The sequence below is a fragment of the Culex pipiens genome, chromosome 2 (genome assembly GCF_016801865.2).
Source record: "Culex pipiens pallens isolate TS chromosome 2, TS_CPP_V2, whole genome shotgun sequence".
In the NCBI taxonomy this organism is placed as follows: Eukaryota; Metazoa; Arthropoda; class Insecta; order Diptera; family Culicidae; genus Culex; species Culex pipiens.
This window is the reverse complement of record NC_068938.1, coordinates 57,354,634-57,426,722: the sequence shown is the minus strand read 5'-3', so window position 1 is coordinate 57,426,722 and position 72,089 is coordinate 57,354,634. Positions and strand designations below refer to the sequence as shown.

General features: G+C 34.9%; 1 protein-coding gene across 1 annotated transcript; it reads left to right on the top strand.

Annotated features, from left to right (window-relative positions):
* The first annotated feature begins 23,754 nt into the window (after positions 1 to 23,754).
* Positions 23,755 to 56,505, top strand: LOC120421261 (uncharacterized). The gene is made up of 7 exons (XM_039584456.1): positions 23,755 to 23,796; positions 24,209 to 24,344; positions 29,493 to 29,626; positions 41,599 to 41,721; positions 46,794 to 46,995; positions 47,370 to 47,458; positions 56,419 to 56,505. Exons 1-7 carry the CDS (start codon positions 23,755 to 23,757, stop codon positions 56,503 to 56,505), a joined length of 813 nt encoding a protein of 270 aa, XP_039440390.1.
* Positions 56,506 to 72,089: the final 15,584 nt, after the last annotated feature.

Genomic DNA, 72,089 nt, shown 5'->3' with positions numbered 1-72,089 from the left:
TATGTCATTTTATGGGAAATTTAATGTTCTTTTCGAATCTACATTGACCCAGAAGGGTCATTTTTTCATTAATAACAAAATTTTTCATTTTAAAATTTCGTGTTTTTTCTAACTTAGCTGGGTTTTTTAAAGAGTGTAATAATGTTCTACAAAGTTGTAGAGCAGACAATTACAAAAATTTTGATATATAAACATAAGGGGTTTGCTTATAAATATCACGAGTTATCGCGATTTTACGTTAAAATGTTTTGAAAAAGTTACTTTTTGCGTTTCTCTTTGTTTCGTCGTTCGTGCCTGTGGCGGGTGACCATGAACGGCCATGATCAACGACGACCAACATTTTCAAAACTTTTTTTCGTAAAATCGCGATAACTCGTGATGTTTATATGCAAACCCCTTATGTCTACATATCAAAATTTTTGTAATTGTCTGCTCTACAACTTTGTAGAACATTGTTACACTCTAAAAAATAACCCTGCAAAGTTAGAAAAAACATTTACGAAATTTTAAAATGAAAAATTTTGTTCTAAATGAAAAAATGACCCTTCTGGGTCAATGTAGATTCGAAAAGTATATTAAATTTCCCATAAAATGACATGTTTCAAAATTTTTTACAGTCGAGTAACGGAAAATGGGATAATTTTTAAAATTTTTTTAGTGTTTTTTTCGATGAAAAATACGTTTTTCCGGAATTCTGAGTACGCCATCAAATCGGGCGTCTAATTTTACATAAAAGTACCTTTGACACCAAATTTCTATGTCATCACCGTTTCAGGCTGCAAATTATTGAAAAACACCTCTTTTTTCGCATGTTCAAAAATGGAAGGGGTCGTACCGCCCCTCCGTCACGAGATATAAAAAAACGGACCTCGGATTCGTGATCAGTTATCCCTTAGGACAAAGTTTCACGCAAATCGAAGAGGGGTCGGGGCAACTGCTGTGTGAGTTGGCGGAGAATTACCCATGTAAAATATGTCTTTTCTAACAATTTTTCATCAGAATTTGAAAATTAAAATGACTTGTTGTGCTTCGAATCCCGGACACTGATAAAAGCTGATTTGAAATTCGGACACTTTTGCTTCGAATTCCGGACACTCGTTTTTGCTAATGAATCGCACAAATTTGGACTGAAATGTTAGTGAATGGCATTCTTTAGGTCTCAAATAAGCTGTTAACATCAAAAAAATTGATATTTTAAATAAAACATTGCTAGAATTTAAGGAAATTAAAACCATAAATTTCTGCTTTGCCTTCTCGGTGCTTCGGACGCCTATGAAATATTTCACGTGAAATGTTTCGCATTTTTGGTAATCTTATAATTTTATTTTATTTTATTGTTTTGACATTAACTACAGCGTTCAAACAAACTTTAAATGAAAGTTGATGTTAAAATTCATCAAATAACACAGTTTTGACATTCATAATGCGAACTTATATCCAAATAGTTGATAAAACAAGATGAGGTGTCCGGGTTTCGAAGCGTCCGGGAATTCGAATCATGACGTTATGGAACTCGTTGCAAAACTTGATTTTTTCAGCACTCGTCGTATTTATCCAACTCGGTGAACCTCGTTGGATAAATGTACGACTCGTGCTGAAAAAATCCTCGTTTTGCAACTTGTTGCATAACTACTATTGTGAACTGAGGCAGGATTTGCCCCCATTTTATTTAATCACCAAACCACAATTGAAATAAATTAGCAAAACTTTGTTATTATTTTTCTAGACAGTTGATTCATTGAACAATTAACATTTTCACTTTTTCTGATTTTTGTAAACTACTGCATTATTTAAAAAAAAAATCAAAATATTGAATTTGCAATTCAATTGCAAACTTTTTTTGAATAAAATTTATGCGAATAACTATTTTGGTAAAAAGTTATAAAATAAAAAAAAAACAAAATTCAACTCTTAAAACGACTGGTAACCTTCTAAGAAGCCCACCAGCAAAGTCAAGCTTCGAAAAAGACAAATTGTCAAAATACTTGTCGCGCTATTTGGTGTTCCATCCAAGTTACGAGCCACATTCATTGCCAGCTTTCTCGTAGCTTGCCTTCTTACATCGTAGTCGACGTCGTTCAAAACAAAGTATACGGAAGCGCTGCCCAGCTGAACATCTTCTCGCCAAGACGATGAAGATGTCAACATCTTGCCATCAGTTTCCCTCGTCGTCGTCGTCGTCGTCGTCGTTTGTCGTGCTACATAGTTCTCATTTTTCAGCTCGTAAATTACTAATTAGGTTGTAATACAATTTTAATGCAAAATCGTAAGGACATAATTGGCAGCCAGAGTTCCACTTCTTGGTCCGTCCATCCGTCCGTTCGGCTTGTGCTAAGTGGCACGCCTGTTCCCGGGAAAGATGCGGTCTGTGGAAAATTGGTGCCGGAAAAGTTTCTGCCAGCAAAACTCAACAACTCTAGTATTTTCCACAGTAGAGGAACGCCGCGCTTGTTATTAATATTTCACACACAGTTCGGAAGACAACATTTGCGCTCCATTCAGTCGACAGTGATCCTCATCATCCTACTCCCCATTCGTGAGGTAACGAGGACACAAAATTTTCCTAACGAATGCTCTGCGCTATTCATCGCTCAATTCTGCGGCGAAGATTTTCTTTTTGTCCATGCACGAAGAGCTTTGAATGGGCGGATTTTCCGCCACCGTCGTCGGCAACTCATTCATTTGGGATAATTTATGCACACACGTGTAATGAAGAGCGGCGGTGCATCCTTGCCGGTTGCACCGGCATGAGGCCTTGCACAGAATATGTGCGCTTTACAAGCTTAGGTTTGGGGTGACGAGGGGTCGATTTTGAAAAAAAAAACAAATTATAGTTGTTTAGATTTTTATTTTATTTTTACTTTTTAGTGCTGAAAAGTTTAACTTTGTAACACCCTTTAAAATTGCATTGGTATTTATTTTGTTAAATTTTGTAAAACAATCTTCTGCCCGTTAAGAACCCCTCGTCATCGCACACACAACTCTCGCGCTGAAGAATCTCCAAACCATCCTTATTTGCATTCACCACAGTCTCGCGATGCAGTCATTCTTTGGGGTTTTCCAAGTAGCACACAACTAGTATCTTTTTGCTCGTTTTTCCTAGTACTTATTTCGCTTCACCCTTATTATCTACAGTCGTGTGGTTTGCACCACCCACGCTTTTCCAAACCGCTGACGTTTCTTTCTTTCTTTCTTCTCAGTGCAAACACGTTCACTCATTCGTCAGTTATTCACTCATTCCGATTCGCGGCATCCTTTTTGTCAGTGTGCACTCGTTGTCTTGTCTTTCTCTCAGCCAGTGTTGTTACATTGGAATCATTTGTTGCACAACTTGCCGGTGAAAGCAACAGTAGAGCGCCCCTACCTGAGTGGAAGCCATGGTGGAAAACTCGGTAATTTAGTTTGAGCTTGTTTTTTTTTTCGCGGCCAGTCACGGACTTTGTTTGGTGGCATAGTTTAATTTCAGCGTGACGAGAAAAACTGCGTAGTACTTTTTGAATAGTGAATGGATTTGGTTGAAATTTAAAACAGTTGGTGAAAACTTTTACAAAAAAAGGAGGATGAGGCATTTTTTCTAGCAAGTTCAAAAAAAAATAAACACAATTCTTTGAATTTCAATGATGGTTTCATACAATTTATCGAAATGCATAAAATCCGTAAAATTTTCATCTATCTATGAAACTGGTAACCTCAGCCAAACTCTAGCGTAATTTTAATGTTCGTTTACTTCCATTTAAAATACTGTCAAGAACAATTTTTTGGGAAATTGGATGAGCATTCCAGTAAAAATTGTCTCAAGACTGAAAAATCAAGTCTCACATAAAGAAATTGGCAAAAAACACAAAAAATCCTAAACCCCTGTTTTTAACATTATTATTTTTAAAATCTTCACAAGAATTGGACTTAGGACAAAAGTCAATATGGAGACTTTTATGTAAAATTGTCGATTCTCGAGATCGGGTTTTGAAAATTTTGACGTTTTGACCAGTTATCAAAAAACAGTTTTATGAAATGATGTTCGTTTTTTTTATGTTTTTAGCAGAGACAAACCATCCTGCATTTATTGTGAGGCTTTTTGCAATATCTTAGGCTATTTTCTCAAAACATTTGAAAGAAAAAATATATGGCTTTCAAACTTAAAAATACAGAAATCTTTGAAATGGTGTGTTTTTTTACAGAATCAATTTTTGATCATTCAAAAAATACGTGTTTTTCAATAATTTGCAGTCTGAAATGGTGATGATATGAACATTTGATGTCAAAGAGTCGTTCATTTATCCAACAAGGTTCACCGAGTTGGATAAATAAGACGAGTGCTGAAAAAATCAAGTTTTGCAACGAGTTCCATACAACTTTTTTTTGCAATTCCGAAAAAAACCCATTGTGTGAAATTATAAGTCAAATTTTCATGTATTTTGTCAATAAATCGTTTAAATATTTTTTTTTGAAAAGTGTTACTTTTCGAAACAAGTGCTGAAAATTTCAACTTTTCAGCATCCATTTCAGTGCTGAAAAGTAGAACTTTTCAGCATTTATTTTGAAAAGTGTTGCTACCGTAAACTGGGGTCAATCGGGACACATGGGGTGAATTGGGACAGCAGTTTTAACCATGTTGGAGCACAATATTTTGATTTTTCTGGTTGGTTTCGGATAGAACAGACTCTGACCAACAAAATGTGTACATCCATTTCCAAATTTAAAAGCTTTAAGTGCTCTAAAAACGGCTGTCCCTATTCAGACTGTAGTCCCGATTCACCCCAGATTACGGTATTCGTTTCTGTTATTTTTTATACAGAAAAGTAGGCTTTTTCATCTTTCAAAAATGACAGGAAAAGTAAGTCGTTTTACGACGGAATTGCAAAAAAGTATTTTTCATTAAAAAAAACAAAATAAGTTTCAAAAGCTCTGCTGTTTTCCATTACTCAACTGTAAATTTTTTGAGACATGTCATTTTGAGGGAAATTCAATGTACTTAAAGAAACAGAATAAATCTACTGAAGAAAAAAAGTCACAAAAAAACTTTCGAATGCATGGCACATCAAAAACTATTTTTTTTATATATTGTTCATTATAATGTTTTATAAAATGCAGAAAATTGATTGTAAATTTCCGGTGAAAATAGCTTTAATTATCTATTAGACTGGCTCATCGTTACAAAGAAGAAAATAAATGAATCAAATCAAACCAGAACAAAGTTTTTCGGTTCCTTTTGGGCTTGAGGCCCAATTCGGAATCAATTGGTTGCGTCCACACTTTGTGCATTTAATTATAATTATGTTAGAAGTTTTGTTGTTTTCTTGTTTTACGAATTTTTTTGTTTGACAAATATTTTTAACCAGCGAGATTTGATTTAAAAAAAATCTAAAACTTTCAATAAAAAAAACTATAGTGGTATCTTGCTCCTGTCAAAAGATACAACCAAGAGTCCTGATTTTCGGTTCAAAGATCAGAAATCACTCCCTCATCGCCGAGCGAATCTTTTCCGACTTGAGCTCGCAACCATTCACGAGCGAACACGACACTCAGGCTGTCAGCGACTTGCTCAATCACTTCAGCCATCGACACAAATACTTCGTGAATTTCTTTGTCTACTCCGTCCGTCGACCCGAGTCACACACGAATACGTTCAGAGATGAGAGAATCTAACAACATGGCAATTCGGCGCTCTTTTGTCCAATACTCCCACAGTTTGCCGTAAATTTGTAGTTGGCATGATGGAAATTGCTTTTAAATGTGTCTTTGATGCTGTGTTATCAACAAAATTGCAAAACATTTCTGATAACATAGATTCTAAGCAGTTTAATAACTGAGCAAAACAAACCCGATCGCAAACTATCTCGACTCAGCGACTGAGCGATAAACGCAAAAGGTCTCTCTGAACCATTTGCTGTACTACCCGATTGGAGTGAGAGGGAAGGAAAGAGAGAGTATAGAGATATCCACGCGTGAGAGTGTGTCAGTTTGTACCAAAAATTACACGCACACACAGGCAAAGCGAGTCAGCTGTTTCCTTTGTTATACCACGAGCACGTGGTAAACAGATGGTTTTTACAGGCGAATGATCAACTCGATTTGCCTTTGTATGTGTGAAAAAAGTATAAACTAAATCAGCTGCTTGGAATACAGCCACAATCACAATCGATCAAAACCAAAACATTACATTAAATACAAATTTTAACACAGAATCATGGTGTGCGTGAGAGCAACCGTGGAGATCTCTATTCTGTAACGATTGGTGTGGAAGTGATAAACGGTCAGAGCAGTTTTTTGTCGCTTTCGTCTTGTGGTCGCGAATTAATGAGTCTTTTTGGAGCAATCAGGACCCTTGGATACAACGTCCTCAAAACTGGTCTAAAAAGGGGTTTTTGCTCGTAAATCATGTTTTAGATAAGTTTTGAGCACGCTGTATCTTTTGATAGGAGCAACATAGCAAAATGTTTTTTCGGGAATGTTTAAAGAATTTTCTTATTTTTTATGCTATTGTGTTAGTTTTAAAAAAAAATCCGTAAAATTGACCATGTCGAACCACCACTGATTATACGATATGAAGTCTAAAGTATTTAATAACATTTGAACCAGGGCTGCGGAGTCGGGTCATGTTTTAGACGACTCCGACTCCGACTCCGGCTATCTTAGTTAAGCCGACTCCGACTACAGCTTTCAGTTACATATGACTCCGACTCCAGCCTGCCAACTCTAGCCGACTCCGACTCCGACTCCGACTCAAGCTTTTAACAAATTGTTGACTCCGACTCCGACTCCAACACTAGCTCAATATTAAGAATATCTAAAAAAATGTTTAAATAAAATCTCCATTCCTCTTTCTATCCCCCACCTATTAGCTATTTTAAAGGTTATTTTGTATCTTTCCTTTAGTTGACATAGTCGATTCTTTAAGAACTCTGTTCCCATCTTTGAATTAATCAGCTGTTCAACGGTGTCCGAAGGCTTGATTGTTGAGGCAATTGCAAATCTTTTTCACACCTAAGCTTCCATCCACCCCGGGATTCGAACTGACGACCTTTAGATTGTAAGTCCAACTACCTACCAGCGACTCCACCGAGGCAGGACCCAGGGAGACGACTACCAAACCTGGACTGAGCTAACGACCTAACTTCAAGTTTAGACCGGGGCCAACATTTACTTCCCCATCGGACGGAAGGCGTGATTAGACAAATCTCGTCTCGAAAAATGCTACAAATTAGGCACATAAAAGTTTTGTAAATAAATTTGCATTATAACAAAACTGAACAATAAAAAAGTTCGTAAAGTTTATTGAATTTAATATTACTCCGACTCCAGCTCCGACTCCGGGTTTATCAGAAATGTTCGACTCCGGCTCCGACTCCGACTCCAGCTAATAAAATTTAGCCGACTCCGACTCCGACTCCGACTCCAGCTATTCGAGTTTTGACGACTCCGACTCCGACTCCAGGTCCCCAAAAAGACCCGACTCCACCGACTCCGGCTCCGACTCCGACTCCGACTCCACAGCCCTGATTTGAACATTTTTTTTACTACTCAAAGTTCGAAAAAAAAATTGTGAGAGATCTTTACTCAAAACTTTATGACAGTTTGAGCTATTCTATTTTTAAATCTCTTTAAAATTAAATAACAAAATAATGAGCAAATTGCAGATATCATGATGAATTTTGTAAAAATTAATATGTTATAAATGAAATTGTAATCTTTTGGAATATATCTTAGAAGAAAATTTGTTATACATTGAAATGCTAGTTTTTTTTTTTTTTGGATTGATCAATAACAAATGTTTAAAAACAGCTTTGAATGAAATTTTACCAAATATTTTTTCATAGATATTTAAATTTTCCATTTGCTGAAAACTGTGACAACAAACACAATAACTTTTTAATTATTTTACTGACTGCACTTTTGGAGGGTCTGTTATTAAGGATGTGCTTTGATCTAGATATATTTTAGCGAATTAAATTAAAAAAAAAATTCAATAAATAAGGATAGCTGAATCTTTTTTTTTATCTTTGACTACTTTCATTTTTTCAAGTAACTTTCTAGAACACAATAATTTAAAAATATTTTTTTTTATTTATTTAAAGCAGATTTTGGAGTACCGTGAAATTCCCATGTTTTGTAATTGGCATGTTGTGATTTTTTTTTTTGCCGATGAAATCACTATCACCCCCTGATTTTACAAAACTTTTATTATTCTATGCTAATTTTTAATATAATTATTTTTCTCATTTATTTGAATAACTTGCACTTAGCCAATCCTTTCTTCTAATATCATCCCCACCGTGACCGTGTCACGTTAAGCATCAACAGTTAGCTTTCAACCAAGTGCCGTGGCGAGGAGGTGTTTGTTTGTCCGTGTGAGAGGGACGGGGACCCTTTCCTTGATGAGTTTGTCGTTGTGGTTGTCACCAACGGAGGTGCTGGTGGGATCATTTTCCCTTATCCTTGCTCTCTTTGTTTTTCTCGCTCTCTCTGAATGCCACAAAAGCAAACCACCGCATTCCATCTCATTGATTCACATCATCCAGCTCTCATTTGGGGAAGAGGTGGGGGAGGGACATGAATCTGTTTTTCAAAAGGACTCTTCTGATAAAAGAGGAATCCTGGCCGTGTCTCTCGTTTGTTTTTTCTTCTTTCACAAGTCCTGTGATATTCTTGGCAAGTGGAGGAGGAGGAATTCTGGTTTGACATTGTTTTGAATAAATGAACCAACGACAGTCGCACACAATTTATTTCATGTTCACTTGTGTGGGTGTGTGTTTGAATGCTGTGAACTCCGGGACTGACAGGACATGTTGCTGCCACGCCACGTGTCGTGTCGTGGATGTGTGCTTTTTGTTGTCGAGGTATTTTCCGCGAAACCTTTTGTCGTTTCGAAAGTCAACTCGACGCTACTAGCTGGTTGGTGTTTTGTTTTGTTGCGGATTTGCAACAGTCGAGATGACACAGTAATCATCGTAACTGAAAATGGCAACCGGTATTGTGTCTGTATTTGTGTACGAGTGTGGAGAAAGCTTTCATCATCCATTGAAAAGGTGAAAGTACTTTCTGGACACGATGGGTTCATGGAAAATCCCTTGTAAAGTTTAGATGCAAGCTTAGTCTTCATCTAGCATACAACAATACCCGAGAAGGATTATAATTAAGAGTAAAAGTTCAGAAAAGCTTTCGCCTGTATCATGATTCCGATTTTTAGAAATGTTATCACTACGAGGGAAATCTTCATTTTTCAGAAAAGTAATTGGTTCTGAAGAGCTGAACATCGTGAAAAGTCTACGAATTCTATTCTTAGAAACTATTATAAACAGTCAGCAGTAAAGTTTTTTTTAATTGTATAATTCTTTCCTTTCAACTCACATTTCAAAACTGAAATATAGTTGTTATGGAAATTCCTTGTTACAATGTTTGTTTTTGTTTTCAACAATTTGTAATTTTTCTCAAAATTAACTTTTTAACAATCATAAAGCAAAGGCTTATGACGCAGTACCTGTTGACGCAACCAGCTCTAGCGCGCAACCATAAATCAAGTAATTATCGCGGAAAAGTCTGGCCAGAACATTTAACTTTCCCGTCACGAAAAAAAAGATAGAAAAACCGCAAAAACCCCAAACTCTCCGGCGCTTCGTACGCCAAAATCTTGTAAAACAGCAGACAAGATAATTTCATTAGCCTACTTTCCCATGTTCTACCCCCTTCCTAAACCAGCGTTGGACCGTTATCAAAATTTCATCCATCAACCAGTCAGAGGATTTTTTAAGAGAGAGAGAGGGGGAAAGCATATTAAAACTTCCTTAGCCTGGTTTGACCATGATGCTGGCGGATCACTCACAGCTGTCAGCGAAACGCTAAATGCGTCAAAACAGAGGACGGAAAAAAGATCCGCAAAATGAGTTGAACGAAAAAATATGCTTTCAACCTAACTTTTCATCCCTTCTGGAAAAAATGTACTAGGCAGATTTGGGCAACAGAAAAAAATATTGAAGCATTCCAGCTCAAAATGCAAAGTTTATTTGAATATTTTTTTCAATAAATCTTGATTTCCCTGAATTCCCTGAAACATTAAAAAAAAAAATCAAACAAGTATTATAAAATTTTACTTAGAAAATTTTATGGAAAAAATACTGATAAAAAATTGCTTCTTTTGACATCGGGATTGCATGGATAAAGATTCATCGAAATAAAAAAAAAAGATACAAAATTGAAAATTCCGAAGAAATTTAAGATTTTTTTTTGTTAGAATTTAACCCTAAAATCAATAAGAATTGTTTTTGTTTAACCCTCTACAACCTAACCCCGCCTTTAGACGGGCTTCGATCTGAAAAATCGCCAAAAGTCAATTTTTGAACCAATTTTTAATCTTTAAAATGCATTGGAAAGGAGAACTCTTGAAATTTTAGAAAATTTTAGGGTTGGAAGTTTTACTTGTTTGTGACTTTGCCAATGTTTTAAAAAATGTAATTTTTTAGGGGTCAACTTTGGCTGTGTTTTTTACTAACATTTCCTATATTTTAAGTAAAAATAAGTATGCAGTAATTTGTGTAGTGTCCCAGACTATGCCTCTACGCATTTTTTTTTACAATTTAAATGATAATGGTGCCATTCTATAGCAGAAAATGTGAAAAACATGTAAAAAATTGAAAAAGTGAGTGTAAAAACATGAAAAAAATAGATAGGCAAAATGTAATGATAGGAGGTGTTAGAATAGGCCAAATACTACCAAAAACAAACATGAACTAAACAAGATAAATGAAAATTAAAATACTAAAAATAAAACAAGAAAAACATAAAACAAGAGAAGTGAAGTTTTTCGTAGAACAAAAGTTGCTCAAAATGACCTCCTGAACACGGGAAAAATAAAAATTTTCGAAAAAAAAATTTGGGCAGTAGAGGGTTACAATTTATTTGAATAAGTTAGAATTAAAAAAAATCTCTCAATTCGCCATGGAACTCGCTCAAAAGTGTTAATGACTTCCGTAAGGCCGAAAAAGTTAAATGGAAAAATCCGCAATTTTTCAGCATCCTTTGAAGGAAATTTTCCCCACATTGATTAATCGTCGGTCGGATTTTTCTTCACCCCTTTGTGTCCAACGAAAAAAACGCCAAACCAGTTCCAAGGCGCACTTTCTGCGGTCGCAGCATGTCAACGCAAAGGAACGCGCGCCCGTCCAACGGTTTCCAAATTTTGGGTTTAATTTAAAATTTAATGAGGTTCGTTCCACGCCGGACGCCACCAATCGCCAATATTAATAGACTTTGCGGCGTTGAGCGGAAAAATCAAGCTGTTAACTGTCGAAAATGGGGGTGAGGGGGAGAATAAACTTGTTTACAACCTTCGACGAAGTGAGTCGTGATGCCGGCTGTGAAAATGTTGGAAAAATCAATTTTCAATTTCCTTCCTCCCGCGAGATTGCTAACCACATTTTTTTTTGCTCTTCTTCTTTTTCCTCTTTTCTTCTGCCAACAGTGATAGATGCCCTGCGGGACGTACAGGTCACAGTGCCCCAGGCCGTCCGGAGGGGGGACAACGCGATGCTGTACTGCCACTACGACATGGACGGCGAGAATCTGTACTCGGTCAAGTGGTACAAGGGCCGGCGGGAGTTTTACCGGTACACGCCGAAGGAGAACCCCGCGATGAAGGTGTTTCCGGTGGCGGGCGTCATCGTTAAGGTGAGCATTACGAAATGAACATATTTCTTGTCATTGGTTGGCAGGGGAGCTGACAACAGATGTCAGTAGCATGATCGTCACTAAAAGTCAACGCTTTTAAGTGTTTAAGACCCATCTCGCATCGACCTTACCAATCTGCCTGAAATTTTTAGGGGTTGTTGGTACATATAAAAATAGCATCTGGCCAAAATATGAGCACTCTAGGTCTACGGGAAGTGGGGCAAATCGGGACACAAAGTTTGAAGGTTCAAAAACGTAAAAAATCTGTAAAATGCTGTAACATAGGCAAAATTCAATTTAATTTCAAACTTCAAAATGCTTCTGAAAGGGCTTGAAAAATGCAACAAAATGCAGGGTAGAGTCCCTATTGGTAAAATCTAAAGGGAGTTATTGGCATTTTTGTGAAAAAAATAGCACAATTTTCAAACTCAAATAAAAAAATGTTCCATCCAGATATCAACTCGGTTCGACCTGCAGCTTGAAGGGGACATTTGGGACTACCATCTGAGACTGAGAACGCTTTGAGTAAGGCAGTTTAACATATTAAATAGACACTTTTTCTTTTAGTGATTTTTTGGTTGTAATTTTTTGCTCGGGGACCCCTTAGATCAAATTTTCCGGTGATAATGTTATCAAATTCCTATTCCTGAGACAATTTCACAGTAGAAACATGCATAAAAATGTTTATTTTCATCCATTTTAACCCTTTAAAAAATTAAAGTTAAAAAAAATCAGAAGCTGCCTTTTTCTGGTGACATCTAGTATCCTTGGAAACGAACTTGGTTTGATTCAAAAATTTTTTCAACTTTAATTTTTTAATGGGTTAAAATAGATGAAAATAAACATTTTCATGCATGTTTCTATGTTGATTTTGTCTCAGGAATACGAATACGATAAAATTTTCACCGAAAAATCTGATTTAAGGGGTCCCCAGAGCAAAAATTTACAACCAAAAATATCACTAAAAGAAAAAGTGTCCTTTTAATTTGTTAAACTGCCTTACCTTGATCATTCTCAGTATCAGATAGTCATCCCAAATGTCCCCTTCAAGCTGCAGGTCGAACCGAGTTGATATCTGGATGGAACATTTTTTTTTATTTGAGTTTGAAAACTGTGCTATTTTTTTACTAAAATTCCAATAACTCCCATTGGAATTAACCAATTGGGATGCTCTACCCTGCATTTCGCTGCATTTTTCCCTTTCAGATGCATTTTGAATTTTGAAATTAAATTGAATTTTGTCTAAGTTACAGCATTTTAAAGATTTTTGACGTTTTTGAACCTTCAAACTTTGTGTCCCGATTTGCCCCACTTCCAGTTGACCTAGAGTTCTCATATTTTAGCCAGATGCTAGTTTTATATGTACAGACAACCCCTTAAAAATTTCAGGCAGATTGGTAAGGTCCAAACCATGTCCCATACAAAAAGGTATTCCCTGTTCGTGGACGCGCTCTTAAAAATTTCCGTAACATTCTAAAGATGAAATGTTGTTGCTGTTATTTTTTTAAAGCAGCTTAAACCTTCTATAAATTTGTGATAATTTGGCCCTGTGGTTTATAAATGGCCCCCAAATTAATTGTGAAGTATCAAGTATACAATAAATAACGTATATTTTTATACTAGTTCTGAAAAAAGAACTCATGAGGGGTTCTTATAAATTTTGAATTTTGGAACCGCAAATCAAAAATAGACGCATCACTCTAAGAACATCTTTTTTTATGAATTTAGTCATGTTGTGATTTTCTACAGTACCTTCACTGATTCAACGTATAAAGCATTTTTTGATATTTTTTGTTTGAAAAAAAAAATATAAAGTAAGGCTTAAAATTTGAAACATATTATTTTTTAAGCTGACTTGGGTGACACTGAAAACACATAATTTTTCACTAAATTTAAATAACAAAAACAGCATTTCAGCATCCAACAGAACAACAAAGTGAATTTCAGATTGACTTTTCCTTCATAACGTATGTTTAAATCGCTAAATGTGAACACTCTTAACGTTGCAACTTATCAAATAAATTGTACAAACATTTTTGATTGCAAATCATATTAATTTTTCATTTCAAAATTAATTTTGAATTTTGTTTGACAATATTCAGATCTGGACTTTTTCATGAGGTCCTATAAACAAATGTAAAAATTAGTGAATCCCGTTTGCTCGGGATACACTAATGAGGTGAAAGGGTTACACTCAATGTCTAATTTCTAGAGTTTTTTTTTTTTTGAAAAGGTCTAATAAACAAAATTTTGAATTTTTGCTTTTTGGGTGTTTTTTAACACTCCTGACTCAAGGCGGTTTTAAATCATCCAAAATGCCAAAATTTAAAATTTTGTTTACTGGACGTTTAAAAAAAAAAAATCTAGATTTGAGCAATTCTTTACGAAATCTGCCGATATCATGCATTATTTTTATTCGATTCAAATTTTTTGGAGTCCTTTCCCCAAAATATTGAATATTTGACACTTTTAAAATGTTAGTCTTGATTCAAAAGTAAAAAAAAAGTTTTCCCAAATGTTTAAAATTTAGACATTTGAAATAGGACCATAAGTTTCTGAGATATTGGTACTAGAAAATAAAACGATGTTTGGATGAGACTTAGAAAACATACATCAATTTTCTTGCTTCTTTTTCTTTTGTTCACTGAACTTCAGCAACCAGAGATCCAATCATCGATGTTTCTTAGGGACCATCCATAAACCACGTGGACACTTTTTTTTAATCTTACTCCCTTTTATAAATTTGTTTTGTATGGTAATTGTCAACGATGGTGGGTTGAGATTTACAAAAAAGTGTCCACGATGTTTATGGATGGTCCCTAAGAACTGAAGTCAAAAAAAATCTATATTTCCAAAAACACATTTTTTCAAAAGAAAACAAGGCAATAAATTTATTTCCATATTTTTCTATGGCTCAAAAGTTGCGGATTTTTGTTCCCTATAACATAAAAAAATAACAAAAATTAGAAAATATGGATATTAGAAACTGATTTTTGTAAAACAATACAAATAATTGATAAAAAAATTGGCATTTTTTTCCGTGCATCATTTTTTCTGAATAGTCCTCATTTATACAACACCAATTCGACCATAAAATTTCTTCAAAAGGTACAGATTTTCGAATATTTACGTACCTTTTTTGTATGGACAGCTCCCAAAATTGTATGAAGGCTTGTATATCTTGTAATCTTTTGATACAAAATGGCCTCTTTTGATAAAGAAACACCAATCAAATAAAAAATACAAACTAAAAATTTAGAAAAAAAATAAATTAAATTTCAATAGAATAGAATCGAAAGGCTTCATCCATAAAGTACGTCACGCTAAATCAGCCCAAATTTACCCCCCCCCCCCTTTGTCACGCTTTTCCTATACTTATAACAGGCAATGTCACACTTGCTCAGACCCCCCCTCCCCCCCTAGAGCGTGACATACTTTATGGATGACGCCAAATGAGCTCTCAGTAATTTTAACTACACACTTCAAAAACAATATTTTCGCTGCTGAGGACTCGAATTTAGTCTAGGAGCTTGACATTTTTTAAAAGCCTTCTAAATAAAAAAATACATCACAATTCTGTTCATCTCTGCTTAAAGTTTTACAAAAAAAAAAGTTTATCAGGCGAAATGATGAAACTCCTCACGTACCACGTGATTACCATGGGTTAAATCAGAAGAGGTAAAACCCTCGAAAAACGATCGCAATCAAGTAAACATCAGTCCGAACCCCACTGAGAAATTCCCTTTCGCGATAAATCACCGTTGTATGTGAAATATTTAAGCTTTCTTCATGTCTAAGCCTAAAATACCGCTCGCGTTCCATGCCTGTTCAAGCGATGTTTTACTTTTTTTATCGTGATACTTTCACTCTTTTTTCCATAACTTTTCATCTTCAACGGTGGAAATCGAGGCTTACTTTTCTGGATGTTTTGTTTGGGAAAAGAAAATCGTTTGTTTTTTTGTGTCTTTTAAAATAAATGTTTTAAGCAATAGGGTTTAAGTTGGTTGTAGTCTTTTATCAAATCTATGGTTTCAAAGTTTAAATAATATCTTGAAAAAAAAATCTTACAATCTTTGTACTTATTAAGTTTACTGGAGGTATAAACTATAAATTTTAAATATGCTATGTTTAAATTGAAATAGCTTTGTAAATTTAGAAAGGCACTTCGCTTAATTCAAATAAAAAGCTCGCCTTTCCAGTAGAAAGACTAACATCACTCAACAAGTTGAATTAATCCCTTTTTTCATGCCTGGTAAACTTCCGCGAACAAAAAAAAAAAACTCACATCATCCCCTCCCTCTTTTCACACAAAACTTTCAATCTCGCCCGCTTATTAATCTAATTTTCCCTGCCACTCGGCGGCTGGGTTCGTGCTGGGTGGGGTTTTTGACATGATGTGTGTTGTGGGGGTGAAAAAAAAAACGGAAGCAAGATTTCCCTTCAACATGGGGAAAAATCACACACAGGCGGAGGCAGTTTGGAAGTTTTGAGGCGGGACGGTGGAGAGGCTAGAAAAAACCACAATGAATTTATGTTTCAGAGTTTTTTGCCTCCGGTACAATTTTGCAACCCTCCCGGGCACTAGGAGAGGGGGTTACAGCCGGGTCACACACAGACACAGACAGTACATATGTTCTTTTCGCATGTGAAGAGACGGGATGGAATGGAATTTTGGGACAGGGAAGTGGGTAGAAGTATGTGGTTTTTGGGGTTCCTTATCCCAACTGTGTAAAGAACAGAAAAAGATCATCGAGGGCGAAGAGGAAGAGTGAATTCATATTTTTTTTTTTCGTGCTTTGTTTTAACAGATTTGGGGTTTAACTTAAGTAAGTGTTTAGAATTGAACAATTGACCTTTACTGGGAAGTACAACTTCAATCTTGTGAGTTGCTTCTTTTGCCAACATATCATATAGTATCCTTTAAGAAAGTTGGGAAAATGTTGAAAAATCTGTAATTTGTTTCTGTGAAATTAGTTTCGGCTCACAGAAATGTGCAATATTTTTAATGACTAAATTAAATAACTACCGTCATTAGGGGTGACATTGGGTCTAGGGGGTGAGAATGGGTGTGTGTGTGTGTGTGTGTGTGTGTGTGTGTGTGTGTGGTCCAATCCAATACCCGCTGGCCGGCAGCGAAATTATGGGAAAGTATAATTTGTATCAGACTTGGGTTATGCTGATACAGTTTATCTCAGTCCCGGGTATTAGGTGGTGACAGCCCTCGCGCTGCTTCCAATGACCCATTTCAGAATGGCAGAGATCCTAGCGGCCCAATTCCGAGGTCATTGGGCATTGCCTGGCCCCGCCTAAACATAGAACAAGAACCAGACGGATCCTCGAACTATCTTTAAACTTCCAATCCCATCAGGCAAAACAGGGATCAGCGCGTATATAATGATGAATAAGTGGCATTTGGGTAAAAACACTTTTTCTTCCTTTTTCTCCCGTGGAAACAACGACGCAGGCCAAACACGATCGAAGCAGGCCTTGCCTCGCAAAGAACAACGGCGAGACTGACCAGCTTCTTTCAAAATCACTTTTTTCTTCTTTTTCTCCCGCGCGAAACAACGACGCAGGCCAAACACGATCGAAGCAGGCCTTGCCTCGCAAAGAGCAACGGTGAGACTCGGTCTAGGGGGTGAGAATGGGTCATATAAAAATGCTGAAATTTGTATGACCCAATCTCACCCCCCAGACCCAATGTCACCCCTGATGACGGTATGACATACTTTTATCCATGGAATAAACTTATGTGACATTTCGTTAAGAAAGATTTTTGTCTAAGTCTAACATTTTTTTAAATTGTAATTTAAATTAATTGTTGGAATTTTGGATAAAATTGATTGTTCATCCCTCCACAAACCAACTCGACCAGTAGGTGGGCTTCGATCTAAGATTCGCAAAAATCCTTTTTCCAACAAATTTTTGATCTTTTTGATTTTTGAAAGAAGTACTCTTAAAACTTAAGGAAATTTGTGGTTTGGAAGTTTTACTTGATTTATGTAACTTTACCAATGTTTTAAAAAATGTAATTTTTAAGGGTTTGGTTTTGCTTTTTTAACTAATATTTCATATATTTTATTTGAAAAAAGTATGCAATAATTTCTTACTATGCCTCAACGCATGTTTGTACATCTCATTATGTGAAAATCAAGCCAATTATTTAAAAAGGACTGTAAAAACATTTAAGAAAAAACTATAAAGGCAAAACGTAATGATAGAAGGTGCTAGAATAAGCCACATACTGTCAGAAACAAACATAAACTAAACAATATTGCACATAAGATTATTAAAAGTGGAACAAGAAATTCATTAAAAAAATGTAACAATTTTCACGTGTACCTACCGGATAAGATATCCTGAAGATTTTTAAAAAATATCAAACAATCGGCAATACAATATTTGTAAAATTATTTTTTAGATGCAATGGATTTTTAAATAAAGTTCATCGTTTTTAAGTTGAAATTTTAGATTGTTCTTAATGTTTTAGTTTTAAAATATCTTTTAAGTGAAAATTTCTTTATGAGGTTTACAAAATTTCCTATAATTTTTTTGACATTTTTGACCGGATAACTAAGTTACCATTTATGATTAATAACTCATATTAAACTAATTTTTCATGAAATTTAGATTAACAAAGTCTTAACAGATGAACTGTGTGGAGTTTTCTTAGCTTTTTTAAATGATTTCGTAATAAACCGTCTATGCCACAACCCGCCACAAAGCAGGCCGTGATCTTAAAAATCGCAAAAAATCTTTTTTTAACCACTTTGAAACTTTAAAAAAATTGGGAAGTAGAACTCCTACTATTTTTTTATGATCTTGATTTTGATGATTTTATTTGCTTCATGTTTCTTTTTTTGCGGATGTTTTAATTTTTTCAACTTTAGCCAAATTTTAGACTTAAATTTTCTTCTTTTTATGTCAATTAAGAATGCTGTAATTTTTCAAATGTCAGAAATATTAAAAAAAGTCAAACAAAATAGTTATTTTAATTATGATCTGCACATGTCCTGGAAATATTTTAAAACAAATAAAAAAAGTCCCTTGAGTTATGAAAAACAGCAATTAGGCAAAGATAACGTTTGGATTTTGTAGAAGATGCTAAATAGGGATTAAACCGCCAATAAAAAAATAATAAAAAATAAGAAGAAGAAAATAAAATTATAAAACTAGAGAAGTGAAGTTTTTCGTGGAACAAAAGTTTCATTAATGTCCACCTAAACAAGAGAAAATGAGCATTTTGGGCAGCAGATGGATGGTTAAAAATTGTGAAATTTATAAATAAAATCAGAAGTCAACTTTGATAGTAATTTTGATTCTGAATCTGAATAATTACTTCAAATTGTTGTAGACCAAATGTTCAATATTTTCAAAAATATATATTTTTTTAAATTCATAACTCAAATACAGAATTTAACATCCCCCTAATCTCTAGCGCAATAGATGCCTTTTTAAGTCCCCTGACACAAATAAAAAAAAATTGATCACGTTTTTGGGGTTTTTGCCTTCCTCACCTCAATGAGGAAAGGCTATAAAATCACTCGAAAAACGAACTTCTTACTTTGACCTCCTAGACCCAACTTCATGTATACATATCGACTCAGAATCAAATTCTAAGCAAATGTCTGTGCGGGTGGTTGGATGTTGATCAAAATAACTGGCTGAACCGATTTTGTGCGTTTTGGCATCATTCGATCCGTCTTGGGGTCCCCTAAGTCACTATCTATAAATAGTGATGTTTAGTTAAGTACTTCAAAAGTTATCTTTAAGAAACGATTTTAACTAAAGTCCGGAAGCTTGTAAAAAGGGTGGTTTTTGTAAGAAAACTCGTCATGCTATACATTTTTAGAAAGGTATTGAAAAGACCTTTCCAACGCGTCCAAAATATTAAAGATCTGACAACCCTATCAAAAGTTATGGTCACTTAAGTGTTATTTACACACTTTTTTGAGGCCGGATCTCAAAAATGTTGATAAAAAAGTTGTCCTGATCTATCATACGACCCATCGTTGAATAGTTAATCAAAAGACCTTTCCAAAGAGCCAAAAAGATTGAAGATCTGATAAAGCTATCAAAAGTTATGAGCAATTGTGCTAAAACATACTTTTGACGGAACAAAAATGGGTTGAATTGCTACAGACAGCTTTATGGAATTAGTCTCGTTAGCCCAAGCTTTCTTCATATTATAGCTTTTATGGCAGAAACGTAAGTAAAGCTTGTTTTTAGAATTTTGTTTGCATGTATTCAGGCGCAACTGAATACAAGCAGAAAGCTTTTTCAATTGATTTTAGGAGGAAGGCACCAATCACTGAGGTGGTTTAAAGTAACGTTTTTTATGTTAAAAAAGTTAAACGAAATCAGATTTTTTTCCATGATCCAATTTTTTACAACTCATGATGGTTATACTTGTAGCATTAACACTGTACTTTTCTTATTAAGGAAAGTATGGACAATTTTTTTCTAAAAAAATACAAGATTTCAATGGAATAAAAATTGTGAAGTTTAAGTGAATTACTTAATTACTTAATTCTTAAAGCACATATGCTTCAAACCATATTATTAAAGTATTGAAGTATTTTATTTTTTTTTATTTTGACATTTATAAAAATATTGACATCATTCTTAAAAATAATCCTCAGCCATAAATCGTTTGTTCAATTCAATTCAATTCAGGTTTTATTAGTGAATAATCATGATACAATTTGTTCATTTAAGTACATAACAGAGTTTTGGTGTTCCTTACAGCTGTGAGTTGTTTAATATTTCATTTGGAAACTCTAATTGCTTTTAACTAAAGATTTAACAAAAGATACAAAAATTTTCAAAAAAAAACTATCTGTACTTGTTTTGGAAAGGGGATAGTGAGAGAGGAAAGCTTAAAACTAGATCACAGTAAAATATTTATCCATTATAGATATACTTAATCATAAGTTCGCCAAGCGTCATAAATTGCTCCGCCTTGTTACGGCAGGTCTTGAACCGCGTCAACATCTCCCCCGCGAGAGCAAAGAACTCCGGCAGGGTGAAAAGATCCTCGCCAGTTACTTCTTGCTGCGCCGAATTGCCGCCAGCGGCAACGACGCTGGCAAATGAACGTCCCCATCCAGGAGAAGACGCTGAATTGCTCGCTGGGACCGTACGCTGCTCAGCTGCAGGAACGGTTGTGCACGTACTTCGATGAGGAGGGCGGGACGCTGCTGGTTTCTTCTTCCTCTTTTCTTGCTCCTCGAGGTAAGTTTTGCGTGCACTGCATCCACGGTAATTACTGGTATGATTACCTTCGCAGTTGGCGCACTTGATGCGCGGCTTGGTTTGGGCTGCGTCATCCCCCAAATCCGCCTTCCGTGGCAGTGAACACACCTCAGAAAGGTGTGTGCCACCGCATTTCACGCAACGTGGCGGGAGGTTGCAGTGTCGCGAGCCGTGGCCGTACTTCTGGCAACGGTGACATTGCGCTGCGTCGTTCGGGTGTTTCGAGTAAAACCGCCAGTTTACCCAAAACCCGTCCAACGTTTTAATCCGCCGCAGGTCCTGGATCTTGACGGCGCCGCGATTGAAGTACAACAAGTACAGCGTGTGCGTACCTGTCTCCGTGGTCTTGCGCGAGAGCACCTTTATCTCCCGCGGTTGTACTTTCGCGTTTTGGAGGTGTTCCTCCAGCTGCGAAATATCGCGATCCATATACCCGCCGAGGACAATTTTTACGGGGAAGTCCTCTGCATGGCTAAAAGTGTAGTGCCTTATCCCATTTGCTTTGAGAGTCGCGATCACATCGGCAAAACTTTTTTTGTCGAGTGTGATGACTTGCACTGCAGTTTTGCCTAGCTTGAGCGAATATTTATTGCCCTCGAGGAGCTCATCTATATCGTCTGCGAGGTGGCCCAGACAATAGATAGGCGGCGGCCTTCGTTCTTTCGAACGCGTTTTGTTCTTCTCCTTTGCGCTGGACTCAGGAGTGTTGCTGTTGTCGTCGTCGTCGTCACTGCTGGTTTCGACATCTTCTTCCTCTTCCCCGCTGAGGGGCTCGTACGGGTTGCTGGTTGAAATTCCACCCGTTGATTTACTGCCGTCAGGTTTCGGCGCCTTCACCTGGCTCGGGCCTGCTGCTGCCGCAGTCTTTCCACGTGTCAACACGGGACTTCTCGGGGCCACGATGCCACGTGGTCGGTATTCGGGATGCAAAAGTGTATTATCGATGACACTTTCGCTCGTTTTAGCGATGACGGCGGTTTTGGCGACGGCTTGTTTACCACCTTTTTGCACTCGGCCGGTGGAGGAACTTCGCGGATGTTTCGAGGCCGCACTCGAGCTGCCACGACCCCGGCCGGACTTCGGCATCTCGGGTAAGCAGTTTCGCGGATAAACACGTAACTCGCGATGTTAAAATCGAAAAAACTTGGAGAGCGTCGAACACCGTGTTGTTGCTGGCTCTAACGTTGCCAGGGTTGAACCGTTTGTTTATTTAATAATCATTATAAATTGAAATGGATTCAAAAGAAATTTTATACATAATTGAAAACGAAAAAACCCTCTGCTTCGAATAAGTGGCCATGAATGAACACAACATTAACCAACATCAAACATGAAAGCAACCTCCAAGGCGAACAGTTTCCATTATAGAGATCCTTTTTTCTCCAGCTCCTCCGAACTTGTTGGAATATTTTAAATTCCTTTACCAGATTGAGGTTTCTGCCTCTTATTATTTTCTGTGGCTTGAGGGTTGACTTTTACCCACTGCAAAGGACTCCTCTCTGTGCTGGATTAAGCTCGTGAGGATGTGAGGCCTTTTTTCCCAGAACAGAAAGACGATGATTGAGCTGAAATGAACGCCTGTGGATCCCTCACATACACACACTCTTTATGTATAAAAGTCCAGTAGTGGGAGGGCACACCCGAAAGAGGCAGCAGAGCATAGTTGATGTTATAATTGCTTTATGATACTCATTTTCATTGTCTTTTAATGCCAGCTCATTGTTGGAACACGACGTTCGCCTTTTTGCTGACCCGCTGGGATTCGTGGGGGTGGTGGTGAGCGAGGGGTGTTAACATAAAAGCTTCGAGTTGCTCAGCTTTGATGAAACATGATGAGGATAATGACGATGATCTCGGATGTTGGGGAGAACGGGAATTAGGAGTTTTTGCTTTATCATACTGATGAAATGGGGCTCAAAGTTGTAAATTGAGAAGTTTAAAGTGATTTTTATCAGTATTGTCTTTGAATACAATTCACAATAAACAAAAATTTCAAAAAGTTTGAATTTGAAATTGATACTTTAAATCAAAACATCAATAAGGCTTCAACATTCGTTGCCATCCCACTGAGCATGCAACAGGATCCCATTAAACTAACGACTTCCACAGGTACATCATCTCAGCAACAGAGAGCAGCATGCACGTGCTTTTTCCCTCGCAAAACTTTCCTCCAATTAGCAGCGTTGTGGCACTCAAAGAGAGAACGAACAAGGTGTTCCCAAAGTTGTCACCAAGTTCCACAACTGATCTACTCGAACTTCACCAAGTGGCAAAAGCTCACACTGCACCACCACACCACGGACCGTCATCATAAGCAGCCAACGAGAAGTTTTCTAATTACCGACCCACCAGCAAACAATTAATAAGACTAGTTGGAGTAATTTCAGCAACAATTCCCGGTCGTCGCCGGCGTCATTTTCCGCGTTGGCATTTCGACTTTGCTCCCTTAAGAAGATGAGTTGTCGCCGCTCACTGCCAAAACAAGGAAACTTTCTCCGTCTCCAAAGTTCCAAGACGACGTTGGAAATTACGCGCCAAAGCTCGACTCTCGAGAGTGAGAAAGCAATTCATATTTGCGATATTGCGACCTGGCATGGAATTACTGCCAAACAGGCAGCAGTCTTTTACTGGGAGCAAGTTTTTCCAGTGAGGAGAAAATTTCGGGGGCCGGGGGAGTGTGAAATTGCTGTTGAAAATTTGAAATGGCTAATATTACAGAGCTGACTAATATTTAGGAATCTGGGAACAAGTTGGGGAAGTCGGTAGAGGGTCGAATTTTCATTTTGCACCAAATGATGGCCCAAATTTGAGACATTCTCTGGCTCGATTTCATCTGAAATGGGTGAACAGATGATGATGAGGACGATGGGAGAAATCCTGGTATTTGGGACAGCGTTTGCTATTGGCTGCAAACTGCGACGTTACAAGGCAAATTGAAACACAAAAAAAAGCTCTTAAAGAATATTTCCCAGAAATTCAACAGCTTCGACCAAATTTGCTTTAATATCACTCGATTGAATCGACTAAATCAACCATCGCAATGTTCATTACCGCGTGAAAACCGCGATTATCTCACACGTGAGCAAACCCGAGATGAGATGAGGAGCCTCCCACCGCACCGCGTCCAAATCCCACTTGGCTATAATTACTGTTGCCCATGTTCATCTGTCACCATTGGACACATAATTGGAACGCGCGTGACACATTCCTAACCAAAACCGAATTGTGGGACATGGTACACTTTTTTTTACAAACAATAATTTCATTTTTTTATCTTTTTTTTTTTTTGCAGCGCGTGGCCTCCAACGAGAGCCAGCTGATGCTGGTCGGGCTGAATGTGGCCTCGTCGGGCAAGTACAGCTGCGAGGTGTCCGCGGACGCGCCCTCCTTCCACACCATGATTGTGACCGGCGATTTGGAAGTCTGCGGTAAGTGTGTGCAAAACAACGGCTGCGAGTGACCCTGTCAACGCAGTTTCTACATGCAATTACAAATCTAAGTAATTTTATTATTTTTCATTTAACATTTATCATTTATCATTTATCATTTATCATTTATCATTTATCATTTATCATTTATCATTTATCATTTATCATTTATCATTTATCATTTATCATTTATCATTTATCATTTATCATTTATCATTTATCATTTATCATTTATCATTTATCATTTATCATTTATCATTTATCATTTATCATTTATCATTTATCATTTATCATTTATCATTTATCATTTATCATTTATCATTTATCATTTATCATTTATCATTTATCATTTATCATTTATCATTTATCATTTATCATTTATCATTTATCATTTATCATTTATCATTTATCATTTATCATTTATCATTTATCATTTATCATTTATCATTTATCATTTATCATTTATCATTTATCATTTATCATTTATCATTTATCATTTATCATTTATCATTTATCATTTATCATTTATCATTTATCATTTATCATTTATCATTTATCATTTATCATTTATCATTTATCATTTATCATTTATCATTTATCATTTATCATTTATCATTTATCATTTATCATTTATCATTTATCATTTATCATTTATCATTTATCATTTATCATTTATCATTTATCATTTATCATTTATCATTTATCATTTATCATTTATCATTTATCATTTATCATTTATCATTTATCATTTATCATTTATCATTTATCATTTATCATTTATCATTTATCATTTATCATTTATCATTTATCATTTATCATTTATCATTTATCATTTATCATTTATCATTTATCATTTATCATTTATCATTTATCATTTATCATTTATCATTTATCATTTATCATTTATCATTTATCATTTATCATTTATCATTTATCATTTATCATTTATCATTTATCATTTATCATTTATCATTTATCATTTATCATTTATCATTTATCATTTATCATTTATCATTTATCATTTATCATTTATCATTTATCATTTATCATTTATCATTTATCATTTGGGTAATTCTCCGCCAACTCACACAGCAGTTGCCCCGACCCCTCTTCGATTTGCGTGAAACTTTATCCTAAGGGGTAACTTTTGTCCCTGATCACGAATCCGAGGTCCGTTTTTTGATATCTCGTGACGGAGGGGCGGTACGACCCCTTCCATTTTTGAACATGCGAAAAAAGAGGTGTTTTTCAATAATTTGCAGCCTGAAACGATGATGAGATAGAAATTTGGTGTCAAAGGGACTTTTACGTAAAATTAGACGCCCAATTTGATGGCGTACTAAGAATTCCGAAAAAAACGTATTTTTCATCGAAAAAAACACTAAAAAAGTTTTAAAAGCTCTGCCATTTTCCATTACTTGACTGTAATTTTTTTTTTGAGCATGTCATTTTATGGGAAATTTAATGTACTTTTAGAATCTACATTGACCCAGAAGGGTCATTTTTTTCATTTAGAACAAAATTTTTCATTTTAAAATTTCGTGATTTTTCTAACTTTGCAGGATCATTTTTTAGAGTGTAACAATGTTCTACAAAATTGTAGAGCAGACAATTGAAACAATTTTGATATATATACATAAGGGGTTTGCTTGTAAACATCACGAGTTATCGCGATTTTACGAAAAAAAAAAGTTTTGAAAATGTTACTTTTTGTGTTTCTCTTGGTTTCGTCGTCCGTGTCTGTCACGGGTGACGATGAACGGCCATGATTGACGACGACCAACTTTTTCAAAACTTTTTTTTCGTAATTCGCGATAACTCGTGATGTTTATAAGCAAACCCCTTATGTTTATGCATCATTTTTTTTTTAATTGTCTGCTCTACAACTTTGTTGAACATTGTTACACTCTAGAAAATAACCCTGCAATTTTATAAAAAAAAACGAAATTTTAAAATGAAAAATTTTGTTCTAAATGAAAAAATTACCCTTCTGGGTCAATGAAGATTCGAAAAGTACATTAAATTTCCCATAAAATGACATGTTCCAAAATTCAAAGCCATAGATTTTCGCTGTCAAAAATTTAAACTTTTGTGAAATTTTCTTAATTTTAAAATTTTATCCGGAGTATGATTTAAGGAAAATTATCTATTTTAAATATTGTGCATAAATTAAGCCTGATTTAAAAATATAAATTATTTTAATTGAAAAGTTTAAAAAAATTAACAAAAGTTTCAATGCCATTTGAAGCCCTTCTTTAGAAAAGTATTTTTGAATTGCAAAAAAACGAAAAGAAATCGAAAAAAGTACTCAAAAGTGAGAACGGCACATTTTATTCAACAAAAAGTTAAGTACCTTTCGATTGCAAGTTCAATTTAGATTTTCAATATTTAAAATTTAGTTTTTTTTTTTTTCAAAAGATCATATCTCTTTACGAAATTTTGCACCATCACGAACTAAGGCTCAAAAGATGTCGTTTTTAGCCCCCTGAAACAAATTTAAAAATCGAAAATTGAAAAATATGTAATTTGGGAATTTCAAGTATTTGTTGTTGTTTGTAACCAAAAATGTCACTCATTTTTTTCAGAACTGGCTGAACCGATTTAAGCCAATCTAGTCGCATTTTAGTCGGTTTAGAGTCTTTTAGATCGAGTTCCAACAACATTTATGTTTCGATAAGTAGTTCAAAAGTTATATAAACAAATGTGTTTTCGCAAATATCCGGATGTTAGAAAAATTACCATATATCCTTCCAAATATCTTCATGTTATATTTCGTCGGATAGGTAGTAAAATAAACTTTCAAACGAGTCCAAAACATGGAGATCTGGCAACCCTGTCTCAAGTTGTAGCCACTTTTGATATTTAAGTACTTTTCAGAAACGGATCTCACTTATCTGTACGAAAACTATTTCCGGATCCATCATCAAACCTATCGCTGTATAGGTAATCGAAAGACCTTCCAAACGAGTTCAAAACATTATAGACCTGGCAACCCTGTATTAAGTTATGACCACATAAGTGATATTAATGTATTTTTTTTTAGGGCTTATCTCACCTAAATGTATGTGAACTATGTCCGAATCCATTGTAAGTAAGGTAATCGAAAAACCTTTCCAACGATGCCAAACGATCGAAGATTTGGCAATCCTGTCTCAAGTTATAAAAACTTAAGTGATATTTAAGTACTTTTTTGAGATAAGATCTTCAACAAATCAAATTTTCAACTTTCCATTCAACTTTTTTCTATGTGTGGTTAAGTAATTGAAAACCTTTTAAGCGTGTCTAAAAATTTAAAAAATCTGGCAGCCCTGTCTCATGTTATGGCCACTTAGTGATATTTATGTTCTTTGTAATTCCGATTCTAAGAAAATTAGGTGAAATTGTGTCCAAACCTATTACAATGGTGGATTAAGTCAGTTTTTTTTTCTTTAGCAACGATTTTTTCCTAGAAGATTTGGACCTCAAAGGGTTCAACGTGTGTTTTTTTTTGTCCTTTCCCCAAACTTGTCCATAACTCCAGTCTGTCTGTGGTGGTGTGTAGGTTTGTGAGATTGTGATACGGTCCGGTTACCGCTCGGAGTGACAATGTTCACGGCCATGTTCACGTGTCGCTACATGCGTGTAAGTGCCATCACCGACTGTGTGAGAGTGTTTTTATTGGAGAGTTTGCAAATGTGACAGGTTCTCGTGTGTATGTGTGTGCGTGTGTGTGCGGTTGGCATTGCCACCACCAACCAATCAGAGGCAGGAAGCTGCGCGGGAGTCGCGAGTGATAATTTTAAAATTAAACCGTATAATTAACCCCGGAAAATGGTTTCATTATTTATCAATTTTGAAAACCTCCCGCTGCGAGCAACTGGGGTAGGGTGATGTTTTGTGGTGTGGGGCAGATATTTACAGAGTGTTTTCACACTGTCGCCGTTTTGTGCGCGAACCTGGTTGGCTAGTTTGTGGTTATGTTTTAATACGCATTGTGGCGTTGCTGGTACACGAGCTGTGATTTCAAACTGATAAATTGAACAAATTATATTTTTTTACGCAATGTTTTGTTCTATTTTAAATTGGATCAAGTGTAATGCAAGACTCACTGTTGAAAAAATGATTTTATTTTCTCTCTGTGGAAGCGATTTTTCGTTGATTTTGAGATCATTTCCAAGAGATTTTGATTTATTGTTTTTTGTATCAACGCCAGGGAGACGACTTCTAAACCTGGAATGACCTAACGACCTTACCTAAGTTTAAGGCTGAGTAGAAATTTGTTTTCCACTCCGACGGAAGATTATCAAAAAATGTGCCTATCGTCACTAAACGACTATTCTGTTCGGCTCACAATAATGACAATAATGCATCAACCTGGGAGCTCAACATTATTCCAAAACTTTCGCTCGCTGTTGTTGTTTACCTTTTGCATGTTAATTAATTAAACAATTAATTATCACGACGCATTCCGTGGCAGGTACATCATCGCAGCATTGCATTTCTCTCTCAGCTCAATCGTATACTCGGCTGCTGGACCCCATTCGCACGCTTGCATATGTTGGAATTAACGAGCTCGTCATAAATTATTTCCGATAATTGGTTCGCATCATTCAATTATGATACTTTTGTGGGGACGAGGGGTCCCAATTCGTGTTTGCATTCCCAGTTTGGATTTCCCGCCGCTTTCCATCATTATAGTGGTGTCTGACGGTGGAACCAATCATTTTCCCAAAATGACAAAGAGCGCGAGGCTTATTGAAACTCTACTCAAACTGATGATGGAAAGAGTTGAAAATGTCACACGTCGTCAGCTTTTTTTGGGCGGGAAGGTCGGGACTATTTTCCACTGATTTCAATATCAATTTTCACCCTCTCCCTTCTTCGAACATTATCGAAAAGATTCAAATAATCTGATCATTTGATGTGCACGCGTTGATAAATGATGCCATTATTATAATTTTCCGACTGGTTAATTAATTAATTTGCAATTTTCGTTCGGGTTTTTCGGAACGTATCAGGTTCCCCAAATGGGATGAGTTTATAGCTGAGGCAAATAAAAGTCACATTTCGAGAATTTTTCCCCATTTAACAAATTACCGATTTATTGGAAATTTATGCGTGCTTTGTTTTTCCTACAACTTTCCCTTTGTTTAAAACATCACATTTCAGAGGTTCCCAAACACGGGCCGATGATACACGGCATTCGGCCCCGGTACCGGGCCGGGGACATTGTCCGAGGCAACTGCAGTTCGGCGCACTCGCGGCCGGCGGCCAACCTGACGTGGTACATCAACGAAGTACAGGTGAGCAGTGTTTCGTTTCGGTTGAAGCAGAGTTTAACGAGTTTATGACCGTGGCACGACCTCCGTTTCTGTATCAACTTATTGAGTTTTTTTTATAATTTTTCCATATAACAATAAAATTTTCGAATTTTTTTAAATAAATGTTTAAAAAATCTTCCGTTCTTGATAAGTTTTAAGTACAGCACAACTGGGCATTGTCATACGAGAGGACTTTTTTTATCATTTCTCCGCTTTTCCTCGTCCACACGCTCTCACAGCTGAGTCTTTCGTTCTCGTATAAAACTGCAATGAAAGAAAAAGAGAGGGTGATTTGGAACCGATCACCGTTTTGTGGCGGCTTTCGTGGTTGAGCACTGTTGAAGGGTTGATGATGGTAAGAGTGGAGCACAGCCCATGTTCGCATAAATGTCCCATATACAAAAACAGCAAGCTGAGAAAAACGCTAAACAAGTTTGTCCCACACATAAGGCTACGTGTTAAGTTTTCACGAAAAAACTGGATTTCCTCCTGATTTCTAGAACAAAGTACTGGATGTTATAGGCTCTTTTGAAAGAGCACACGATTTTGAACCAAACTGCATCAATAACTCAAAAGTGACGAAAATGCATATGGGACATTTATGCGATCATGGGCAGAGCAGTTCTCTACGGAATCGGTCTTTTTTCTTCAATTTTAATTTTTGTATTTTTTAATTCGGCTGAAACTATTTTGGTGCCTTTGGTATGCTCAAAGAAGCCAAATCATTAGTTCGTTCGTATAACTTTCCATACAAATTTGGCAGCTGTCCATACAAAAATGATATGTGAAAATTCAAAAATCTGTACCTTTTGGAGGTATTTTTTGATCGATTTGGTGTCTTCGGCAAAGTTGTAGGTATGGATTTGGACTACACTGAAAAAATGATACACGATAAAAAAAATGTTGGTGATTTTTGATTTCACTTTCTTTCACTAAACCTTGATTTCAAGCAAAACAATGTAGATGGGCCAAAGCCGAAGTGTAAACAAAGAGTCTGCCCTGCTCGTTCCTAATGTAAACATCCACTGACGTAAGCAGGACAGACTGTTTATTTACACTTCGGCTTTGGCCCATTTACATTGTTTTTCTTGATTTGCAAAAAACACTATTTTATTTTTTTATTTTTTCTGATATGTTTTAGAGGACATCAAATGCGAACTTTTCAGAAATTTCCAGAATGGGCAAAAAATCTTTGACCGAGTTATGATTTTTTGAATCAATACTGATTTTTTTTCAAAAATCGAAATATTGGTCGCAAACATTTTTCAACTTCATTTTTCGATGTAAAATCGAATTTGCAATCAAAAAGTACTTAAGTGAAATTTTGATAAAGTGTACCGTTTTCTATTTATAGCCATTTTCAGGTAACTTTTTTTCAAAATAGTCGCAGTTATTAATTTTTTTTAAATTAGTTCCCATGTTTGCCCACCTTTGAAAAAAATATTTTTGAAAAGCTGAAATTCTCTATATTTTGTTTTTTGGAACTTTGTTGATACGACCCTTAGTTGCTGAGACATTGCCATGCAAAGGTTAAAAAAAGGAAAATTGTCTAATATCGATATCTCAGCAACTAATGGTCCGATTTCCAATGTTAAAATATGAAACATTCGTGAAATTAAAAAAATCAAAACTAACATTTCAAAAGTGCAAAATATTAAAAGTTTGGCCTTTATAAATATTAGTCTTGATTCAGAAAAAAATTTAAATATTTTTTTTCGAAAAGTTCAGAAAATTTCACGAATGATTCATATATTAACATTGGAAATCGGACCATTAATTGCTGATCAGCTGATCTCGAGATATCGACATTAGGAAATGGTGGGTTGTTTGGATGAGACTAAGAAAACATCAATTTTCCTTTTTTAAACCTTTGCATGCCAATATCTCAGCAACTAAGGGTCGTATCAACAAAGTTCAAAAAAGCAAAATATAGAGAATTTCAGCTTTTCAAAAATATTTTTTTCAAAAGTCGGCAAAAATGGGCACTAATTTAAAAAAAATGAATAACTGCAACCATTTTGAAAATTGTTATCTAAAAATGCTATAAAAAGAAAATGGTACACTTTATCAAAATTTCACTAGAGTACTTTTTAATTGAAAATTAGATTTTACATCGAAAAATGAAGTTGAAAAATTTTTGCGACCAATGTTTCGATTTTTTGAAAAAAATTGTATTGATTCAAAAAATCATAACTCGGTCTAAGATTTTTTTCCATTCTGGAAATTTTCTGAAAAGTTGACATTTTATGTCCTCTAAAACATATCAGAAAAAAAAAATATTTTTTTTTTGCAAATCATCAAAAAATCAAAAAATTCCTTCAAAAGATACAGATTTTTGAATTTTCACATATCATTTTTGTATGAACAGATGCCAAATTTGTATGGAAAATTATTTGAACGAACTAATGATGCAAAATGGCTTCTTTGGGCATACCGAAGGCACCAAAAAGGTTTCAGCCGGATTAAAAAATACAAAAAAAAAATCGAATGACCGAAATCTCAGAGAATTGCTCGGTGGTAATGAGGAGAGGAAAAGAGGTTTTTTTTTTGTTTTATTCTTAACCTATTGTTATTAGGTCCTTTTAGGTGCTGCGACCAGGTTTGGACCGGGGATCTTCAAATGTTACAAAAAATGCTGACAAGAATCACTTTGACCCGTACTTTTAGATCAAGTAAGCAACAACCTTTACTTGCTGCGTGCAGGTCTTCTCTCACAGTGCACTGTCGAAATCATCACTGGCAAAGCAGGTTAATTTGATGCCAAACCGAGTCAACTAGTAAACCGACTTGACAAGGCATCAACTTGTTGTCCCAGCTTGTGTGCTTCACCACCAAAGGCGGGTGCTTTCGTTTCTCAGCCGACCCACCGGATGCTGGAACATCCGGCGCAGCTGGATTGCTGTTGTTGTTTTCTTCCTCCTTAAGCGGGTTGAACTTTTTGCTGTTGATAACGATAACTTCACTGGTTTTTCTCTTCTTGGATTTGCCGACGAGCTTGAAATCATCTCCGTCGGAAGATTCTGCGTGTTCCTTCAAACGTTTTCAGGAACACGCAAAACTGACAGCGGCAGAAACGCGCTAAACAACCATCTCGCGCAAGAGTATTTTCGGTGTTCCAGTCTATATTTTCTGTAATGTGAACCCATTCCTAACAATTTGCATCGTTCAAGAATTCCTGACCCTCAAAACCTGCCCCAGAATCCGCTCACTCACGGTGGGCATCATATTTCAGACGACACCATTCCCGCGGGACTCCTTCCCAGGAAGCTTTCGGTGCGATTGTAGTGTTGTTGCTGTTGGTGGCGAAAAACTTTAAATCCCTTCTCCACTTTATGGCGCGGCCACGGCACAGGAAGAAGGTTTGGTGGGGGCAAAACGATGATGCTTTTATGCTTATTTTATGTCTTTGGTGTAATTGGGAATTGCACTGAGTGTGTTGTGTGAGTGTGGTTGGGCAACATAAAAACAGTTGCACCGAACTTGCAAGGCGGAGAGAAACCTTGGGAACTGGGTTGAGGTCGGAACCGAGGCATAAGGACAGCGGACCCCGGTCGGATGAATGATTGTTGATTGGTCTCTGTGGTCTACTTTGTTGTGGAATAAATTAATGGTCGGTGATGTTTCAACCGGGGTAGATTTTCAAGGGAATTTAAAGTTCGTCGGCAACACCAGGAACGGGTTTTTTGTGGGTTGTTCATTTGTGGAGTGTTTTTCAAGCTCATGAGACAGACAGTGGCATTAAATATGCACTGGGGAACCGTTTTAATGTGGTTGAGAGGAATCTAATCAATTAAAATTGTTAGATAAAAAAACTAAAACCATAATTGGTCAAAGTAACATGATTTGTTTTGTGGTTTGAAAAATGGTTGATGATGTTTTTTTTTTTTTCAAATATGACGCATTTTATTATAAATTACGACAATAGACACAGCCGTGAAATGCACGCAGGCTTAAAGTCACCCACCCAGATATTTTTAAGAAACTTCCTATAACTGATTCGTACCTCATCATAAACCACTCAACATATCAATCATCGTCTTCAGTCGGTGGAGTTTCTCGAAACCTACCTGCCAACGTTAACTTTTTCTCAGATTTTCCTCAAACAAAAACAAGATTCCCGAAGACAATGCCCGATCGGAAGTTCAGATACCGCTTCCTGGAGGCATTGGAAAATCTTATTTCATACCTGAATGCTTCCAAAGAAGAAACTGTAACTTTTCTGCTCAAAGTCCTCCTACATATTATTGGAAAATGCTACACCGTTATGCCTGTTGAACAGCCTCTCCCACTTGGAAAAGTACGATTCAAGCAAGTTCGCTGAACCGCGAGCATAATTACAAAGTCCAACTTAAATATTGAGCTGTTTGAAGTGGGAAGGAAAAGAAAATCTGGTTCACTGCGCTGTCGAATGCACCGAAATGGGCTTTTTGACTTTTCCCTCAAAAGTAAACGCAAAGTCCATTGTCGGAAAAGAAAGTGAAGATCGCTTCCGGTAATTGAACTCAATGGAAAGTTGGAGGAGAAAAATTTTTTTCGTGTGCTTTTGTGTCGCTGTTCGTATGGGATGAGTGATTGTGTTAATCGAATAATAGCATCATTGGTGCGCTGGAAGTGGGGACGCGAAGTCGTGATTTTTCAGGTTAATTTTTTTCGTGTGCTTTTGTGTCGCTGTTCGTATGGGATGAGTGATTGTGTTAATCGAATAATAGCATCATTGGTGCGCTGGAAGTGGGGACGCGAAGTCGTGATTATTCAGGTTAATTTTTTTATGTGCTTTTGTGTCGCTTTTCGTATGGGATGAGTGATTGTGTTAATCGAATAATAGCATCATTGGTGCGCTGGAAGTGGGGACGCGAAGTCGTGATTATTCAGGTTAATTTTTTTCGTGTGCTTTTGTGTCGCTGTTCGTATGGGATGAGTGATTGTGTTAATCGAATAATAGCATCATTGGTGCGCTGGAAGTGGGGACGCGAAGTCGTGATTTTTCAGGTTAATTTTTTTCGTGTGCTTTTGTGTCGCTGTTCGTATGGGATGAGTGATTGTGTTAATCAAATAATAGCATCATTGGTGCGTTGGAATTGGGGTCGCGAAGTCGTGATTATTCAGGTTAATTTTTTTTCGTGTGCTTTTGTGTCGCTGTTCGTATGGGATGAGTGATTGTGTTAATCGAATAATAGCATCATTGGTGCGCTGGAAGTGGGGACGCGAAGTCGTGATTATTCAGGTTAATTTTTTTCGTGTGCTTTTGTGTCGCTGTTCGTATGGGATGAGTGATTGTGTTAATCGAATAATAGCATCATTGGTGCGCTGGAAGTGGGGACGCGAAGTCGTGATTTTTCAGGTTAATTTTTTTCGTGTGCTTTTGTGTCGCTGTTCGTATGGGATGAGTGATTGTGTTAATCAAATAATAGCATCATTGGTGCGTTGGAATTGGGGTCGCGAAGTCGTGATTATTCAGGTTAATTTTTTTTCGTGTGCTTTTGTGTCGCTGTTCGTATGGGATGAGTGATTGTGTTAATCGAATAATAGCATCATTGGTGCGCTGGAAGTGGGGACGCGAAGTCGTGATTATTCAGGTTAATTTTTTTCGTGTGCTTTTGTGTCGCTGTTCGTATGGGATGAGTGATTGTGTTAATCAAATAATAGCATCATTGGTGCGCTGGAAGTGGGTCGCGAAGTCGTGATTATTCAGGTTAATTTTTTGGTGTGCTTTTGTGTCGCTGTTCGTATGGGATGAGTGATTGTGCTAATCGAATAATAGCATCATTGGTGCGCTGGAAGTGGGGACGCGAAGTCGTGATTTTTCAGGTTAATTTTTTTCGTGTGCTTTTGTGTCGCTGTTCGTATGGGATGAGTGATTGTGTTAATCAAATAATAGCATCATTGGTGCGTTGGAATTGGGGACGCGAAGTCGTGATTATTCAGGTTAATTTTTTTCGTGTGCTTTTGTGTCGCTGTTCGTATGGGATGAGTGATTGTGTTAATCAAATAATAGCATCATTGGTGCGCTGGAAGTGGGTCGCGAAGTCGTGATTATTCAGGTTAATTTTTTTTCGTGTGTTTTTGTGTCGCTGTTCGTATGGGATGAGTGATTGTGTTAATCGAATAATAGCATCATTGGTGCGCTGGAAGTGGGGACGCGAAGTCGTGATTATTCAGGTTAATTTTTTTGTGTGCTTTTGTGTCGCTGTTCGTATGGGGTTAGTGCATAATTTGTAAAGGGAGCGCGTGGTCGTAAAAAATATTCGGAGTGAAAAGTGATTTTTTTTGTGTGCCTTTTGTCGTGAATTGTGTGTGTTTCTTGCTAGTAATAATAATATCAGTCCTTCCTTTATCATCGTTGATCGGAGGGCACGCCGCCGGTTGAGTTTGTCGTATTAATTGTGTTCCAAAGTAACTGGGTGTTAATTGTGTTTAGTACTTCAGTCGATTGCGGGCGGTGAGGCCACGCGCTTACTTTACTGAATTATTTTTGTCTTTTTCGTCGAGTAATTGGTGATTTTTTTGTGCTTTTGTAAACTTAATTAATTGTTTTGTGATTTTCAAAGCCCTTACTATATCATCGTTGATCGGAAGGCACGGCGTCGGGTGGATTGTGCTTAAATTTTTTGAATAAGGTTTTATTTTTTTGCTGTGAAAAAGCCATTTCTATATAATGTTTGAAAGACGCACTGACAATTTGGAAAGTCGAGTTAATAGTGGAGCAAAATAACTGTGTGTGAGTGATTTTGTGTGTTAACCAGAAAGACATTCCCATAGCATCGTTGCTCGGAAGGCTCGCCGACGGGTCTGTTATGAAAGTCCTCCCCATAGCGTCGTAGCTCGGGAGGCATCGAAAAGCCAATACCTTATCCTACTAACCAAAAAAAAAATTAATCACGTGATGCTTGAAGGAGATGCTGTGGATTCAACGGTCTCATGCGGTATCAACAAGTATATAGCGAAAAACTATGTGCTTGATGAGTCTGCAACTTCAACTATCGGACTAACATTCCTCCCTTTCGTTGAACTGCAGGCTTCTTGGGAGGGCGCCGGTATTGACTAATAAAGTAGGGATCTTCAGAGGTTAAACAGTGAACGGATGGTTGGCTCCCACTGATCATTTTTGATTCATTGTTTAACTTCAGCTGATCTGTCAATAACGGAGTAGCAGCTCATTGGCAGTCAACCATGCTCATGCTCATGCTCATGCTCATGCTCAATGGAAAGTTGGAGGAGAAAGCTTTGCTTTGGGTGATTGTTTTTGTTCTAATTCCTTTTTTCCTATCCATATAGATTAGGAAAAAATAAACATCTTTTTGTAAAGTAAACATTTTTCACTATAAAAAAAATTAACCAGAGGTCTCATTACAAAAGAAGTTTGAAATTAGATTACAGTTATCTGAAATTTACAATCAGAACTATCTTTTCGTTTCAATTAGCTTAACATGAATTCAGATTGCATTGTTTTGATTGACTTTTGTTTCCAATCATGTAACATGGCCATCATCTTGTTTCAAAATATTTTATTTCATCATTCAATGACCCTTCCAGAGATTATAATCAAATTAGGAACGCAACTCACCCAGCCATAAAACCTTGGACAATGAAAGGCCGTCCCTTGCCGGAGGCACCAAAAGTTAGGTTGTCCTTTCGAGATTCGAACAAAAAAAATCAGAAATCGAATACCCCCAGGTGCCTTTCCGGTGTGGTGATTTTCATTGGGCTCAACTTCAACCTTCCGATGTAATAACTTTTGTTCCAGAAATTTCCCACCCCAAGAACACGAAAATCCTTCCGGCATTTTTTTACCCATAGTCTGATAGGCCCACCGATGACCAGTTTCGCATTCTGCTGAAAACTTTTGAAAGGATTCGGTTAAGGGAAGAAGGGTGTCTTTCACCAACGAAACCAAGAGATAACAATTTGCATTCAACCAACCTGGGTTTGACCCCCCGAAGGGGGAAGGGTGGAAAAGCTTAAGTTTCCAACTTTGGATAGATGAAAGGAAAAGTTCGAAAGAGGTCCACTTTTCAGTTTGGTGGCGATGGTCGAAACCGGGTCGGTCGGTGACTTTTGGGTAAAAGTTCAACAAGGACCAGCATCTCGCTCTCTCTGGCGTTGGGCGTTTGGCAAATTGTTTATCGGAAAGTTTAACCGATTTTGAGAAACAAAGGAAGTAGAACGGTTTAGTTTTTCACTTTGATGCGAGGGAGCGAGGGGGGTGCTGATGTTTTGGAATAGTTGGACGGATAACAACAAGTGTGAAACTATTCGTCGTGGTCAATTGGGCAGCTTATGAAGAGGATAGCTAGGCATATTATGTCAAAACGGATTGACTGCGTTGTTTAAAATTGCTTTTTATAATCAGAAAATTCAATAAATCAAAATAAATTTGCAATCAACCTAGGGAGCTCAGCAAAGGCCCTCCCTCCTTAAAATGAAAAGTTTTATATTTGTTCTGAGCATTTGTGTTAGCAAAGGTATAACAGATTGCATAACGTTATTTAAGATCGCTCCCTGATTGATTGTTTTCTAACAACATATTAGGCTTATTATGCATGTTTTGAAATAAGTTCATTCCCTTAAAAAATAGATTTATGTTTTCCATTTTATTTATAGTTTAGTTTAAATTTTCTGCATCGATTCCTATCTAAACAAAAGGATAAGAAAATAATCTGTATCTCGAGAAAGATTTTCATACCGCGGTGAAGTTAGTGTCGGGTGCTAATTCGATTTGGTACGGTGTTTGCGCCTAGTTGTGGAGATTCTTTTCAAAAATCCCACAAAATATAAAACTGCCTTATGTAATTGTATTTTTCCTTATAAAATTTAAGTTGATGTGTTCTAGTGAAATGCGGTTAAGTTGACGAATCAAACATGAGGATGCTATAAGAATCAAATGATCAAATGTTTTAAAAACTTTTCGTAAAAAACTTTAATATTTCGAGAAAGTACCAGATTCTTTGAATGACTTATTACAATAATTTTTCAAATATAGCTGTCAATAACTTAAAATTAAAAAAAATATATTGAAAAATTAGAATTTAAGACGAATTGTGCAAAAAAACCAATTGGAAATGGATACAAGCTTTTTTTTATTATTTTAGGCATAAACAGTTCTTTAAAAGTAACAAGTTTTAAATATTTTTTTGAGTTTAATTTTGCTTTTCTTTAAAGACTACCCGTCTTTTTGGAAGATGATATTTTTATAAATATGTTTTGTGTTTTGTTGTATTTCCCGAACAGTTGAAATGGTTTTCACCCATTTTCCTGGAATTTTCTCATTGGTTGAGGCATGAACAGCTCTGAAATATTTTTGTTAAAATTTTCGAATATGAGCCGTACTCAATTCAAAATTCATGTGAGTTTTCATATTCTATCAAATTGGGCAGCTCTTGAAAAATATTTTCTATTTATTATTTCCTTGAGTGTTTGGATTGTTTCAATCCTGAGTTGTTATTTATTAAACACGACATTTTTTTTTTTTTTTGAAAATACATAGTCATTTGAGTTTTTATAAACATGAGCAAATAAAAATATTTGTGATGTTTTTTATTCATTCAATATATTTAGTACATATTTTACAAAAAAAAATCTTTGATTTTTGCAACTTTTAAGCATTAATTTTTGAGCTGTTATAAATTAATATGTTTTCAAATTACATTTTTTGAAATATTTTGTTTTCTTTCAAACAACAAAAAGTTATTTTCCATTTCCATTGGTTGAAAGAAATGCTTTGATTTTTTTGTAAATTGATGCGAAAGTACAAACATTACAGTCTACATTTTGATATGTCTGCATTGATACCAATTTGTTGAAAATTCAAAGCGGGAATGAGGTTTTTGACAATTAGCTAAGGGGGGAAGGAATCGAATAAGGTTGAGAACCACTGTGTTGACCAGAAAAAATGGAAAAAGTTCACCTCTTGAATTATTAACATTTATAAAATGTTTCAGCGGAAAAAATTATCATTTTTTTTAAATAAAAATTAAAATTTATCAATTAAATAAACATTTATATTTTTTTATTTCATTTTAGAAAGGTTTGGAGAAATTGAAACTGCAAAATATTGTTTGAAAAAAATCTCATGAAAGCAGTGAACGGAATGATCGATTTGGACTGTTTTATACAACTTTCTGATCGACTGTATCGAAAAGATAGTACGACATACGATAATGCGCCGAAACAATATTTTCGAATTTCACTGAAAATATCTTTTGTAGACCAAAAGATTGGAGATTGGAATGAGACGTTCGATGTTTTGTTGAGTTTTGAATTTAAAAATCATGCACATTGAGTTTAAATAGGGATCAAAAATCGCAATTTCTTGAATTGAGTGATCATTTTCCTTTTTGCATAAATTCCTTACTTTCTTATCATTTTCATCGCATTTTCGTGTGTCGCACTTCTGTTCTATACGGTGTTTAACATGAGACATTCTCACCCAACATACTTAAAAGCCAAAATTCCTGTGAAACTTTGTTATAAAGGATAATTATGTCCATGAATCCAAAGTATGATTTTCAAATTAGATATGATGTCAAAGGAATTTATTGAACTAGTTTTAAAAAATGACCCAAAAAAAATTAAACGGTTTGTAAGGTTTCAAATTTTAACTAAATAAACTTACTGAAAATTAAGTTTTAAATTAACTCTATTAACCACAATTTAATCAATTTCCTACACAATAGCTTAAGCAGGAAAAGAAAATTTTCAGCATTTTCCCCCAATAAAAAATAGGAAAATTCTGTGTAACAAAATTCGATAATAATCTATGTTTCCGGTTATGAAAAATCCCAAAAATACAAAAAAAAAGTGCAACATGATTTAAATGGCTTCCTGCGGCCATTGTTCGAATCAGCGTCAAACCCATTACCTTAATAAAACGGTCCCCAAACGATCTTTCCGAGTCATGCTCCAACAAATCACACCCGGACGGTCAGTCCATAAAATTCGATCCGGTCACCACTTTCGGCCACATTACGACCCTCAATGAATAACAACAACAACAACAAAAGTACGCAACCCTCCTGGAACAAATCCTAAACACCACTATAAAACATGGAGGGCAGTAAAAATGTCCTTCTTGTACCTCCCAAACCAGAGCAAAACCCGAGCGTGCCAAACCACAAATCATATCCTTAATCCTCAATTTCCTTAATGTCGACACAATCCTCCTCGGAGGAGGCCAAACAGGAGGACCTGGGAGGGGATGAGGAGGCAAAGCTTCGAAAAGTGGCGACATGAACCCACTTGCACCCTCCTCACCAAAATACCGGAAAACGGCTTTTGTTCTCACGGTTTTGCACGATAAACCCCCCGAAAACAACCAGCCAAAAACAACTCTTCCCATTCCACCCCGGGAGAAAAACCGCCGAAAATGAGCCAACTTTGCCGTACACGATGTGTTGGGGAGGCGTGAAACGACACGTGTGTTCGTTCATGTGGGCTGTCAAACTATGGCGAACTGCTAAACGGCCAGCGACACTGGAGCAATTTTCCGCCCCCGCCCACACGGCGTAATCCTTCCGTGGGTGAAATTTTTGGGAGGAACAGTGGAAAACAACCACAAATTTAAAAAAATATGGCTTTGAAAATAGCACTTTTGTTTTGATATTTTTTAAGTTTCTTTATTGTTTTGAAAGAATTAATAATTATTATTTTTTTAAGAGTCACAAAATATTCACTGTGAGCGGCAGAAACGGATGTCGTGTCATGTACCTCAACCCCCGACAATACGAAACTCGCTGTTCCGGTTAACCACCGGAAAATGAAACCAAGGCGAGAAAACCAAAGCGGATATAAATTATTGTCTCAGAATAAATATTCCACCTACACCCCAAACCCTAACCTTTTTCGACCCCGGGGTGGAAAAGTGGCACCAACTAAACGGCTGACCAAACCCCCAAGAGAAAGAGAAAAAATACCCCAACCAATGCCAACCCTGCTTATAGACCGTAATCTTCTTACAGGCTAATCCCTCACATATTCGCATCCATAAGCCGTTCCGGGAGCATAAAACTGATTTGGAAACTTCCGTCATCGGGCTGCACTTTGTGGTGACCGCCCACCACTTCCTCGGCGGAAAGCTAAAGGTGAGTGTGTCTGTGTGTTTTTGTGACCGTTTGAAGGAAAAGTTACAGGTTTTTTTTTGTTTTGCTTCTGTGAAAATTAGTGGTTTTGTGGAAGGTATGTTCTTCCTCAGTAGCGAAATTTTCAGGAGATCCGATGTGAAGTCGGATTTAAAATCTAAAAGTACCATACAAAAATGTTGACCCCCTTAAAGTATTTGTTTTTGTTTCCATACAATGACATTTTTCGTTTTGCTTTCAACAGTGCAGTGCCTATACAGTTGCCCTAATCTGAAAATATATGAAGATATCAGAAAATTTACTATACATTATTTTAAATTTTAAGTCTTGAATTTAAAATTAAAGTAAAATTGTTATCTTGGAAATCACAAAGCTTTACGCTTGTTTCATTATTAACATAGAATATCGAATCAATGCCGATCAAAATTCCTACTGTAATTACAGAACTACTTGTTTGAAATTACAGAAACTACTTGTTATGCTTCATTTTATATTATTTTTCAATAAACTAAAAAAATATTCATTTCCAAAAAGTTTTCACGTTGTGTATGAATTTGATCTTTATTTATATTTTGAAACAAAATGTAGGGCATGTGGGTTCAAAAGTTTTGTACTGAACTTTTTAAATATTGAACTAAGATAGTTAAAAAGATTTCACTGAATTGCTTCTATTTTATCTTTTTACATTTAATGAAATCCTTATTGCTGCAATATTTAAGAGCGAGTCCACGAACAGGGCATACCCCTTTGTATGGGACGTCGTTTGGACCTCACCAATCTGCCTGAAATTTTCAGGGGTTGTTTGTACATATAAAACTTGCTTCTGGCCAAAATATGAGCTCTCTAGGTAAACGGTAAGTGGGGCAAATGGGGACACAAAGTTTGAAGGTTCAAAAACGTCAAAAATCTTTAAAGGCTAAAACTTAGGTTAAACAACCCCTGAAAATTTCAGACAGACAGACAGACATGCTCGCTCGTGGACTCGCTCTTAACATCTTGTCCAGCCAAAATGATTGAAATAACTTGAATTATCGGCGACCAAGTAGATTTTTTACAAAGTAAGATTTTTTAAAGATTTTCATCTCACTTTTCAAAAACTATATTAAAATCAAAATCAGAACAAAAAATTGTTTTTTTTTTTTATTTTCACGGGAAATATCCATTAAAACAATCAAATATCGTGAAGATTAAACAGGACTCAGAAAAATCTGTTATGTTTTTCTACTGTGATTTATAAATCAATAACATTATTCATTTAATCTTGAATAAACCAAGCTTAGGCTTCAACAATTAAAAAAAAAATATTCTTAAGGCATATTTTTTTTTTTAATAAAAAAGTAGTCAAATTGTTATAACCAAGAATGGAAATGTTACTAAATTAATTGAGATTTCCTAAGAAAACTGTTAACTCTAAATAGAAATTTATTTTCAAATATTTTTTCTAATCCAATGGAATTAAATTTTTCATTCTATATTCTAATTGCTTGCTCCTCCAGTCAACGATATAATGACTCAGGGAAGAGAATGTTTCTACTAAATGTTACTTCTGAGCAGTTCTCTCAGATTTCGGCATTCGATTTTTTTTTGTATTTTTTAATCCGACTGAAACTTTTTTGGTGCCTTCGGTATGCCCAAAGAAGCCATTTTGCATCATTAGTCTGTCCATATAATTTACCATACAAATCTGGCAGCTGTCCATACAAAAATGATATGTGAAAATTCAAAAATCTGTATCTTTTGAAGGAATTTTTTGATCGATTTGGTGTCTTTGGCAAAGTTGTAGGTATGGATATGGACTACACTGAAAAAAGTTTATACACGGTAAAAAAATTTTGGTGATTTTTTATTTAACTTTTTGTCACTAAAACTTGATTTGCAAAAAATCACTATTTTATTTTTTATTTTTTTATTTTTTTTGATATGTTTTAGTGGACATCAAATGCCAACTTTTCAGAAATTTCCAGGTTGTGCAAAAAATCATTGACCGAGTTATGAATTTTGTAATCAATACTGTTTTTTTTTAAATCGAAATATTTGTTGCAAAAATTTTTCAACTTCATTTTTAGATGTAAAATCGAATTTGCAATCAAAAAGTACCCTAGTGAAATTTTGATAAAGTGCACCGTTTTCAAGTTAAATCCATTTTTAGGAGACTTTTTTGAAAATAGTCGCTGTTTTTATTTTTTTTTAATAAGTGCACATGTTTGCCCACTCTTGAAATTTTTTGAGAAAATTGTCTATATTTTGCTTTTTTGAACTTTGTTGATACGACCCTTAGTTGCTGAGATATTGCCATGCAAGTGTTTAAAAACAGGAAAATTGATGTTTTTTTAGTCTTACCCAAACAACCGACCATTTTCTAATGTCGATATCTCAACTACTAATGGTCCGATTTACAATGTTAAAATATGAAACATTCGTGAAATTTTCCGATCTTTTCGAAAACAATATTTTCAAAAATTTTAAACCAAGACAAACATTTCAAAAGGGCGTAATATTTAATTTTTGGCCCTTTTGAAATGTTAGTCTTTTTTTTTTTGAAAATATTGTTTTCGAAAAGATCAGAAAATTTCACGAATGTTTCATATTTTAAAATTGTAAATCGGACCATAAGTTGCTGAGATATCGACATTAGAAAATGGTGGGTTGTTTGGGTGAGACTTAGAAAACATCAATTTTCCTGTTTTTAAACACTTGCATGGCAATATCTCAGCAACTAAGGGTCGTATCAATCGAAAGTGGGCAAACATGTGCACTAATTTTACAAATTGAAAAACTGCAACTATTTTCAAAAAAATCACCTAAAAATGGATTTAACTTGAAAACGGTGCACTTTATCAAAATTTCACTAGAGTACTATTTGATTGTAAATTTAATATTACATCGAAAATTGAAGTTGAAAAATTTTTGCGTCCAATATTTCAACTTTTTGAAAAAATCAGTATTAACTACAAAATTCATAACTCGGTCAAAGATTTTTTGCACAACCTGAAAATTTCTGAAAAGTTGGCATTTTCCTCTAAAACATATCAAAAAATAAAAAAAAATAAAAATAGTGATTTTTTGCAAATCAAGTTATAGTGACAAAAAGTTAAATAAAAAATCACCAAATTTTGTTTTACCGTGTATCATTTTTTTTCAGTGTAGTCCATATCCATACCTACAACTTTGCCGAAGACACCAAATCGACCAAAAATTCCTTCAAAAGATACAGATTTTTGAATTTTCATACAACATTTTTGTGTGGACGGCTGCCAAATTTGTGTGGAAAATTATATGGACAAACTAATGATGCAAATTGGTTTCTTTGGGCATACCGACGGCACCAAAAAAGTTTCAGTCGGATTAAAAAATACAAAAATTAAAATTTTAAAAGAAAGACCGATTTTGTAGAAAATTGCTCTTCCACATGATTTCTAAAAAAAAACAATTAAATAAAAAAAATCTGTGCAATCTCTTAAAAAAAGAACACAATTTACTTGCTCAGTCAACATAAAAAAGTTTTGGTTGAAAAAGCCAAAATGTGTTAAAATTAAAGTTGTTGATAAAAAATAACTGCAATCAATAAGTTGTGATAAGTTGATGATTCAAAGAATATGTTTTTACAGATATTTGTTAACAACATATAAGTATTCAGCAGCATTCACTTCTCAGTAAATGTGATAACAACTTTTTGTTTGGAACATGTCATTTTAAGGGAAATGGAATGTTCTTCTCGAATCTTCATTAACCCAGAAGGGTTTTTTTTTTTTTTCATTTAGAGCAACATTTTTCATTTTAAAATTTTGTGTTTTTTTCTAACTTTGCAGGGTATTTTTTAGAGTGTAACAATGTTCTACAAGGTTGTAGAGCAGACAATTACAAAAAGCTGATATACAAATAAAAGGGGTTTGCTTATAAACATCACGAATTATCGCGATTTTACGAAAAAGAGTTCCCAATTTTTTTAAAGTTGAGTTACGGAAAATGGCAGAGTTTTTAAAAACTTTTTAGTGTTTTTTTTTTTTGATGAAAAATACGTTTTATCGGAATTTTGCATTTATTTTACACAAAATACCCTTTGACACCAAATTTCTATCACATCACCGTTTCAGGCTGCAAATTATTGAAAAAAAACACCTCTTTTTTCGCATGTTCAACAATGAAAGGGGTCGCACCGCATCTCCGTCACGAGATATCAAAAAACGGACCTCGGATTCGTGATCAGGGACAAAAGTTACCCCTTAGGACAAAGTTTCAAATCGAAGAGGTTTCCGCCACATCGCCTTTTTTAGGACACACGGAATTTCACAAAAATGTTAAATACTTTTAAACGAGCAGAAAAATGCATTTCAAATCGATTTCAGTTGATTAATTTTATTTCCATTGAAATTTAAAAGTTAGCTGAAAAAATATTTTTATTGACCCTGTCTACAGCTTACAAGGCGGCCATCCCTCAACATTAAACTATGCCTTGTACGAATGGACGAATGGTTGATGAAAACTTACTCCTTTCAGTGTAGCAGTGTAGCTACAATGTTTCATTTCACTTTTCCAAGAATTTCCAGTGGAGGCAAATTTCAATGGAAAACACGATAATTTCCACACAAACCAGTTGAGGTACTCATTTGACAAATGTGCCCTCCGGTCAGAGCAATTAGTGCATCGGTGAGCAGCCCCACGGAGATTACAGGACAGATTATCTGGATGAATCTGTCTGCCACTGAAACCCGAACGGTTTATGACGCATTTTGTGCCACGAGGAGAGTTCCAGGGGACGTGTGGATGTTGGAAACAGATTTCCATCACCGACAGATTGCATCGAATGATGTTGTTTTAATGAGTTGATTGCTGTTTTTATTGCGCAACTGTTGAATCCATAAGCCACAATTATTTCACTTTAATTTAAACATAATCAAGCTCAGCGTCACCATGCTCGATATGTTTGAAGCAAAAAATAAATCAATTTCGAAAAGTGATCTGAATCCCCTGGTAATTTGAGACGTAGAACACGAAACCACTTCTACCCCACCACCGAACGAAAAATTCACAGACACAAACTTTTCAATCACTTTTTCCCTACCCTCCTTCCTCAGATCCGCTGCACGGCCCGCATCCACGAGATTTACCTGCAGTCGTCGGAAAAATCCATCGAAGAGGAACGTCCCCGGGTCATCTCGCAGGCATCGTCCTCGTCGTCGTCGTCCTCGAACAGCATCAACATGATCCAGAACAGCCCGTACGATCAACTGCTGGACGACGAGCTGGACCGGAAGGACTTTATGACACACTTGCACGGTATGTATACGGTATCCACGGTCTACGGAAAAAAGGGTGGCGGGACATTGGTCATGACCACCCTAGACAGGAGCCAGCCCCAAATCCGACCGAATCACCCGGAGTCCAGTCAATTAATCATTGGTGATGGTCTAGGTTATATAGCTGGTGGTAGGGTGTCCTGAACCGATTTATTTTGTTCTTTTGAAAAAAAAAATGTTTGTTGAATCGAAGAAACCATGAAAAATAAAGCGCAGACATCTCAGTTTCAGTTTGGAACGATTTCTGAACTGAGAAATCCAATCTCAGGACACCCTACCGCATTCGTAAACCTCTTCCAGCGCTCGTATTTCAATCTCCTTTTTTACCCACCCCTTTCTCTCTCCAATTCCCAGGGGACATGTCGTCGGCGTCCGGAAGTGCCCCGCCGGCCACGAGATCGGTGCCATCAATCAGCTCAATCCGGACCGGACTGCTGGCCCCGGCAACAGGGCTGCTAATAGTTTTTCATCATTTGCTCAAATTTCGCACGATTTCCATAACATGATTCCGTGACGTGCATTAGTGATGTGATCTCTGTCACTCTTCCGTCTTCTTTTACTTTTTGCTCTTTCTGTTTCCATTTTGTCTTTGTTTCCGGTCGCCTCAACTGTCTTGCATCTTTTTCCCTCACTTTTTTTCGTTGTCTTCTGAGAAGCTAAAAATCCCCACAACAAGTCAGTCAGCGCGCGCGTGTCCGAAAAGCGGGAAAAACTTTTTCTTCAGATGGACCACACTTTTCCGACTTTGTGGAAATAATGAGAAAGAAAAAAAATCATGCGCCACGATGAGAAAGAAAAAAGCTCATTCCAAGTGAGAAACAGAGGGAAAAGCTGAAAAGCGTCGTGATGAAGGTGTTAATGATAGCGACGACGCTGATTAATGGTTGTCGGGGTCGGGAGTGTGCGTGCGAAACTGTGAATGCGAAATGTGTGAATGGAATTAAATTCAATCAATTAAGAGCACAACCGGGCGAGATATTAAAATAAAAAGCAGATGCACGCAGATGGTCAATGCACTATAATGTAAGAAAATTCAATTAGATAAGGTGTAAATTTGGTTAAAAAAATAAACAAATAAGTAACGATGCAAAAAAGGTAAATATGCATTGTACGAAGGGTACTGTTGATTACAAAGAATTTAAGGCATGATACGTTCAAAAATTAAAGTATATTTTTGTACAACCAAAAAGAGATATTCGTCGTTGACCTAGTCGTTGCACAAAGTGAATCATAGTCGCCTTCACGTTATTGTCGAAACATTGCCTTTGCACCACTTTAATTGGTATTGTTTAGATTATTCACAGTGATAAATGGGATGCTTGACTAAAGAATGATGCTTCTGAAATAAAAAATAAAGTTTTAAATAACAATTCAATAATAATTTCCATTTTCGATCTATTTTAATTTGTTTTTTAATCTTTTTTAATTGTTTTTTACTTATCAAAGCATTAATACATAAATAGCAATTTTTCAAACGTTTTAAATTCTGTAATTTTGTGTCCAAACAGATCCTGACAATTTCTGGTCGATGGTGAGAACTAATGTGGAATGTCTTGTCGGTTGACTAAGTTTTACAATAATTCTTAATCCTCTCCTACTTAAACTTGTTTTCGATATATTTTTTTTTTTGCGTATTCAAAAAGCCATTTTTGTCCAAGAAAAACTGATTTTGCAAACTTCATTCAATCATAATCTCTTACCAATCTGCTGTTTTAATAATTTTCCAATAAATTTTCGATTTTTGAGTGTTACATCCAGATTATTTTACAACAATCAGCTTTAAATCGCAACGAAAAGTATATTAACAATATTAAGGAAAATTCTTTAACCAAAATCCTTAATTTTCCCTTTTTGAAGATTCAAAATCGGATGGAAATTAATTGTTTGGTGAATTTTTATGTCGAATCCCGTCTATGAAGTTGAATATTATGTTTAAATTTTTTTGTTGGAGTTTTCCTCTGATAAAAAAAACTTAGGTTATTTCAACAACTAAACAATAGATTTTTTCAACAACCTTATTTTGGATATTGGAACATTATTTTTAATGAAATAAGCTGTTTAAGAAGAAAAACAAAAAATAAGAAAAATTCGAAATTTTAATTCACGCTTATTTAAAGCGCATTCAATCATGCAAACAATCACTGTTCAAAATATTTTTAAAAATATTTTCTTAATTTTTATCAAATGTCTTTCAATTTAAAAATATTTTTCAATTTACTTTTGATAGTTTTGTGAACAGAAATTTTGCCAAGGTTTCAAATACTTGAAGATGTCAAAAAGAAGTGTAATTTTTTTACGAGGACTTGGAAATTCATAAAAGTTTTCCTTTCTTTTTTAAGGATTGAAAACTATTAAGTAGGGTTATTTTCTACCAGAACTATAGAAGCAAAAAATGAATTTTAGTATTAAAAAAACTCTAATAGCGTGCAAAAGCATACAAAATTACGTTTCATTTGATACCAATATTGCATATTTTGAAAAATTTAAGTATTTTCAAAACAATACGGAATTTTGTGAAAATAGTAGTTTTAAATTAAAAAAACGCATGGAAAATCACGCGTTGTTTGATACCCACATTGCAAATTTTAAAAATTTGAGTATTTTCGAAAAATATGGTATTTTGTGAAAATTGTAGTATTTTCCACAAAAACTTTAATAAAGCGAAGAAGCACTCAAAATATTGCTTCGTTTGATACCCATATTGCAAATTTTGTAAATTTGAGTACTTTCGAAAAAACGGTATTTTGTGAAAATTTTAGAATTTTCAAAAAAAAAACTTTAATAAAGTAAACCAGAATCAAAATTTTGCTTCGTTTGATACCCATATTGCAAACTATGAAAATTTGAGTACATTAGAAAAAATACGATATTTTGTGAAGAATGTTAGTATTTATACTTTGAAACTTTCTAAATTTTCAAAAAATATATTCTTAGTGAAAGCATTGAAAATTTCACATGATGTGGTTGAATTAGGTCGATTTTTAAAAGATTTTTAAAAAGGGTTATTGTCCATTATCGGCGATAAGATTATCGAAATATTGCAATATTGGAGCGTTTGTGCCTCCCGAAGAGTTTTTGCAAATGGAGCTGGCCAACTTTCAATTTAATGTTAAAAATGCAATTTCGAAGCTCAATCCATCCGAAAAATCGTAAGTCAATGCACCAAATTGCATTTAAACGGTTTATTAAGCACTTAAATGCTGAGATTATCTCAAATGCTATTTTCTTCAAACTCGAGATAACTTCATTTTTAATAACAAAATTTTAATTAAAAGTATATGTTTCTGTTAAAAAAAGAACTATAACCAAAATTAAATATTTACCAATTTGGCAATTCTGATGGCAGATTGATATTATGCAGGTTAAATTACATAAACTAACACATATTTGGTCCAAACTTCAATGCTGTAGCTATTTTGAATAGCTATTGTTCAACTCCTTAAACTTTTTTCCAAAAATAACAAATTTAATTTTAATATTTATTTTTTAAACATAGCAGTAGAAAAATTCAAGCTGTGGATTTTGACGCCCCATGAATTTAACCAAAACAAAAAGCTATTTTTGATATGTTAATCAAAATTGACAAATTATTTTAAAGCCAAAAGTATTGAAAATGTTGGTTGAGTCAATCATGAGTCGTTCATCGTCACCCGCGACAGACACAACCAACGAAACAAAGATTAACGCAAAAAGAAACTTTTTCAAAACATTGTTTCGTAAGATCGTGATAATTCGTTATGGTTGTAAGCAAACCCTTTATGTTTCTATACCAAATTTTTTGTAATTGTCTGCATTACAACTTTGTAGAACATTATAACACTCTAAATAATTACCCTGCAAAATTAGAAAAAAACACGAAATTCTCGGAATTTCTCGGAATTTCTCGGAATTTTGAGTACGCCATCAAATCGGAGACCAATTTTACATAAAAGTCCCTTTGACACCAAATTTTCATCTTATTTTCATCATATCACCTTTTGAGGCTGCAAACTATTGAAAATCATGTCTTTTTTCGCATGTTCAAAAATGGAAGGGGTCGTACCGCCTCTCCTTCACGAGATATCAATAAAACGGATTCATGATCAGGGACAAAAGTTACCCCTTAAGAAAAAGTTTAACGTATATCGGAGTGGGGTCGGGGCAACTGTTGTGTGAGTTGGCGGAGAATTACCCCTAAATTTTCCCATCTTTTGAATATTTAAAAATTGCACAAATTGTGAGATTTTCAAATATTTTCTGTTTCCAAAAAACATCACTGATGAAGAAGAGGTTTTTTTCTTGAATCAAGTATCTCAACCAAACACTGAAAGTATAAAAAAAAACACATTAAAACGCTCATCTCAAGCAAACTTCAGGACCATCCAAAGAGTTATCATTCGTCCTTGCCGATAGCTTGTAGCGACCCACCGTTTTGAGTATACCAACCCTCACATTTCCTCATCTCTAACCTCACTTTTCCACTGCACCCCATTCAAAAATTTACCATATTTCTATCCTAGAAGAAGCTAGCTCTCTCAGCATTGTTCTCCAAACGAAAACGCGAAACTGAAATCGCAAATTTCTAACCTCCTTTGCAATCAACAGTGCCGAAATTATAGTTAAGAGTCAGTCAGCACCCTCAGCTCAGTCTTTGACGTATTCAAATCTGTATAAAAAAAAACCACTCTCGAAGAAGTAAAACCTAGCGAAAATACACAAAGAAACACCCCGAATCTTGAGAGAAACGAGAAACATCACCATTCATCTCCAGAGACAAGAAAAAAAAGTCGTACCAAAATTGAATGAAAAAAGAAGAAAAAGGAAAAATGGCGCGCGATATTAATGTTGCTTAATCCAATGGAAAAATATTCACCACATTAAGACGAGAGAGGAGGCGCTGCCCGCAGGCAGCGTGAAATCTCGACGACTTTGACGACTCCTCCTCGGCGACATTTGCATTTTGTGAAATGCCATTCACGGGTTGTCAGCAGGGTTTGAACCACCAGTGCACCGATGACTTTTTCAGGAGGGGTTCTAATACGCTGACGGGTGGAATGAAGGCTGTCTGTCTGAAGAAGTCTAGAGAAATGTTGAAGCTCGACGACTTACTGGAAGGGATCGTATTCGTTAGATGGGGATGAACAGTAAGTAAGTCGAGTTGGACAAAAATGAAAACAATATTTTTTTTTTATTTGATTATTTTTTTAATTGTTATAGAAAATTATACAAAAAATACGAAAAAAATATTTTCAAAATTGACAAATTTTAAATTAATTAAACCACTGTGCATCATGCTTATGAAAGAGGTCGGTGAAAAGGTCTTGCACAGCGTTTGCAGGAGCATGATGAATGGCTTCTTGCATAACTACCATTGTTGTTACGATTATTGTTATTATTATTGCTTTGCACCCCACCCACCCCAAAACCTCCTTCTACAAGGTCCTCAGGGAGAGATGATATGCAAATCGAGAGCATTGGGTGCTCGGTACTCCTCCTTGCCCCGACGTTTTCTATAATCTTTAAGGGGGTTGTAATACTGTTGCGCTAGAAGAGGTGATTGTGGTCTTCGTCAAGGCTAAAAAGTGATTTTAAAACTCGTTTTCGTATGTTTAATTTTATTCAATTATAAAAATTCTTATAAAACAGTCTAAGATTTTTTTTTATTTTTGACCGCTCTAGAGTAATCTTGAAATTTATAATACAAGATGGCGGCAGAACTCTTATTTGATAGCTAAAGTAAAAAAATAGATTTTTTTGTCCAAGGTTCGATAATCTAAGATTTGAATAATCGAGCCTTTGGATAATGACGTCTGAGCTGTATTATTCAAAAGTATTATTTTTCTATGCATTTAATTTGGATTTTTCTCATACTCTGTGAAGCTCAAAATTGGAACAAAAGTTTAATTTCAAGAAACATATTATTTTGTGATTTCCTTGCAATTTTTTTTAATCTTATAAAAAAAACAGTAGCAATGCTTTTTATTATCATATTTTTTTTGTTATCAATTTAAGATCTCCTAAATATTTAGAATTAAAATCAAATATAAATGGCATAAAATTTGATTTATGTTTCCTGTACAAAGTATAAATTTGGAAGGTGTAATTTTGGTAGGTTGAATATTACATCTTAAATGATGTAATTTTACCTCAATTTTACTGAAAAAGTTACATCACAACAGAAAAGTGGTAAAATTACACATTTTTAGAGGTAAAATTACGCATTTTTCCCTTCCAAGATGTATCCGTGATTTTTTTTACTGTGTACACTTAGATCAGATAAACAAACAAATTTATTTATAAATGACTTGAAACAACATTTCCCATGGTTCATCGGTCCATTTTGTCTTTTATTGTTTCATAATTTTCTTTTATTTTTAGTATTTTTAGATGAATTTATATTGTTTAAGTTATTATTTTTTTCTGATAGTAGAAAGCCGATTCTATTACTTGTAATCATTTTCTTATTCCTCTGCTGTGTTTTTCTTATTTTCTTGTCGCTTATTATTTAATAAGAAATTACAATGCTGCATAGTTATTTTTAGTAACCTTTAATAATAATATGCCCATTTGTGCTTTGAATTGTTTATACAGTTATAATTATTATTCAACTCAGTTATTGTGTGATTTTGACCAGGATCATTTTTTAAATAAATTATGATTGTATTATTTCTAGTCAAATGTAATGAAAAAAAAATCTGGATTAAAATCTCACAATAATTCTATGCAATTACAAAAAATATTGTATGAACAATTCAAAGCACCAATTCAAAAGGCGAATTTTAAAACAAATATGAACTGCCGCTCTAATCGTGTCCGTCCCATATGTAAAAACAGCAAGCCGAGAAAAACGCGTGTCATCGTTGTCCCGCCCATAAGGCTACGTGTTAGAATTTCACGAAAAAGTGGATTTTCTCCGGATTTCTAGAACAAAGTTCTACATTTTATTGGCTTTTCTGATAGTTTACATGATTTTGAACCAAACTGCATTATTACCTCAAAATTGAAGAAATTACATATGGGACGGACTAGGTTCGAGCGGCAGTGAAGTTTCCAAACAGTGCATGGGGTCAGAAAAATAAGAAAGGTAAAATGTTACTCTTGGGGTTCCAATCGAGCGACAAAACCATTCAAGAATTAGGTTGGAATCACTTTCAATTATTCTGTACCGATAAATGTAATTTTGAACATCACAAATATAGTGAAATTTTTGAAGACAATTATCATTATTATAAACTACAGTTTCACAAAACTTGTTTGTCAAAAATAAAATAAAAAGTTTTCAAAATGTAGAAAAAGCATCTAAAAATCCTATAAAATACTGATAAAAAATGTTTCACCAATATTCATCAATTTATTTGAAAATCAATCTGACTTTAATTTTCTGAGATGATTTTTTTTTTTTGGTTTTATTATAGAGACTTTACACCATTGTGCATTCATCTCTTCAAGGTGGATAGTGAAAGAGGAAAGATTACATAGTTTAAAATCACTTGTCTGGCAATATTCAATAATTGTTACCATGCCTTTTTTCTAACGATTTCTGTCTATGTTTCAAATATTTAGCAGAATATTTAAAGAGTGAATTATCAAGTTCTTCAAGTTTATCTTCGTCCTCTTCTTCCAGCGATTTAGAAGTTATCTGACAACACTTTTTCTTATAATATTTAGCTTTTATGACATCTTCATCTTCTTCATCAGTTTCTTCTGCAGCCATCTCTCTTCGTTTTGTTGTCAATTCGTCATCCGCGTCCAAATATGCCTGTAAGCGCTTCCGGGTTTTGCGAGTGTGCTTAGAAAGCACGGTCTCGAATCCATCGTTGTCTTCTTCATCAATTTCATTTGTTTGCATTGCATATAGGTCAGGATCACTGTTGTTACTTTTGCTGCTGCTGCTGCTTGGCTCAGGTTCAATCGTTGGTGTACTGCTTTTTTGGTTCACCTTTTTACTCGAATCCGCACATTTTTTGTTCTTTGCTTTGAGTTTGCAAAGCGATTTTTTGCCTATAATCGTCACTGCTGCAGCAGCATTGTTTACAGTGATTGATTTCGGCGTTGGCTGTTTCAGCAACATCCGCAGGGTCCGAACTCCATTTGGGATCCCTGGGAAGAAGTTAATCCAGCGGTCGTTGGTGACGGTCAAAATGTCGCCGTATTTACTCATCACTTTGACTACGTCATCATTGCTTATGCCTAGAGGTAGGTCAAGCACACGAACTTCCGTAGCGTTGTTGTCCAGGTAAATCGGGATTTTGCAACCCTGATATACCAGAGGTTTGTCGATGATGGACGAAGCCATTGCTGAGTTGGCGAACTGCAGCACGGCTATTCTTCTTCTATTGCATAATTGCAATGCTCGCAAGTTTTCTTGGTTTACTTGAAGGTCTGCGAGAATTTTTTTTACAAGCTTTGGGCTTGGTTGGTTTTGGAGTTGACAAAAATCCAGAACCACACTGTTTTTGTCTACGGTGCACATTTTGAAAAAAGCGGCGACGCGCACACAAACTGCGGACTGGCGTTGAGAATGCGACTTGTAAGGTCGGCGGTTACTTTACAACTGTGAGATGATTTTGAATTACATAACGAAATTAAAAAAAAAATAAACTAAAAGTAGCTAGAAATGCCTTGACATGATAACAATCATCCTAATGACCGACTGATTTTGAAAATGACTAAGCATTCTTGAATATTTTTTAAAGAAGCTCATAACTATTGCCAGAAAAAAAATACAATTTTGGTCATTTATTGCCTATTTTATTTATAATTTTGGTTGTTACCGATGACAAGACCTGCATCAGCCTATATTCGCTGAAAGTTCAAATGCATCAGATCCAGACAGCATCTTTAACTCAAGTGTTTCAAGTTTGAATAACGCATCCGAATGCACTTTTCTTTTTAAAAAAAATGTTTCGCGTGATTTTTAACTGGAAAGATTTTTTTTAAATAAAATTTTTGACTCAAAAACAAATTGAAACTTTCAAAATCATTTTCTAAATTTTTGTCGCTTAACAATTACAAATGAATAGTTTTTAAAAAGTTTATGTTCTTCAAACTTTTAATGCATGCAATGTTGGCCTTTTTTCACATCCCAAAATCCACTAAGGCGTCATCCATAAAGTATGTCACGCTCTAGGGGGGGAGGGGGGGTCTGAGCAAGTGTGACATTGCGTGTCATTAGTATAGGAAAAGTGTGACAAAGGGGGGGAGGGGGGGTAAATTTTGGTTGATTTTAGCGTGACGTACTTTATGGATGAAGCCTAAGAGGCCAATCCAACTGTTGCCGCTTGTCGGTCGGTCGCCGGTAAATTCACCCCAAACCCCGAAAGAAGACATTCACGAAATGCAAATGAGTCGAGAGTGGTGCCGTGCAGCAAGCATAAATTATACGCTCAAATAAACCATACCAAATAAACAAACCCCCTTTCAGTGCAGCGCAGTGGGCCAACAAAAACAGCAAGCTTTTCGCGATTGGCAGAGCTTTCCGCCTCCCAGCTACCACGTGACCCCCGTTTGACAGAGAAGAACTTGAAACCCGTTTTCCCTAACTCCCCTTAAATAAAAATAAAAACTAAAAAAAGCCAAACGATGCGCCAGGGAGGGTTTAGCAGTGTAAAGTGTAAAAAAGATTATTATACATAAAAATAATAAATGAAACGAGCGTTACGAGATAAAGTTCGTTTTGAAACATAAAAAGAGTGAGGAAAAGTAGTTTAACCACGAAGCAGTGAAACGACGACTTGACATCACTCAAAAAAGCGCGCACTCGGACTTTAGACTCAACGTGGCGTAACAAGCTCCGCAACAGAATATAGATAAAGTAAATTTAATGAACGAAACGAAAGTGTGGGGGGAAAACAAAGTTTTTGTGTACATATTAAGTAAGTAGTAATAAGAAAAGGTCAGAGATTAAAAGCAAAAGTTGGTAAATTGTAGCATTAAATGGAAGAAAAGGCACATTTAAAAAAGGAGCAAGATGGACGGGTCGTGAAACTGTAGAATCGTGTGCTTCTGTTTACGAGCAAAGACACTGTAAACTGTTGATCTCAACTGGGGAGGTGGTCGCGATGAAAGGGAAAGCATTCCAACTGATTCGATATTGTTGCGGCTTAGGCAGTGAAATTCAATGAATTTATGTGTGATATGAGGAAAAAAATATTGATATTGATGATATAGAGATACTATTGACAAAACAACAAAAAAGCAGAATAAAACAACCAAATGAATATAGTTTAATTGATTATTGAAATAGTACTGAGGATGTAATTTTAAATGCAAATACACTGAAACATTACGTATGATGAATAGGAAGTAGCTTTCAATTAATACCGATATCACATCATCCATTTCGCACTATTTGGCAAATATATCATCAAATAGCCAAATGATTCGCTAATTACACCACAATTCAAACTGTTTGATAAATGAGCAGCAGTAGGAGCTCAACCGCCGGCGCATCCACCCAACGTTGCAGAGCCCAGTGTGGCGAGTCTGTAATAATTGCATTTCGCCGTGATCGTGCTATCTTGTCGTATGAAATCAAGCTTTGGGGAACTCTAAATGGCAGAGTGAGGCATTAAAAGCAGCACAAATTTCCACCCTTTAATATGATTTTCCCAAAATCAACATGCGACAACATAGCACGATCGCAACGATTTACGTTCAGGATTGGCTTCTGCGTGAAGCCAAAACCTACAATAATTATTCACACTGCCTCTGCTGCTGGTCGGTTGATTGATTAACATTGTTATCGTAAATTGCCAAGTAAACCAATGCAAATGACTAAATCCAGCACACCACAAAGAAGCCAGCGGAGCGTTTAATGATAATTTAAACTGGTGTTTAGTGGAAAGTTTCTATTGAAACCAGAAAATATCTATTGGATTTGTTTGATGATTTGTCCAATTAAAAATCTGCTCTTCTATGAATTGAGAAAGTAAATTGACTAAATGAAACAAAATATCATTGTGACTGGTTTCAATAAAACGTTTTTTTTTTTTTTTCAATTTTATTTTTTTATTGTGACGCGGCAATAAAACAAATTGTCCTACGGCAATAAACTAGACAATTTGTATTTTTGTGAACCGTATATTGATAGCTGGGTAAAGAATTGTGATTAAGCGGCCTCATTTTAGAACTGTTCGCAAAATGATTCCAAGAAGTGACAAGTATTGTAATCGATCTATAATTCATTTTACAAGGAATAAAAAAATCGAAAGCGGTAATTTTTTGAAGTATTCGAAGCCAACAAATCTTAATAAGAGGTTTGGAATCAAGATTGGCATAATTCGTCGCTAAAATTTCAATAATCCCTGTGTCTCTCGCAAAACTATGTTTATGACGCTTTTTGACATGTTTGCTGCGAAATATCAATAACTAGGAATGGCAACTGCCAAATAATATTGAATAATCATACTAAGATACTTCTATTCGGTTGCTCTTCTGTCTCACAAAATTCAACCCGCTTCAAACGCATTTTTTTGTTACGTGTAGAGGGTGACAATTCTCGAGATTTTCAATTTACCGGGAATCGAGAGTTGAATTTGGCATTTCCCGGGACCCGGGAGTTTTTTTGACTATGCCAATAATGCCAAAATTTAAAATGAAAAGTAATAAATTTGTTTCATTTTAATGAATTTAGTTACAATTAATTTATACTAATTCTATGAAACGTTAATTTAAGTGGCTGCATTATTTTGAGGAATTATATAAAACCTTTTGATTTTTTTCCGAATCTTCAAATACAAAATCGTTTCTTGAACTTTTTAAGACTCAAAATTTTTAAGACTCAAAATAGTTTAAAATATTTAAGAATCTTAAATCGCACTGAGTCATTTTTCTATAGATGCACAAAGTTGTTATTAGATTTTTGTAAAAAAAACTAATATAGCTAATATATAATTTCCCAGTATCGGGAATTTCGCAATATGATAAACAACGACTCAAAACAACAAATTAAACTGTTTTTTTGTTGTAATTTTTAAGGTCAACTGTAAATATTCATTAAATAAATATTTACAGTTATCATGGTCCCTTTTCAATCATTCAAATATTTTTCTACGCTCATTTAAAATGTCATAGTAGTATGTCACTATAGTTAAAAACTATATAAAAAATGGTTCAAAAAACAGTCAAGTAAAAAATTTAATCGATACAAATAAGCAAGCAATTTCCCTTCGTTGGTTTTATGGAATGTTTTTGGAATTTCAGAATTCAAGGATTACAGAATATCTGATAAATCATCATTATTCTGAAATAATTGAACAGAAAAAACAATGTTTAATAAAAAAATGATAAATGGGTAATTCTCTACCAACTCACACGAAATCGGGAAAAGTTGCCCCGACCCCTCTTCGATTTGCGTGAAACTTTGTCCTAAGGGGTAACTTTTGTCCCTGATCACGAATCCGAGGTCCGTTTTTTGATATCTCGTGACGGAGGGGCGGTACGACCCCTTCCATTTTTGAACATGCGAAAAAAGAGGTGTTTTTCAAAAATTTGCAGCCTGAAACGGTGATGAGATAGAAATCTGGTGTCAAAGGGACTTTTATGTAAAATTAGACGCCCGATTTGATGGCGTACTCAGAATTCCGAAAAAACGTATTTTTCATCGAAAAAAACACTAAAAAAGTTTTAAAAATTCTCCCATTTTCCGTTACTCGACTGTAAAAAATTTTGGAACATGTCATTTTATGGGAAATTTAATGTACTTTTCGAATCTACATTGTCCCAGAAGGGTCATTTTTTCATTTAGAACAAAATTTTTCATTTTAAAATTTCGTGTTTTTTCTAACTTTGCAGGGTTATTTTTTAGAGTGTAACAATGTTCTACAAAGTTGTAGAGCAGACAATTACAAAAATTTTGATATATAGACATAAGGGGTTTGCTTATAAACATCACAAGTTATCGCGATTTTACGAAAAAAAGTTTTGAAAAAGTTACTTTTTGCGTTTCTCTTTGTTTCGTCGTCCGTGTCTGTCGCGAGTGACCATGAACGGCCATGATCGATGACGACCAACTATTTCAAAACTTTTTTTCGTAAAATCGCGATAACTCGTGATGTTTATAAGCAAACCCCTTATGTCTATATATCAAAATTTTTGTAATTGTCTGCTCTACAACTTTGTAGAACATTGTTACACTCTAAAAAATAACCCTGCAAAGTTAGAAAAAACACGAAATTTTAAAATGAAAAATTTTGTTCTAAATGAAAAAATGACCCTTCTGGGACAATGTAGATTCGAAAAGTACATTAAATTTCCCATAAAATGACATGTTCCAAAATTTTTTAAAGTCGAGTAACGGAAAATGGGAGAATTTTTAAAACTTTTTTAGTGTTTTTTTCGATGAAAAATACGTTTTTTCGGAATTCTGAGTACGCCATCAAATTGGGCGTCTAATTTTACATAAAAGTCCCTTTGACACCAGATTTCTATCTCATCACCGTTTCAGGCTGCAAATTTTTGAAAAACACCTCTTTTTTCGCATGTTCAAAAATGGAAGGGGTCGTACCGCCCCTCCGTCACGAGATATCAAAAAACGGACCTCGGATTCGTGATCAGGGACAAAAGTTACCCCTTAGGACAAAGTTTCACGCAAATCGAAGAGGGGTCGGGGCAACTGCTGTGTGAGTTGGCGGAGAATTACCCAAATTGAATTTGTCTTTTTAAGAGCATTTGAAAAGATCATCAAAATGATCAAAAATGATATTTCGGTAGTTTTCCGGGATAGACTAAATTTGACCCTATTATTTTCAGGATTTTTATTTAAACATTCTCTTGCTATTTCACTAGTAAAAGTAGTACTTTTAAAACAAAAAACTGCATCTCAAGACTATTTTATTCAGAGCAGCAAAACACTGCCTTCAAATTGCATGTTCCCTAATTGTGGGATGTTATTGTGCCTCCCACAATTGTGGACCACCTGAATCTAACTGATATTTAGTGCGTCCATCCCTGGAATTCCCGGGATTTTTCCGAAACCGGGAATACCCGAATCCCAGATTTTTTTATATTTTGTCCCGGGATTTCCCGAAATAAAAAAAAAAATGGTGGTCTGGAAATTCAGATTTTGTTGTGGAAAGAGATGAACAGTTTAATACTGAGTTATTCATAAGAATTTTGAAGCATTAAAATTTTTATTTGGCATATGAGCAGTTCTCTACGAAATCGGTCTTTTTTCTTCAATTTTAATTTTTGTATTTTTTAATCCGACTGAAACTTTTTTGGTAACTTCGGTATGCCCAAAGAAGCCATTTTGCATCATTAGTTTGTCCATATAATTTTCCATACAAATTTGGCAGCTGTCCATACAAAATTGATGTATGAAAATTCAAAATCTTTTGAAGGAATTTTTTGATCGATTTGGTGTCTTCGGCAAAGTTGTAGGTATGGATACGGACTACACTGGAAAAAAATGATACACGGTAATAAAAAATCGGTGATTTTTTTATTTAACTTTTTATCACTAAAACTTGATTTGCAAAAAAACACTATTTTTTTTTTTTTTTTTTTTTGATATGTTTTAGAGGACATAAAAAGCCAACTTTTCAGAAATTTCCAGGTTGTGCAAAAAATCATTGACCGAGTTATGAATTTTTTAATCAATACTGATTTTTTCAAAAAATCGAAATTTTGGTCGAAAAAATTTTTCAACTTCATTTTTCGATGTAAAATTGAATTTGCAATCAAAAAGTACTTCAGTGAAATTTTGATAAAGTGCACCGTTTTCAAGTTATAGCCATTTTTATGTAACTTTTTTGAAAATAGTCGCAGTTTTTCATTTTTAAAAATTAGTGCACATGTTTGCACACTTTTAAAAAAAATATTTTTGAAAAGCTGAGAAAATTCTCTATATTTTGCTTCTTCGGACTTTGTTGATACGACCTTTAGTTGCTGAGATATTGCAATGCAAAGGTTTAAAAACAGGAAAATTGATGTTTTCTAAGTCTCACCCAAAAAACCCACCATTTTTCAATGTCGATATCTCAGCAACTAATGGTCCGATTTTCAATGTTAATATATGGAACATTTGTGAAATTTTCCGATCTTTTCGAAAACAATATTTTCAAATTTTTCAAATCAAGACTAACATTTTAAAAGGGCGTAATATTGAATGTTTGGCCTTTTTGAAATGTTAGTCTTGATTTGAAAATTTTGAAAATATTGTTTTCGAAAAGATAGGAAAATTTCACAAATATTTCATATATTAACATTGAAAATCGGACCATTAGTTGCTGAGATATCGACATTGAAAAATGGTGGGCTGTTTGGGTGAGACTTAGAAAACATCAATTTTCCTGTTTTTGAACCTTTGCATTGCAATATCTCAGCAACTAAGGGTCGTATCAACAAAGTCCGAAGAAGCAAAATATAGAGAATTTTCTCAGATTTTCAAAAATATTTTTTTCAAAAGTGGGCAAACATGTGCACTAATTTTAAAAAATGAAAAACTGCGACTATTTTGAAAAAAGTTACATAAAAATGGCTGTAACTTGAAAACGATGCACTTTATCAAAATTTCACTGAAGTACTTTTTGATTGCAAATTTGATTTTACATCGAAAAATGAAGTTGAAAAATTTTTGCGACCAATATTTCGATTTTTTGAAAAAATCAGTATTGATTAAAAAATTCATAACTCGCTCTAAGTTTTTTTGCACAACCTGGAAATTTCTGAAAAGTTTGCATTTTATGTTCTCTAAAACATATCAAAAAATAAAAAAAAATTAAAAATAGTGTTTTTTTGCAAATCAAGTTTTAGTGATAAAAAGTTAAATAAAAAAATCACCAAATTTTTTTTACCGTGTATCATTTTTTTCCAGTGTAGTCCGTATCCATACCTACAACTTTGCCGAAGACACCAAATCGATCAAAAAATCCCTTCAAAAGATACAGATTTTTGAATTTTCAATCATCATTTTTGTATGGACAGCTGCCAAATTTGTATGGAAAATTATATGGAAAAAAACAAATGATGCAAAATGGCTTCTTTGGACATACCGAAGGCACCAAAAAAGTTTCAGTCGGATTAAAAAATACAAAAAAAAATCGAATGACCGAAATCCTAGAGAACTGCTCATATATCATTTATAATTTGGCTTATTAGGGAAAATTCTTTTAATTTTTGTTAACAGATTCGCACTTTGAATATCTTCTATTAAGTTTTTTTTATTTTTGTGAAAAAGGTTTGATATTATATTTACGTATTTTAATGACAAAAGGACAAAAATAACGAATTAAGACAGCTGTTTAAGCCGAATTTGTTGCATAATTTTCTGATTGATTTCGGTTAAAACAGGAACAGAACAAAAAATGAGTACACCAATTTTCAAATTTATTGCTCTAAAATCTTCTGCACCTGGTAAGACTGTAGTCTTGATTTTCCCCAGTTGGCGGTTGTGACTTAAAGATAATTAGTAAAATATGTTTTGTACCAAAACCAAAACCCGGGAAATTTGGATATTTTGTATATGTTTGTTCAAAAAAAATGTTGTATGTATAATGTATAATGTAAGCTTGAGTTTTATTGATTTCAGTGTGTGAAGTCATTATTTTGTTAAAAATATGTACTCCTGAAGAGAACAAAAGTTTGTTTACATCCGTAAGAAAATATGTTCCGAATTTGTAGATTGTTTTTCTTAAAAAAAATGATATAAAACATAAAAATTCACAATCGGTCGATACATCAATCTAGAGATCACAAGAAAGTAAACGCAAATCATTATGTTCAACTATCTTTTTTATGATTTTTGAACATTGGCCGATCTGTAAACCGTTTCGAATATGTGGGATGCCTGTATTCATTTGTTAATTGTACTAACAACCATAACATTACAGTACACATGAAAGGCGTAATTAAAGGAATTAAATGATTTGATTCAGCAATTAGCAGCTTTTTTCATAAAAGGTTGTGAAAGCGTACTGGTCTTAGGCGATCTGAGATCAAAGTGAAAATTTGTTAGCCGTGAATACCTCACAGTTTTTTTCTTTTTGAGTCTCAAATTTCATAATTCAAAATATATCTGAATAATTCCTTAACAATTTTTTAACCAAGGGGAGAAATCCAAAACGGGGCACCTCGTAACACAATCCTAGAAAAAATCTTTTTACCAAAAACCAATAAAAACACAAAATACAATAATTTCATTTCAAAGAGATATCAGGAGTGGTCCAACAGTTTAAACTGACGTTTGGAGCTGATGGACACTTTTGCAAGATAACGGTTTTAGTAGCGTCTTTTTATCTGTTTTAAATGTTCTTCATAACAGCATGATCTTTACTTGATAATGAAACTTCATCAACAATTCAACGCCGCTCCAAAAATAGATTAATCTTTAAAAACTATCACGTTTCCCCTCATCAACACTTAATTTCAACCAGTGGTGAATTAAACCTTTTTTTTCAATTCCACGTGGCTGATCCACGTCGTCATCCGCTCCAAAGGAAAGCCCAGCTGAAACCGCATCACAGCTGCTCGCATTCGAAGGAACAAAGCCCTCGTCGGCAAAAACTGGCAACCAAAATGCTACTTTGCTTGCATGATAATGATTTGCTCTGTCTAGCTTGTCTTCCGAGATGAAGACGAAACCGCGTTGGCACGGAAAAAAATACTTTTGCTTTGTTTAAATTTTGTAATATTCCATACTGTTTTAAAGGATTAAATTAAATCCATGCTAACGATAAACACACTAACTTCTTCTTTTATTTATAAATTAAAAAAGCATTTTTCTTCGTGCACCTTACTGAGATGATTGCGATGATGTTTCGTGCTGCCCCACTAATGGTAATAATAAACCCGACCCGGAATGCTTCCTGCGCTTTTCCGACCCAATGTTTTCTTGGTTAGCTCATTTGTACCCCATTACCCATTCCAGAGGCGTGACTTCCTTTCCAGGAAACTTCCACCCTCGACTTATCCACCTCCGCCACTCCGGGGAAAAGTACACGACCAGAGAAAAACAATAAAAATTAATTATTTATAAGCTTTTGGATTATGAAAGAAGTTATTAATTAGAAAGATGAGAGTGAATATGACAAAGCAACGACCAATTTGGGTCTCTTCACCTGGCGCGCCCACGTGAGACGGGCCAGGAAAATTCCACCTTTTTTCCCAGATTTGGTGGGAGGAGTTTTCCGGCAATGGGCTGCGAATAAAAATGAATAAATATGGCCCGAACGATGTCGCTAATGAGCCGTGTCGTGTATTATGGGCTTGTTTACCACGGGGATTTCGGCGTGAAGATTCTCACGCCGGCAAACATAATCTGAAGGTGTTTTGAGAACACTGATTGTACTTTATTGAAATGAGAGACGGTGGTTGGGGATGAAGCTGAAAAAGCCGTGAAATTTGATGGCAAGAACCCATACAATCTTGTATTAAGTTGTTTTGTTTTTCAAATTGTTGAATCGTGACTATATCATGGAAAGGGACAATAATTTTTAGTGCATTGAGGTTTTACTTTCGATCTAAAACAATCTTTGAAAAACATAGTATTGGGAAAACAGATGAAAAAAAACATGACATTAGGCTGGTACAAATTTTATTTAAAGAAAATACTCAAAAATTATCATTTTTTAAATAGAGAAATTGCAAAGAATAACGAAAAATGAGCCTTTCTTCGTACTACCCATTTGGCTTTTAATTTTCCATCGATGATACCTTGAAAACTATTGACCCGATTTTGAATGTTGAAATTTAAAAGTCGTGTGAAGTTTTCTCAACCATTAAAAATACATTTTCAGGTTAGTTAAATCATTGTTTCCTTAAAATGGAGAAATCACTGAAATCATCATTTTTTCCAATAGTCATTTTTTTAATTCATGACTTCACTAAACACATTAAAAATTAAAATTAAAAGGTAACTAAAATGGAGTTTGTCCAAGAGATCATATCGGTCAGGACACATTCTCTAGAAAAAAAAATCAGATAAAATGTGAACTTTTTTTTGTAAAAGTATAAATGCAGCTTCATCCAACAATTAAGTCACGTTAAAATCAGCGGGTATGCTTAAAATATAAATTTTCATTGAAATTAAAATCAGTGAATTGATTGAAAACATTGAATTTTGTTCATTTCAACGTTTCAAATTAATTTTGTGACTTTTAAGTTTTTTACAAATTTGAAGATTTGGAACCACAGATTAGAAATACCCATAGCACATCGGTTTTTGTATGCCTTAATTGATATTTTGTACTTTTTCACAGTACCATGTTAATAACTGTAAAAATGTAAAAAATATGAATAGATACTTTTGCCTAAAATAAAAAAAAAGCTCTAAATTTGATTTATTGATTTTATATTCAGGGTCAAATCAATATTTTTTGCCTTTCTTACAAAAGAAAGGTTTAAGGTTTGCTTTTGGAAAAACGCTTTTCTCAGAAATCTTAAAAAATTCGTGCACGGCGAGGATTCGTCCCAGGAAAAAATCCTGTTACTAAATTGAAGGTTAGGATGCGCTCTTTCAATTGAATTTTGGCCCGAAACCCGGAACTCAAAGTCTGAATTTTGAGAGCTCTTTTTCTGAAATACATGAGCGATGTCTGTATCCGCTCTTAAAAATTTGTATCTTCCATCACTGGAAAACCGCTCGTAAAACCCACAATTTTTATAAGTCAGATCTGTAGCCGTGGGGTCGGAGATGAACATTTTATTTTTCGATTCACAATTTTCGACCAGTAAATGTGGTCAAAGCCATTTTTAGAGGTATTTTTTGGACTATTTTACAGATAACACTATCAAATTTAAAGAATTCAGTTTCAAACAAAAAGCCATTCGAAAACATGCGCCATAAACTGCTTGGGCCCAAAATGTATTTCCAGAGATATAGCCATTTTAGTGTTTTTCGTCTTATTTTTACCCTATTTTTTCCTATAATTTTTTTGGATTTATACAAAATCATATACTGAACATCAAATTCGAAGTCCCGGCTCGTTCTCGCTCGAAAGCTCGACAAGTCGTCAAGTCGAAGCTTCAACGCCAGCGCTTTTACGCTGCGCGTGAAAGTGTTCTTTCTGGCTTCTCATAATAGATCGACAAAGTGCAATAGCGATACATATTTTTTAAAGTTAATCATAGACTAACAATAAAGACTGAGTACCCTTTATTTTTTTTCTAATAATGTCAATCCAATATGTTTTTCTTAATTAAATTTAAATATCTTGCGACAAATAATGTACCTCTGAAATTAAAAAAAAATGGCATTTGAGGTTTAGCCTAAAAAGATTCGAAGCTTTAGGTAAAATTCTCACTGGGTGGTATCATTATGTTTCTGAAAAATTAATTGCACCAATATATTTCTCGGAGTTTCATCATTTTGTAAGAAAGGCTCTATTTCACCTCTGGTGATATTAAATCGGGTTTTTTCTGATAATTTTGGAATATTAAGCGTAAAAAGAAGTACAAGCGATCGAAAACATATGCATTTCCCTGCATTTATTGCCACTTTTTGCACGATTCGGTTTCTTTTAAAAATATAAGTGAATTAAGTGATATTCCCATCTACAGTTCGGCAAAGTGTTTTTTTTTTCGAGGTAAATTCCTTGAAATAACAATTTGACTACCATTTAATTTTTAAGATAGAATTCGTGAAGAAAATTAAAGTTTCAAATACTTGGGCTTAACATACTATTTTAGTCATAAAAATCTGGATCTACATGATATTTTTGTTTACCGGGTATCGTGAAATTTCCACGAAATTCAAAATTTGATTTGAAGGTCCCCGAGAAAACCAAACATTTTCACCTAGAAAAAAACACTTAGCTTGTATAATTAAGCATGGTTAATACTTAACTGTTGTTAATCATTAGAGCAACTCTCTACGAAAAGGCCGATTTCGACCATTTTTATTTTTTGTATTTTTTGATTTGACTCAAACTTTGTGGGGGCTTTCCCTATGACCAAATAAGCTATTTTGCGTCATTGGTTCACCCATACAAGTCTCCATACAATTTTGGCTGCTGTCCATACAAAAATGGTATGTAAATATTCAAACAGCTGTAACTTTTGAGTGAATTTTCTGATCAATTTGGTGTCTTCGGCAAAGTTGTAGGTATTGTTGAGGACTTTTGAGAAAAAAATTAGGACACAGAAAAAAAATGGAAATTTTTTTATCAACTTTTTTTTCACTAAAACTCAATTTCCCAAAATACGTATTTTTTGATTTTCGAGATTTTTTTTATATGTTTCAGGGGACAAAAATCCGCAACTTTTGAGCCATAGAGAAACATGGTCAAAAAATCTGCCGCCGAGTTATGATTTTTTGAAAAAATAGTGATTTTTGGAAAAAATCGAAGTTTCATGCAAAAACAAGTTTGACATTATTTTTTAATGCAAAATTGAATTTGCAATCGAAAAGTACTCTGCAGATTTTTTGATAAAGGGCTCCGTTTTCAAGATATAGCCACCGAAAGTTTGATTTAAGCGAAATATTTGCAGTTTTTCAATTTAAAAAAATAGTGACCATGAGTGACCATTTCTAAAAATATTTTTTTTTTAAAGTTCAGAAAATTTGCTATAAAATTGTCTAAGAGACATTGAAGATTGGACCTCGGGTTGCTGAGATAGAGCCGCTTTAAGAAAAAGAAACACGAAAATTGAAGTTTTCTTAGTATCACCAAAAAAAACACACCATTTTCTAATGACGATATCTCAGCAACTAATGGTCCGATTTTAAATGTTAATACATAAAAAATTCGTGAAATTTTCCGATCTTTTCAAAAAAAATATTTTGAAATTTTTTTAATCAAGACTAGCATTTTAAATGGGCGTAATATTCAATGTTTGGCCCGTTTAAAAATCTGTAGAGTACTTTTCGATTGCAAATTCAATTTTGAATTAAAAAATAATGTCAAACTTGTTTTTGCATGAAACTTCGATTTTTTTCCAAAAATCACTATTTTTCATAAAAACAGGCAGATTTTTTAACCATGTTTCTCTATGGCTCAAAAGTTGCGGATTTTTGTCCCCTAAAACAGGGCTGTGGAGTCGGAGTCGGAGTCGGAGCCGGAGTCGGTGGAGTCGGGTCTTTTTGGGGACCTGGAGTCGGAGTCGGAGTCGGAGTCGTCAAAACTCGAACAGCTGGAGTCGGAGTCGGAGCCGGAGTCGGCTAAATTTTAAGAGCTGGAGTCGGAGTCGGAGTCGGAGCCGAAGATTTCTGATAACCCGGAGTCGGAGTCGGAGTCGGAGTTATCTTAAATTCAACAAAAAATATGTTTTTTTTATTGTTCAGTATTTACTAGGGTGGCTTGAAAATGTATGGGAAAATTTCAAAATGGACTAATTCAATCAGAACAGGCATTTTCCAGTCCCATTTGGGCCCCCAAACAACCCCCCAAAATTTGGGAGCGATTGGGTTTGACCCGGCTTTCCGCAAAGCGATTCAAATTTGTATGGAAATTTGTATGGGAAAACCCTCTTTTTTACATTTTATTTTTTATAATTTTCATTTTTCACTCAATTTAAAAACTAACACCGTAGAAGTATAGCCCTGAATGTCCTCTAAAACTTTCCCTAAGAAAGTATGGTCCTATCTTGCTTTTGGAAAAAGATACAGAGTTTTTAAAAGAGGCATTTCTAAATAAGTGCTGAAAATTATATTTCTTGCCAACACTGCCAGTACTTCGGTAGATATTTCGAAATCTTATTTTTTTACATAATAAGGAAGCAACCTAGCAAAATGGTGTCTTAGGAAAAGTTGTTGTATATGAATGTGGCTTTTATTTAAAATTATTGACATGCAGGGTGACAAACCTACAGGGTGTCAACCAAGCCCTAACTTCTACTGGTCACCTTTTAAGTTGGTGTCTTAGGAAAAGTTGTTAAGCAACTTATTCCAAGAAATTTTGACATTATTGGAAGACAGGGTGGCACATCCACAGGGTGTCAACCCATTTCTCGTTTCTATTTAAGACCTTTTTGATCACTGTAAAGTGGGCTAAAAGGGGTACAAATCGCAAATTGGACCTGCCACGCAAAAGGAGCCTGAGCAAAAATTCGTCAAGTCTGTTTTTTACATAAAATTTCCTGAGGAATCAATTGCACATGATTAAAAACACGGTAAAAAAGGTAAGATGCTAGTTTGGCAACTTTCTAATCAGTTGTATTTTTTCTGTAAATTGCTTTGTAAAATAAAAGGAAGCTGAATAATGGAATTTCTTCTATAAAAATGTTCATGACATTGGAGCAATCTCTACAAAATCGGCCGACTTTTTTTTCATTTTGCTCAAACTTTGTGGAAGCCTTCCCTATCACCAAAGAAGCCATTTTGTGTTATTGGTTCACCCATACAAATCTCCATACAATGTTGGCAGCTGTTCATACAAAAATGGTACGTAAATATAAAAAAAATCAGTATTTTTTCAGATTTTTTTTTGTTGATTTTATTTTTTCGATGAAGACTATTCAGAAAAAAATAGATACACGAAAAAAAAATTATAATTTTTTAATTAACTTTTTTTCACAAAAAAATTGTTTACCAAAATTCGTATTTTTTTATCCTATGATTTTTTTTATATTTTAGGGGACAAAACCATGCATTTTTTAAGCCATTCAGAAGTTTGGACCAACATTTTTCCGACGAGTTATACTTTTTTAAATAGTGATTTATGCAAAAAAAAAATCTTGTACTTCAAATTTTTTGACCTCATTTCTTTATGTAAAATTAAATTTGCAAGACCTTTAATCATGCGCAATCGATTCCCCACGAAATTTTTATGTAAAAACTGACTTTTTACGATTTTTGTTCCTTTTGCGTGGCAGGCCTAATTTGCGATTTGTGCCCTTTTTCGCCCACTTTACAGTGATCAAAAAGGTCTTAAATAGAAACGAGAAATGGGTTGACACCCTGTGGATGTGCCACCCTGTCTTCCAATAATGTCAAAATTTCTTGGAATAAGTTGCTTAACAACTTTTCCTAAGACACCAACTTAAAAGGTGACCAGTAGAAGTTAGGGCTTGGTTGACACCCTGTAGGTGTGTCACCCTGCATGTCAATAATTTTAAATAAAAGCCACATTCATATACAACAACTTTTCCTAAGACACCATTTTGCTAGGTTGCTTCCTTATTATGTAAAAAAATAAGATTTCGAAATATCTACCGAAGTACTGGCAGTGTTGGCAAGAAATATAATTTTCAGCACTTATTTAGAAATGCCTCTTTTAAAAACTCTGTATCTTTTTTTATAAACAAGATAGGACCATACTTTCTTGGGGAAAGTTTTAGAGGACATTCAGGACTATACTTCTACGGTGTTAGTTTTTAAATGGAGTGAAATAGGAAAATTATAAAAAATAAAATGTAAAAAAGAGGGTTTTCCCATACAAATTTTCATACAAATTTGAATCGCTTTGCGGAAAGCCGCGTCAAACCCAATCGCTCCCAAATTTTGGGGGGTTGTTTGGGGGCCCAAATGGGACCGGAAAATGCCTGTTCTGAAAAATCGATCGTGTCGAGCCACCCTAGTATTTACTATATAACAGCATAATTTACAAAACTTCTTATGTTTTTAATTGTTTTTTACGTCGCATGCAATGCGTCGCCATTTTTTCATTTTTTTTGTGATAAATCGATGCCATTATGTTTTTGAAACTTTTTATTGTGATTGGAAAGCTCTAATTGTGTGTTTTCACTATAATCACTAAATGATAACCTCTTACCCAAATATGTAGTATCATAATTTAAAAAAATATAAAAAATATTGGTTATGTAGTCAGACATATCTAATTGATTCTTTACTGCTTCCTTTTGCCTATATTTATGTGCCCTTTCAATTCAAATATGACCAAATTTCATCCAGTTCTTTCTGAAAAAAGAACACACACAGTCATCTTTTACCCCGATAGAGAATGGCTTAGAGGTTTTAAATTAAATCATTTTTTAGGAAAAAAATTACGAGGTACATAAAAAGATTGAAAATAGTAATTACTGTTTTTGGAAATCGAAAAAGAGTCACTGACAGTTTAACTTTTGTAACAAATAAAATAATTAAAACTAACAAAAAATATCAAAAGAAGTTGCAACTAATTTTGAAATCATCATTGAATGTTGATGTTGATGTTGATTTTAGGTAAACTATTTGATATCGTTGCAAATCATCGTTGA

Excerpts from the sequence above, each read along its gene's own strand:
- LOC120421261 (XM_039584456.1), top strand. The coding sequence starts at position 23,755 with ATGGGTGAACAGATGATGATGAGGACGATGGGAGAAATCCTG. Across the intron at positions 29,627-41,598 it reads GGTACATCAACGAAGTACAG|GCTAATCCCTCACATATTCG; the intron begins GTGAGCAGTGTT and ends ATCTTCTTACAG. Across the intron at positions 41,722-46,793 it reads TCCTCGGCGGAAAGCTAAAG|ATCCGCTGCACGGCCCGCAT; the intron begins GTGAGTGTGTCT and ends CTCCTTCCTCAG.